The sequence below is a fragment of the Carcharhinus amblyrhynchos genome, unplaced genomic scaffold (assembly GCF_965287045.1).
Source record: "Carcharhinus amblyrhynchos unplaced genomic scaffold, sCarAmb.v2.hapA chromosome_304, whole genome shotgun sequence".
NCBI classification, from domain to species: Eukaryota; Metazoa; Chordata; class Chondrichthyes; order Carcharhiniformes; family Carcharhinidae; genus Carcharhinus; species Carcharhinus amblyrhynchos.
Genome location: NW_027650044.1, coordinates 1544 through 73632, shown reverse-complemented (window position 1 = coordinate 73632; position 72089 = coordinate 1544). Strand labels below are relative to the sequence as shown.

General features: G+C 49.5%; 1 long non-coding RNA gene across 1 annotated transcript; it reads right to left on the bottom strand.

The window, feature by feature from the left end:
- Window positions 1–61878: 61878 nt before the first annotated feature.
- Window positions 61879–69101, bottom strand: LOC145339063 (uncharacterized). Its single transcript, XR_013885948.1, has 3 exons — window positions 69043–69101; window positions 65656–65725; window positions 61879–61961 (listed from the first exon to the last, which is right to left on the bottom strand). It is a non-coding gene; the product is annotated as an uncharacterized LOC145339063 (long non-coding RNA).
- Window positions 69102–72089: the final 2988 nt, after the last annotated feature.

The window sequence follows — 72089 nt, the reverse complement described above, 5'->3', positions numbered from 1 at the left end:
GCACTGTGAGACAGCAGTGCTAATCACTGTGTCACCGTGCTGCCCCTGGTCCCTGGCACTGTGAGACAGCAGTGCTAATCACTGTGTCACCGTGCTGCCCCTGGTCCCTGGCACTGTGAGACAGCAGTGCTAATCACTGTGTCACCGTGATGCCCCGGGTCCCTGGCACTGTGAGACAGCAGTGTGAATCACTGTGTCACCGTGCTGCCCTCGGTCCCTGGCACTGTGAGACATCAGTGCTAATCACTGTGTCACCGTGCTGCCCCGGGTCCCTGGCACTGTGAGACAGCAGTGCTAATCACTGTGTCACCGTGCTGCCCCTGGTCCCTGGCACTGTGAGACAGCAGTGCTAATCACTGTGTCACCGTGCTGCCCCGGGTCCCTGGCACTGTGAGACAGCAGTGCCAATCACTGTGTCACCGTGCTGCCCTGGGTCCCTGGCACTGTGAGACAGCAGTGCTAATCACTGTGTCACCGTGCTGCCCCGGGTCCCTGGCACTGTGAGACAGCAGTGCTAATCACTGTGTCACCGTGCTGCCCTGGGTCCCTGGTACTGTGAGACAGCAGTGCTAATCACTGTGTCACCGTGCTGCCCCGGGTCCCTGGCACTGTGAGACAGCAGTGCTAATCACTGTGTCACCGTGCTGCCCCGGGTCCCTGGCGCTGTGAGACAGCAGTGCTAATCACTGTGTCACCGTGCTGCCCCGGGTCCCTGGCGCTGTGAGACAGCAGTGCTAACCACTGTGTCACCGTGCTGCCCCGGGTCCCTGGCACTGTGAGACAGCAGTGCTAACCACTGTGTCACCGTGCTGCCCCGGGTCCCTGGCACTGTGAGACAGCAGTGCTAATCACTGTGTCACCGTGCTGCCCCGGGTCCCTGGCACTGTGAGACAGCAGTGCTAACCACTGTGTCACCGTGCTGCCCCGGGTCCCTGGCACTGTGAGACAGCAGTGTGAATCACTGTGTCACCGTGCTGCCCCGGGTCCCTGGCACTGTAAGACAGCAATGCTAATCACTGTGTCACCGTGCTGCCCCGGGTCCCTGGCACTGTGAGACAGCAGTGTGAATCACTGTGTCACCGTGCTGCCCCGCGTCCCTGGCACTGTGAGACAGCAGTGTGAATCACTGTGTCACCGTGCTGCCCCGGGTCCCTGGCGCTGTGAGACAGCAGTGCTAATCACTGTGTCACCGTGCTGCCCCGGGTCCCTGGCACTGTGAGACAGCAGTGCTAATCACTGTGTCACCGTGCTGCCCCGGGTCCCTGGCACTGTGAGACAGCAGAGCTAATCACTGTGTCACCGTGCTGCCCCGGGTCCCTGGCGCTGTGAGACAGCAGTGCTAATCACTGTGTCACCGTGCTGCCCCGGGTCCCTGGCACTGTGAGACAGCAGTGTGAATCACTGTGTCACCGTGCTGCCCTGGGTCCCTGGCACTGTGAGACAGCAGTGTGAATCACTGTGTCACCGTGCTGCCCTGGGTCCCTGGCACTGTGAGACAGCAGTGTGAATCACTGTGTCACCGTGCTGCCCTGGGTCCCTGGCACTGTGAGACAGCAGTGTGAATCACTGTGTCACCGTGCTGCCCCGGGTCCCTGGCACTGTGAGACAGCAGTGTGAATCACTGTGTCACCGTGCTGCCCCGGGTCCCTGGCACTGTGAGACAGCAGTGCTAATCACTGTGTCACCGTGCTGCCCCGGGTCCCTCGCACTGTGAGACAGCAGTGCTAATCACTGTGTCACCGTGCTGCCCCGGGTCCCTGGCACTGTGAGACAGCAGTGCTAATCACTGTGTCACCGTGCTGCCCCGGGTCCCTGGCACTGTGAGACAGCAGTGCTAATCACTGTGTCACCGTGCTGCCCCGGGTCCCTCGCACTGTGAGACAGCAGTGCTAATCACTGTGTCACCGTGCTGCCCCAGGTCCCTGGCACTGTGAGACAGCAGTGCTAATCACTGTGTCACCGTGCTGCCCCGGGTCCCTGGCACTGTGAGACAGCAGTGCTAATCACTGTGTCACCGTGCTGCCCCGGGTCCCTGGCACTGTGAGACAGCAGTGCTAATCACTGTGTCACCGTGCTGCCCCAGGTCCCTGGCACTGTGAGACAGCAGTGCTAATCACTGTGTCACCGTGCTGCCCCAGGTCCCTGGCACTGTGAGACAGCAGTGCTAATCACTGTGTCACCGTGCTGCCCCGGGTTCCTGGCACTGTGAGACAGCAGTGCTAATCACTGTGTCACCGTGCTGCCCCGGGTCCCTGGCACTGTGAGACAGCAGTGCTAATCACTGTGTCACCGTGCTGCCCCGGGTCCCTGGCACTGTGAAACAGCAGTGCTAATCACTGTGTCACTGTGCTGCCCCGGGTCCCTGGCACTGTGAGACAGCAGTGCTAATCACTGTGTCACCGTGCTGCCCCATGTCCCTGGCACTGTGAAACAGCAGTGCTAATCACTGTGTCACTGTGCTGCCCCGGGTCCCTGGCACTGTGAGACAGCAGTGCTAATCACTGTGTCACTGTGCTGCCCCGGGTCCCTGGCACTGTGAGACAGCAGTGCTAATCACTGTGTCACCGTGCTGCCCCATGTCCCTGGCACTGTGAAACAGCAGTGTGAATCACTGTGTCACTGTGCTGCCCCGGGTCCCTGGCAATGTGAGACAGCAGTGTGAATCACTGTGTCACCGTGCTGCCCCGGGTCCCTGGCACTGTGAGACAGCAGTGTGAATCACTGTGTCACTGTGCTGCCCCGGGTCCCTGGCACTGTGAGACAGCAGTGTGAATCACTGTGTCACCGTGCTGCCCCGGGTCCCTGGCACTGTGAAACAGCAGTGCTAATCACTGTGTCACTGTGCTGCCCCGGGTCCCTGGCACTGTGAGACAGCAGTGCGAATCACTGTGTCACCGTGCTGCCCCGGGTCCCTGGCACTGTGAGACAGCAGTGCTAATCACTGTGTCACCGTGCTGCCCCAGGTCCCTGGCACTGTGAGACAGCAGTGCTAATCACTGTGTCACCGTGCTGCCCCGGGTTCCTGGCACTGTGAGACAGCAGTGCTAATCACTGTGTCACCGTGCTGCCCCGGGTCCCTGGCACTGTGAGACAGCAGTGCTAATCACTGTGTCACCGTGCTGCCCCGGGTCCCTGGCACTGTGAAACAGCAGTGCTAATCACTGTGTCACTGTGCTGCCCCGGGTCCCTGGCACTGTGAGACAGCAGTGCTAATCACTGTGTCACCGTGCTGCCCCATGTCCCTGGCACTGTGAAACAGCAGTGCTAATCACTGTGTCACCGTGCTGCCCCGGGTCCCTGGCACTGTGAAACAGCAGTGCTAATCACTGTGTCACTGTGCTGCCCCGGGTCCCTGGCACTGTGAGACAGCAGTGCTAATCACTGTGTCACCGTGCTGCCCCATGTCCCTGGCACTGTGAAACTGCAGTGCTAATCACTGTGTCACTGTGCTGCCCCGGGTCCCTGGCACTGTGAGACAGCAGTGTGAATCACTGTGTCACCGTGCTGCCCCGGGTCCCTGGCACTGTGAAACAGCAGTGCTAATCACTGTGTCACTGTGCTGCCCCGGGTCCCTGGCACTGTGAGACAGCAGTGCGAATCACTGTGTCACCGTGCTGCCCCGGGTCCCTGGCACTGTGAGACAGCAGTGCTAATCACTGTGTCACCGTGCTGCCCCGGGTCCCTGGCACTGTGAGACAGCAGTGCTAATCACTGTGTCACCGTGCTGCCCCGGGTCCCTGGCACTGTGAGACAGCAGTGTGAATCACTGTGTCACCGTGCTGCCCCGGGTCCCTGGCACTGTGAGACAGCAGTGTGAATCACTGTGTCACCGTGATGCCCCGGGTCCCTGGCACTGTGAGACAGCAGTGTGAATCACTGTGTCACCGTGCTGCCCCGGGTCCCTGGCACTGTGAGACAGCAGTGCTAATCACTGTGTCACCGTGCTGCCCTGGGTCCCTGGCACTGTGAGACAGCAGTGTGAATCACTGTGTCACCCTGCTGCCCCGGGTTCCTGGCACTGTGAGACAGCAGTGCGAATCACTGTGTCACCGTGCTGCCCCGGGTCCCTGGCGCTGTGAGACAGCAGTGCTAATCACTGTGTCACCGTGCTGCCCCGGGTCCCTGGCACTGTGAGACAGCAGTGCTAATCACTGTGTTACCGTGCTGCCCCGGGTCCCTGGCACTGTGAGACAGCAGTGCTAATCACTGTGTCACCGTGCAGCCCCGGGTCCCTGGCACTGTGAGACAGCAGTGCTAATCACTGTGTCACCGTGATGCCCCGGGTCCCTGGCGCTGTGAGACAGCAGTGTGAATCACTGTGTCACCGTGCTGCCCTGGGTCCCTGGCACTGTGAGACATCAGTGCTAATCACTGTGTCACCGTGCTGCCCTGGGTCCCTGGCACTGTGAGACAGCAGTGCTAATCACTGTGTCACCGTGCTGCCCTGGGTCCCTGGCACTGTGAGACAGCAGTGTGAATCACTGTGTCACCCTGCTGTCCCGGGTCCCTGGCGCTCTGAGACAGCAGTGTGAATCACTGTGTCACCGTGCTGCCCCGGGTCCCTGGCGCTGTGAGAGAGCAGTGTGAATCACTTTGTCACCGTGCTGCCCCGGGTCCCTGGCACTGTGAGACAGCACTGTGAATCACTGTGTCACCGTGCTGCCCCGGGTCCCTGGCACTGTGAGACAGCAGTGCTAATCACTGTGTCACTGTGCTGCCCCAGGTCCCTGGCACTGTCAGACAGCAGTGTGAATCACTGTGTCACCGTGCTGCCCTGGGTCCCTGGCACTGTGAGACAGCAGTGTGAATCACTGTGTCACCATGCTGCCCCGGGTCCCTGGCACTGTGAGACAGCAGTGTGAATCACTGTGTCACCATGCTGCCCCGGGTCCCTGGCACTGTGAGACAGCAGCGCTAATCACTGTGTCACCGTGCTGCCCCGGGTCCCTGGCGCTGTGAGACAGCAGCGCTAATCACTGTGTCACCGTGCTGCCCCGGGTCCCTGGCACTCTGAGACAGCAGTGCTAATCACTGTGTCACCGTGCTGCCTCGGGTCCCTGGCACTGTGAGACAGCAGTGTGAATCACTGTGTCACCGTGCTGCCCCGGGCCCCTGGCACTGTGAGACAGCAGTGCTAATCACTGTGTCACCGTTGTGCCCCTGGTCCCTGGCACTGTGAGTCAGCAGTGCTAATCACTGTGTCACCGTGCTGCCCCGGGTCCCTGGCACTGTGAGACAGCAGTGCTAATCACTGTGTCACCGTGCTGCCCCGGGTCCCTGGCGCTGTGAGACAGCAGTGCTAATCACTGTGTCACCGTGCTGCCCCGGGTCCCTGGCACTGTGAGACAGCAGTGCTAATCACTGTGTCACCGTGCTGCCCCGGGTCCCTGGCGCTGTGAGACAGCAGTGCCAATCACTGTGTCACCGTGCTGCCCCGGGTTCCTGGCACTGTGAGACAGCAGTGCTAATCACTGTGTCACCGTGCTGCCCCGGGTCCCTGGCACTGTGAGACAGCAGCGCTAATCACTGTGTCACCGTGCTGCCCCGGGTCCCTGGCACTGTGACACGGCAGCGCTAATCACTGTGTCACCGTGCTGCCCCGGGTCCCTGGCACTGCGAGACGGCTGTGCTAATCACTGTGTCACCGTGCTGCCCCGGGTCCCTGGCACTGTGAGACAGCAGTGCTAATCACTGTGTCACCGTGCTGCCCCGGGTCACTGGCACTGTGAGACAGCAGTGCTAATCACTGTGTCACCGTGCTGCCCCGGGTCCCTGGCACTGTGAGACAGCAGTGTGAATCACTGTGTCACCGTGCTGCCCCGGGTCCCTGGCACTGTGAAACAGCAGTGCTAATCACTGTGTCACCGTGCTGCCCCGGGTCCCTGGCACTGTGAAACAGCAGTGCTAATCACTGTGTCACTGTGCTGCCCCGGGTCCCTGGCACTGTGAGACAGCAGTGCTAATCACTGTGTCACCGTGCTGCCCCATGTCCCTGGCACTGTGAAACAGCAGTGCTAATCACTGTGTCACTGTGCTGCCCCGGGTCCCTGGCACTGTGAGACAGCAGTGTGAATCACTGTGTCACCGTGCTGCCCCGGGTCCCTGGCACTGTGAAACAGCAGTGCTAATCACTGTGTCACTGTGCTGCCCCGGGTCCCTGGCACTGTGAGACAGCAGTGCGAATCACTGTGTCACCGTGCTGCCCCGGGTCCCTGGCACTGTGAGACAGCAGTGCTAATCACTGTGTCACCGTGCTGCCCCGGGTCCCTGGCACTGTGAGACAGCAGTGCTAATCACTGTGTCACCGTGCTGCCCCGGGTCCCTGGCACTGTGAGACAGCAGTGTGAATCACTGTGTCACCGTGCTGCCCCGGGTCCCTGGCACTGTGAGACAGCAGTGTGAATCACTGTGTCACCGTGATGCCCCGGGTCCCTGGCACTGTGAGACAGCAGTGCTAATCACTGTGTCACCGTGCTGCCCCGGGTCCCTGGCACTGTGAGACAGCAGTGCTAATCACTGTGTCACCGTGCTGCCCTGGGTCCCTGGCACTGTGAGACAGCAGTGTGAATCACTGTGTCACCCTGCTGCCCCGGGTTCCTGGCACTGTGAGACAGCAGTGCGAATCACTGTGTCACCGTGCTGCCCCGGGTCCCTGGCGCTGTGAGACAGCAGTGCTAATCACTGTGTCACCGTGCTGCCCCGGGTCCCTGGCACTGTGAGACAGCAGTGCTAATCACTGTGTTACCGTGCTGCCCCTGGTCCCTGGCACTGTGAGACAGCAGTGCTAATCACTGTGTCACCGTGATGCCCCGGGTCCCTGGCGCTGTGAGACAGCAGTGTGAATCACTGTGTCACCGTGCTGCCCTGGGTCCCTGGCACTGTGAGACATCAGTGCTAATCACTGTGTCACCGTGCTGCCCTGGGTCCCTGGCACTGTGAGACAGCAGTGCTAATCACTGTGTCACCGTGCTGCCCTGGGTCCCTGGCACTGTGAGACAGCAGTGTGAATCACTGTGTCACCCTGCTGTCCCGGGTCCCTGGCGCTCTGAGACAGCAGTGTGAATCACTGTGTCACCGTGCTGCCCCGGGTCCCTGGCGCTGTGAGAGAGCAGTGTGAATCACTTTGTCACCGTGCTGCCCCGGGTCCCTGGCACTGTGAGACAGCACTGTGAATCACTGTGTCACCGTGCTGCCCCGGGTCCCTGGCACTGTGAGACAGCAGTGCTAATCACTGTGTCACTGTGCTGCCCCAGGTCCCTGGCACTGTCAGACAGCAGTGTGAATCACTGTGTCACCGTGCTGCCCTGGGTCCCTGGCACTGTGAGACAGCAGTGTGAATCACTGTGTCACCATGCTGCCCCGGGTCCCTGGCACTGTGAGACAGCAGTGTGAATCACTGTGTCACCATGCTGCCCCGGGTCCCTGGCACTGTGAGACAGCAGCGCTAATCACTGTGTCACCGTGCTGCCCCGGGTCCCTGGCGCTGTGAGACAGCAGCGCTAATCACTGTGTCACCGTGCTGCCCCGGGTCCCTGGCACTCTGAGACAGCAGTGCTAATCACTGTGTCACCGTGCTGCCCCGGGTCCCTGGCACTGTGAGACAGCAGTGTGAATCACTGTGTCACCGTGCTGCCCCGGGCCCCTGGCACTGTGAGACAGCAGTGCTAATCACTGTGTCACCGTTGTGCCCCTGGTCCCTGGCACTGTGAGTCAGCAGTGCTAATCACTGTGTCACCGTGCTGCCCCGGGTCCCTGGCACTGTGAGACAGCAGTGCTAATCACTGTGTCACCGTGCTGCCCCGGGTCCCTGGCGCTGTGAGACAGCAGTGCTAATCACTGTGTCACCGTGCTGCCCCGGGTCCCTGGCACTGTGAGACAGCAGTGCTAATCACTGTGTCACCGTGCTGCCCCGGGTCCCTGGCGCTGTGAGACAGCAGTGCCAATCACTGTGTCACCGTGCTGCCCCGGGTTCCTGGCACTGTGAGACAGCAGTGCTAATCACTGTGTCACCGTGCTGCCCCGGGTCCCTGGCACTGTGAGACAGCAGCGCTAATCACTGTGTCACCGTGCTGCCCCGGGTCCCTGGCACTGTGACACGGCAGCGCTAATCACTGTGTCACCGTGCTGCCCCGGGTCCCTGGCACTGCGAGACGGCAGTGCTAATCACTGTGTCACCGTGCTGCCCCGGGTCCCTGGCACTGTGAGACAGCAGTGCTAATCACTGTGTCACCGTGCTGCCCCGGGTCACTGGCACTGTGAGACAGCAGTGCTAATCACTGTGTCACCGTGCTGCCCCGGGTCCCTGGCACTGTGAGACAGCAGTGTGAATCACTGTGTCACCGTGCTGCCCCGGGTCCCTGGCACTGTGAGACAGCAGCGCTAATCACTGTGTCACCGTGCTGCCCCTGGTCCCTGGCACTGTGAGACAGCAGTGTGAATCACTGTGTCACCGTGCTGCCCCGGGTCCCTCGCACTCTGAGACAACAGTGCTAATCACTGTGTCACCGTGCTGCCCCGGGTCCCTGGCACTGTGAGACAGCAGTGCTAATCACTGTGTCACCGTGCTGCCCCGGGTCCCTGGCACTGTGAGACAGCAGTGCTAATCACTGTGTCACCGTGCTGCCCCGGGTCCCTGGCACTGTGAGACAGCAGTGTGAATCACTGTGTCACCGTGCTGCCCCGGGTCCCTGGCACTGTGAGACAGCAGTGTGAATCACTGTGTCACCATGCTGCCCCGGGTCCCTGGTACTGTGAGACAGCAGTGCTAATCACTGTGTCACCGTGCTGCCCCGGGTCCCTGGCACTGTGAGACAGCAGTGCTAATCACTGTGTCACCGTGCTGCCCCGGGTCCCTGGCACTGTGAGACAGCAGTGTGAATCACTGTGTCACCGTGCTGCCCCGGGTCCCTGGCACTGTGAGACAGCAGTGTGAATCACTGTGTCACCATGCTGCCCCGGGTCCCTGGCGCTGTGAGACAGCAGTGTGAATCACTGTGTCACCGTGCTGCCCCGGGTCCCTGGTACTGTGAGACAGCAGTGCTAATCACTGTGTCACCGTGCTGCCCCGGGTCCCTGGCACTGTGAGACAGCAGTGCTAATCACTGTGTCACCGTGCTGCCCCGGGTCCCTGGCACTGTGAGACAGCAGTGCTAATCACTGTGTCACCGTGCTGCCCCGGGTCCCTGGCACTGTGAGACAGCAGTGCTAATCACTGTGTCACCGTGCTGCCCCTCGTCCATGGCACTGTGAGACAGCAGTGTGAATCACTGTGTCACCGTGCTGCCCCGGGTCCCTGGCACTGTGAGACAGCAGTGCTAATCACTGTGTCACCGTGCTGCCCCGGGTCCCTGGCGCTGTGAGACAGCAGTGTGAATCACTGTGTCACCGTGCTGCCCTGGGTCCCTGGCACTGTGAGACAGCAGTGCTAATCACTGTGTCACCGTGCTGCCCTGGGTCCCTGGCGCTGTGAGACAGTAGTGCTAATCACTGTGTCACCGTGCTGCCCCGGGTCCCTGGCACTGTGAGACAGCAGTGCTAATCACTGTGTCACCGTGCTGCCCCGGGTCCCTGGCACTGTGAGACAGCAGTGTGAATCACTGTGTCACCGTGCTGCCCCGGGTCCCTGGCGCTGTGAGACAGCAGTGCTAATCATTGCTGTCATGTTGCCTGAATGTGTGACTCAGCTGAAGACCTGATCTGAAATCAGCTCACTTCATGGCACAAGGATTTAAATGAAATTTGAAAAGTTATATTGAAAATAGTTGAAGCCAAAGCATTGAATGTATTCAAGAGGCGGCTGGATATAGCATAGAACATAGAACACAACAGCACAAACAGGCCCTTCGGCCCACAAGTTGCGCCGATCACTTGGAGTGAATGTGATCCAAGGTAATGGGGAGAAAGCAGGATTAGGCTGTTGAGTTGGACAATCGGCCATGATCGTTATGAATTGCGGAGCAGGCTCAAAGGGCTGAATGGCCTCCTCCTATGTTTCTGTGAAATGGTGGAGACTTGCCACCATAGGGTAATAGGGTAAGATTCACCCTATTTGAGCCCTTGGGGTTACCCTGGGCCATGTTGCCTACAGTGGGCACTCATCAACTGATTTCAATTTGGGGTTGAATGGTGTCATTTAAAGTTTCCCCTTTGCATCCCTCCTGGATCCTTTCCCCAGTTTTGCTGCCCCTCTCCACACTAATACCCCCTTCATTCCCTCTGGCTGTGGAGGGGGGCTAACTGCCTGTCCCCAATCACTGACATACACACATGATAAGAAACGTGAGTGCAGAAGAGGGAATTCTTTTAAATTAATTTGATGGGAAGTGGAGGTCTCTGGCTTGACCAGCATTTATTACCTATCCCTACGTGTGCCAGAGGGCTGACAGACTGAGTACAAGGCAGTGAGGTGGTTTTGTGTGTGTGTTAACCAGTCTATCCAGCCCCTTATTGTCTGTAGGTGAGGATATTTGACGTTTGACAAAGTGCCTCACAAGAGGTTATTGCAGAAGGTCGAGGGACATGGAGTTGGGGGTAGGGTGTTAGCGTGGATAGAGGATTGGCTGTCAAATAGGAGGCAGAGAGTGGGGGTCAATGGGTGCTATTCGGATTGGCGGTTGGTGACTAGTGGAGTGCCCCAGGGATCGGTGCTGGGGCCTCAGCTATTTACCATTTATATAGATGATCTGGAGGAGGGAACCGAGTGTATGGTGTCGAAATTTGCTGATGACACCAAGATTGGGGGAACGGCAAATTGTGCGGAGGGTGTGGAGAGTCTGCAGAAGGATCTAGATAGGCTGGGCGAATGGGCCAGGAAATGGCAAATGGAATTTAATGTTGGCAAGTGTGAGGTGGTCCACTTTGGTAGGAATAATGGTAGGAAGGACTATTACTTACGTGGCGAAAAACTGCAGCAGGCGACGGTGCAGAGGGACCTCGGGGTCCTTGTGCATGAGTCGCAAAAACCCAGCTTGCAGGTGCAGCAGGTGGTCAGGAAGGCGAATGGGATGCTGGCCTTCATAGCGAGGGGGATTGAATATAAAAGTAGGGAGGTCTTGCTGCAGCTGTATAGGGCACTGGTGAGGCCGCAGCTGGAGTACTGTGTGCAGTTTTGGGCGCCGCACCTGTACAAAGATATTTTGGCCTTGGAGGGAGTGCAGAGGAGGTTTACTAGGCTGATACCGGAGTTGAAGGGGTTGAGCTATGAGGAGAGGCTGAATAAACTAGGCTTGTACTCGTTAGAGTTTAGAAGAATGAGGGGAGATCTCATTGAGACGTATAAGATGATGAATGGGATGGATAGGATAGAGGTGGAGAGACTCTTCCTGCTCAAAAAAGACAGTAGGACTAGGGGGCACAGCCTCAAGATAAAGGGGGGGCGGTTCAGAACGGAGTTGAGGAGGAACTTCTTCACTCAAAGGGTGGTGAATATCTGGAATTCTCTGCCCGTTGAAGTGGTGGAGGCTGCCTCGCTAAATATTTTTAAGAAGCGGGTTGATGGGTTTTTGATAAGAGAGGGGATTAAGGGTTATGGGGAGAGGGCGGGAAAGTGGAACTGAGCCACGACAGATCAGCCATGATCTTATTGAATGGCGGGGCAGGCTCGAAGGGCTAGATGGCCTACTCCTGCTCCTATTTCTTATGTTCTTATGTTATGAAAAGTACCTGAATGAGCATTTGCCACATCATAACATTCAGGGCTATGGGCCAAGTGCTGGCAGCTGGGATTAGGTCGCAAGTTGGTTGATCCTAACGTGTTGGCGCAGACTCGATGGGTTGAAGGGCCTCTTGTATGATTCTATAGTAAGTATACCTTAATACAGCCTGAGAAACACTGACTCAAGAACAGCTTCTTCCCTGATGCTATCAGACTTTTAAATGGAGTTACCTTGCATTAAGTTGATCTTTCTCTACACCCTAACTATGACTGTAACACTACATTCTGCACTCTCTCGGTTCCTTCTCTATGAATGTTATGTTTTAAAGAACAAAGAACAACACAGCACGGGAATCAGGCCCTTCGGCCCAACGAGCCTGCACCGCCATTTTAGCATTATGAGTCCCCTCTCCACCCATGACCCTTGTCTATGCTTATGGTATTCCACATTGAGGGAAGACTAATTTAGGGACAATTTGTTACACCAATCAGCCTAATAGCACATCTTTGGGGTGTGGGAGGAAACCAGAGCACCCGGAGAAAACCCATGCAAGCACGGGGAGAATGCGCAAACTCCCACAGACACTGGCCCAAATCCACGTATCTGCACAGCAAACAGTGATAGTCACTGAGCTGTCGTGTTGCCCAGCATCTGGTCCAGTTTAAGTGTACACTAATGATGTGAAGCACTCGGCTACTCTCGAAACATCCATAAGAACATAAGAACATAAGAAATAGGAGCAGGAGTAGGCCATCTAGCCCTTCGAGCCTGCCCCGCCATTCAATAAGATCATGGCTGATCTGAAATGGATCAGTTCCACTTTCCCGCCCTCTCCCCATAACCCTTAATCCCCTTGCCTCCCAAAAACCTATCTACCGTGTCTTAACTATATTTAGCGAGGCAGCCTCCACCACTTCAACGGGCAGAGAATTCCAGAGATTCACCACCCTTTGAGTGAAGAAGTTCCTCCTCAACTCCGTTCTAAACTGCCCCCGCCTCATCTTGAGGCTGTGCCCCCTCGTCCTGCTGTCCTTTCTGAGTGGGAAGAATCTCTCTACCTCTACCCTATCCATCCCCTTCATTATCTTATACGTCTCTATAAGATTCCCCTTCATCCTTCTAAACTCCAACAAGTACAGGCCCAGTCTTTTTAGTCTCTCTTCGTAGTCCAACCCCCTCATCTCCAGTATCAGCCTAGTGAACCTCCTCTGCACTCCCTCCGAGGCCAATATATCCTTGCGCAAGTGTGGTGACCCAAACTGCACACATTACTCCAGTTGCAGCCTCACCAGTGCCCTGTACAGTTGCAGCAAGACCTCCCTGCTTTTATATTCTATCCCCCTCGCTATAAAGGCCAGCATCCCATTCGCCTTCTTGATCACCTGCTGCAAGAGCAGCCCTCGTACGACCCATCACGAGTATGCCCCTTGTTGGACAACAAGGTGGACCGAAGCACCTGTGGATTAAAAGAGAAAAACATCAATAACATGCACATCTTATACAAACATTCAAGGGAATCCCCAGAAGCTCAGAAGTAAAACAAGTGAGTCAGAAAATATGTTGGAAGGTCCATAGGAATCAATTGATTCCCAGGGACGTCCCAAGACATCCCTGGCGTTTTGTCTGTATGGTGCACAGGAAACTTTTCATTGTATGTTCATACATGTAACAATAATAAATCAAATCAAATCATGGACATAATTCAAGACTGAGAATACTGGAAGCAGATTTGGAAATCTTGAAACGTGGATCTTGGTGATCGCATCTGAGAGAGAGCTTTGTGTGCAAGTAGATTTCAAAGTGTGTTTTGAGTGGAATTTGGGAAGAGTGAGACCAGTTATCTCAAAGTGTGACAAGCGTCAGGGGGATTTGACGAGAAACCTACAGAAACTGGTTTGGGTGAGACCTGTCACTTGGTTTCAGGTTGTAGGGTGGCTTGCCACATTGTGGCCAATCACATTTTGCCTGTTGGTTATTTTATAGAGACTGAGTACTTACTGAGAACATTAGATTATCAGATTTATTGTGTAATGTCTGTTACCTTTCCAAAGCTGTGTATCTGGAAAAGGATTGCTGGGGTGAAGAAGTAAAACAAAACGTTAAAGTTTATTTATTCGTCACAATTAAGACAGACATTAACACCAGTGAAGTTACTGTGAAACTTCCCTAGTCGCCACAGTCCGGCGCCTGTTCAGGTCAATGCACCTAACCAGCCTGTCTTTTAGAATGTGGTTAGGAAGTAGCATATCACAGTGATTCATTTCTTGGTTAATAAATGTTATGCTTTTGTTCAAAGTTCATTGCCAGTCCTGCTACTCTGTTCATCCAAGTCTCTAAAAAATCACAAAAGGATCTATTGAGCCAAGGTTCTGGCATCTGACTGTCCAGGGTAACATCAAATTAAAAAGCAGAACCAAAGAAGTAATAATGTCTGGATTACTACCTGAGCCATGAGCTAATTGTCACAGGGTCAATAAGATTAAGGAGGCAAATGTATGGCTCAAACATTGGTGTGGGAGGAATGGGTTTGAATTCATGGGACATTGGCACCAGTATTGGAAGATGGGACCTGTTCAGATGGGATGGTCTTCATCTGAATCGTGCTGGGGCCAGAGTCCTGGCAAATTGTATAACTCGGGCTGGAGATAGGACTTTAACCTAAATAGTGGGGAGAGGGTTCAGTTGTACGGAGAATTACAAAATCAAAGGTAAAGGAGAGGGTAGAAATGAAGGTTCATAGAGCTGAGGGCTCAGGAGAGGTTAGTAAAGTTTCCAGACCATGTAATAGAACAGAGAGTGTGGAAAGTGGCAGGAATCTAACCTCAGGCAGAGCGAAAAAGGTGACAAGTATGAGAAGGGAGGTGGTTAATGCAGGACTGAGGGTGTTGTACCTAAATGTGCATCACAGAGACACATCCACAAGGGGATGAGGGCTGGGATCTAAATATCCAAAGATATGTGCGTCCTATCAGCAGGAGATGCAGATGGGCAAAGGGGCAGGATTGCATTGTTAGTAAGGAATGAAGTTAAATCTATGGCAAGAAGTGATATAGAATCAGAATCTCTGTGGGTAAAATTGAGGAATCGCAAAGGTAAAAAGACCCTGATGGGAGTTATGTACAGGCCCCTAGCAGTACTTCAGCAAGGCCTTTGACAAGTTCCCCCATGGGAGGTTAGTTAGGAAGGTTCAGTCACTAGGTATACATGGGGAGGTAGTAAATTAGATTAGACACTGGCTCAATGGAAGAAGCCAGAGAGTGGTTGTGGAGGATTGCTTCTCTGAGTGGAGGCCTGTGACTAGTGGAGTGCCACAGGGATCGGTGTTGGGTCCATTGTTGTTTGTCATCTATATCAATGATCTGGATGACAATGTGGTAAATTGGATCAGCAAATTTGCTGATGATACAAAGATTGGAGGTGTAGTGGACAGTGAGGAAGGATTTCAAAGCTTGTAGAGGGATTTGGACCAAGGAGAAAAATGGGCTGAAAAATGGCAAATGGAATTTAGCGCAGACAAATGTGAGGTATTGCACTTTGGAAGGACAAACCAAAGTAGAACGTACAGGGTAAATGGTAGGACTCTGAAGAGTGCAGTTGAACAGAGGGATCTGGGAATACAGGTACAGAATTCCCTAAAAGTGACGTCACAGGTGGATAGGGTCGTAAAGAGTGCTTTTGGTACATTGGTCTTTATAAATCAGAGTATCCAGTATAAAAGTTGGAATGTTATCGTAAGATTATATAAGGCATTGGTGAGGCCGAATTTAGAGTATTGTGTACAGTTTTGGTCACCTAGTTACAGGAAGGATGTAAATAAGATTGAAAGAGTTCACAAGGATGTTGCCGGGACTTGAGAAGCTGAGTTACAGAGAGAGATTGAATAGGTTAGGACTTTATTCCCTGGAGCATAGGAGAATGAGGGGAGATTTGATAGAGGTGTATAAGATTTTGATGGGTATAGATAGAGTGAATGCAAGCAGGCTTTTTCCACTGAGGCTAGAGGAGAAAAAAACCAGAGGGCATGGGTTAAGGGTGAAAGGAGAAAAGTTTAAAGGGAATATTGGGTGGGGCTTCTTCACACAGAGAGTGGTGGGAGTGTGGAATGAGCTGCCGGATAAAGTGGGAAATGTGGGGTCACTTTTAACATTTAAGAAAAACTTGGACAGGCACATGGATGAGAGGGGTGTGGAGGGATATGGTCCAAGTGCAGGTCAGTGGGACTAGGCAAAAAAGTGGTTCAGCACAGACAAGAAGGGCCAAAAGGCCTGTTTCTGAGCTATAATTTTCTATGGTTTGGTGGACCATTCCTTTATAGGAGTTGGTGTAGTGGAACCAAGACGGAGACCTGGTTTGCTATAGATCTTCCACAGTGCTTCACTCGCCTTAGGATGGATGGACATGGGAGCTGGGACATCTTTAATCATCTGCACTTTATCCTTAAAAAGATGTGGAACTGACTTGTCCACTTTATAGCCCAGATAGATCACTGAGGTATCAGGAAGACACATTTCTCCCTCCTTAACGAGCTGGCCTTCGGAAAGCGATTAAAGGATGGAATTAGAGGGAAAGCTGGGGATTGCTCACCAGAAGTTGCCTCGCTCCCATGTCATTTTTTTTCACAAGAACTTCCCCCCACTCCGGTTCTGTCATGTTATGCATTTGTTTTACCTGTAATGAGAATGTCATCCAGGTAAAAGACCATCTGAAATGAACATTCCAATATGTTGACCATTATCCTCTGGAAGATCGATCAGGTGGTGACACCCCAAAAGGTAATCTTGTGTATTGATAGAGGCCCTTTGAGTATTGATTGTGGAATATTTCTGTGAATCCTCATCCAGTTGCAATTGCAAATAAGCATGACTCGTATCGAATTTCAAGAATGAACCAACTTTATATAGAAAACCTCGATTGGGGAATCGGGTATTTGTCCAGCTGTGAATAATGGTTCGTTTGTTTAAAATCCCCACAATGACAGAGTAAACCATCTGGTTTCAAAATAGGCATGAGCGGTACTGCCCATTCCACAAATTGGACAGTTTTTTCATACCTTCTCGTTCCAGTCTTCTGATTTCTGTTTCCACTTTCTCCCTTAAAGCAAATATTATCAGTTTGACTTTACACATTGATTAGGACAGTCCTGTGATTTTGTAATGTCGCTTTGGCTCCTTTTATGGTTCCTGTCCCTTCTTGGAAAACTTCTGGGTATTTCAGCAGGGCTTCACCCAAGCAGCCATTTTTGAACAGGAAGATGTTTACTCAACCCAGGTGGATTCTCTCAGCCAGTTTCACCCCATTAGGCTCAGCCCATCCATCACCATTAATGGTAACCTGATCAGTTGCTTTTCGTAAGAGACAAGAACAAAGGTCGTAGCCACAACTCTCAGAGGTTCTCCTGTATAAGCCCCCAGTCTTAATTAATATCAAGGGTTGGAGTCCAGTGTGAATTTCACTGAACACTGATTCTTCAATCACCGATACGGCCGTGCCTACGTCAACCTCCATTACTACTGGGTGTTCATTTAATTTTACCGTTGTCTCTATTGGTTCCGATTTGCACAACAGAGTGAAAGTGATGAGTTGTTAGAAGGATTATGTCAAGGTTGTTTAGTTTGCGGTCTCCAAAATGAGATGATACAAATAAGAGAGGTAACTGAACATGTTGTTCGTCCATTGTCATCGATGAGGACCTCGACACCATTAGTCATTTTGAGGCTGGTTGTGGTGTGTCCGAAGATGACTGATCAGGTTAATTCAGGCACGGAATGTCCTGGCACATATCGGACAGTCTTGTGTAGACACTGTAGTTGTTGCGCTGGTGGCTGTGGACTTGCGCAGCTCACACTTAAGTTGTGCTTCAGCAATACACCTTGCTTCATGAGCTTGTCGGCCTTTGTGGATGAGGCAGTGCCAGGTAGGGTGGTTTTGTGCCAGCGTTTCCCAGGTGTTCGTGTCAATGTCAAGCGACTTCAGGGAGGCCTTGAGTGTGTCTTTGAAACGTTTCTTCTGCCCTCCATGCAAGCGCCTTCCAGCAGAGAGTTCCCCAAAAAGGAGCTGCTTGGGTCTGTGCTCATCTGACATACGGATGACATGACCTGCCCACCGGGTCTGCGCTCTCATCAGCAGTGTGTGGACTGACGGTAGACTTCCTTTAGAGAGAACTTCAGTATCTGGTACTTTGTCTTGCCATCGGATGCATAATATTGTGCTAAGACAAGTCACGTGGAAATGATTGAGCTGTCTTGCATGCCTTCGATACACAGTCCATGTTTCACAAGCATCCAGGAGGGTAGTGAGTACCACGGCACTGTAAACCTTCAGTTTTGTTGCTGGCCTGATTCCTCGACGTTCCCATACAGTGGAGGGCAGACTACCGAAAGCAGAACTTGCCTTTGCTATTCTGCAGTTAACTTCTGTATCAATAGTCACTGCTTGGGAGAGGATGCTGCCAAGATAAGTGAACTGGTACACTGCCTGTAGTATCTACCCTTTGATTGTGATTATGGGTTCTGTGTACGGTGCATGAGGAACAGGCTGGTGCATGACTTCGGTCTTTTTAATGTTGTTGGTGAGTCCAAAGTTGTCACAAGCCGTGGAAAATTTGTCCATACTGACTTGTATCTCTGGCTCTGAGCCAGTGAAAAGTCTGACAACACCAGGTTTTAGTCCAACCTATTTATTTGATAATATACTCACAAGCTTTCGGGGTTAGCCCCTTCGTCAGGTAAATGGAGAGTTCTGGCCTCAGACAGAGCATATAAAGCACAGACAGTTTAGAGATTACTGATTAGAATGCGAATCCTTACACCTAACCTGCTGTTCAAGACCTGAAGTGGCTGATAATGTGAGCGGAAGGAGCACTGATCACAGGTTACAGAGATGTGTATTGTCTCTAGACAGTACAGTAAGTGAGGTTTTGCAAACCCAGGCAAGTCACGGGGGTTACAGATAGTGCGACATGAACCCAAGATCCCTGTTGAGACCGTCCTCATGTGTGCAGAACTTGGCTATCAGCCAGTGTACAGGGCGCAGTCATCGGCAAAGAGGAGATCTCTCAGAACAGTCTCCTTCATTTTGGTAATAGCTTGAAGTCTGCTTAGAGCAGGGGTGCATCCAGGGTGTCTTGTTACGGGTAGGCAGACGGAAGGTTGTGTTGGTGATGAGGAGGTCGTGTGCTCCACAGGTCTTCATTAAGAGTAGGCCGTTACTGTTACACTTGCTCACTCCATGCCTCCCAATGACTCCCTGCCAGATTGCAGAGTCACACCCTACTCTTGCATTGAAATTGCCAAGCAAGATCAGCTTGTCGGTACTGCTCATTGCTGATAGGTGAGAAGGACTATTACTTACGTGGTGAAAAACTGCAGCAGGCGACGGTGCAGAGGGACCTGGGGGTCCCTGTGCATGAGTCGCAAAAACCCAGCTTGCAGGTGCAGCAGGTGGTCAGGAAGGCGAATGGGATGCTGGCCTTCATAGCGAGGGGGATTGAATATAAAAGTAGGGAGGTCTTGCTGCAGCTGTATAGGGCATTGGTGAGGCTGCAGCTGGAGTACTGTGTGCAGTTTTGGGCGCCGCACTTATGCAAGGATATTTTGGCCTTGGAGGGAGTGCAGAGGAGGTTTACTAGGCTGATTCCAGAGTTGAGGGGGTTGAACTATGAGGAGAGGCTGAATAAACTAGGCTTGTACTCGTTAGAGTTTAGAAGAATGAGGGGAGATCTCATTGAGACATATAAGATGATGAATGGGATGGATAGGATAGAGGTGGAGAGACTCTTCCCGCTCAAAAAAGACAGTAGGACTAGGGGGCACAGACTCAAGATAAAGGGGGGGCGGTTTAGAACGGAGTTGAGGAGGAACTTCTTCACTCAAAGGGTGGTGAATCTCTGGAATTCTCTGCCCGTTGAAGTGGTGGAGGCTGCCTCGCTAAATATATTTAAGACGCGGGTTGATGGGTTTTTGATAAGCGAGGGGATTAAGGGTTATGGGGAGAGGGCTGGAATGTGGAACTGGGACATGACAGATCAGCCATGATCTTATTGAATGGCGGCGCAGGCTTGAGGGGCTAGATGGCCTACTCCTGCTCCTATTTCTTATGTTCTTATGTCTAGTTCTTCGTAGAACTTGTCTTTCATCTCGTCCGGGTTGTTCATTGTGGGGGCATAGACACTGATCAGGGTGGCTTGACTTCTGTTCTGGAGCAGAAACTGTAATGTCATAAGCCGGTCGTTCACACCCTTGGGTAGACTATCAAGTTTCCGAACAAGGTGACTCCTGACGGTGAATCCAACTCCAGCATCACGTCGCTCATCTCTGCCGCAACTGCTCCAGTAAAAAGTGTATCCACCTCCAGTTTCAGTCAACTGACCCACGTTGGCAAGACGAGTTTCACTCAGGACTGCAATGTCAATGTTGTAGCTTGCAAGATCTCTGGCAACTAAGGCTGTTCTTCTCTCCAAGTGCCAATGGTGAGCGGTGTCTCCTTGTGTTTTATTTTGTTTGTTCGACCGCAAGATGGGATCCCCGCCAGCCACGATAAACTGGCCAGGGTGTAGTGAACCAGGCAATGTTTAGGGCACCTTTTCTAGCCCCTTCCTCATTCTATGGAGGTGAGCAGTGTATTCCTGAAGAGGACTGCTCAGTCGCCCAGGTAGACGCCGAGTTTCACTGCTGCTTTGGTCAGCGGAAAATGACCATTAGACCTGAGTCGCCTGTGTGCAGGTCCGTGGCTACAGCTCCCAGTGTATCCACACCTGCTGCTTCGTTGCTTATCATTATTCCCACAAAACTCATCTCCAACTCCATGGTCTGGGCCTTGGCTCTTCCCTCTGCGACTGGATCCTGAACTTCCTAACTCACAGACCACAATCAGTATGGATCAGCAACAGCACCTCCTCCACCATCATCCTCAACATTGGTGCCTCACAAGGTTGTGTTCTCAGCCCCCTACTAAACTCCTTATACACCAATGATATAGAATTTCAAGGGTTGAACAGGACAATGATGATGATGATGATGATGGTAGTTGAGACTAGCGCTTGATTTGGATTAAAGTGAGGGAGAGTTGTGCAGCGTCAGCCTCACTCTCTCTTCCTAATTCCCATCTAGATCCACTGGCAAGACAAGACTCAAGACGGCTGGAGGTGGGACGAGGCGCAGTGGATGACCAGGACATCTTCTGTGTCTTGTCCTGCTCTTCGCGTTCCATGACACTTGCAGAGACCGCCTTCTTGACCACTGGACCTTCTATTGGTCTTGCCTGCTCAATCCGCTGGAGTCTGTCTTCACATGCTGGGATAGATATCTCCCTATCTCACCGAGGGTCGAGACCCATTGGCTATCCTCACCTGGTTTAGCCGGCTTGTTGAAGCTGTTGCCCCGGGTGTGGCCGCTGTCACATGCAAACAGCCACTGGGAGCCACAGATGAGAGCTGAGTGCCAGGTGGGGATAAGGATGGACAAACTTGCTGTGATAGTGGAGTCGCACACTTTAGGAACTTTCAATCAGTTATTGGATAGGCACATGGAACACACCAGAATGATAGGGTGGGGATAGCTTGATCTTGGGCTTGGACATAGCTCGGCACAACATTGAGGGCCGAAGGGCCTGTACTGTGCTGTAATGTTCTACGTTCAATCTGCCCTGAAAAGGATGGGACATGCTCACCCACCAGAGGTACTACCCTGACCACCGCACATCCTAAGAAAAACCAGACAGTGTGCCTTAATGACTATCGGCCGGTGGCTCTGGCATCCATCATTATGAAGTATTTCGAAAGGTTAGTCATGGCACAAATCAACTCCAGCCTACCTGGATCCACTACAGTTGTCTATTGCTGCAACAGGTCCACAGCAGACACCATCTCCCTGGCCCTGCACTCAACTCTGGAACACCTAGATAACAAGGCCATCTATATCAGACTCCTATTTATTGACTACAGCTCAGCCTTCAGCACCATTATTCCACAAAACTCGTCTCCAACTCCATGGCCTGAGTCTCGGCTCCTCCCTCTGTGACTGGATCCTTAACTTCCTAACTCACAGGCCACAATCAGTACGGATGGGCAACAACACCTCCTTCACGATCATCCTCAACACCGGTGCCTCACAAGGCTGTGTTCTCCGTCCCCTACTGTATTCCTTATACACCAATGACTGTGTGGCCAAATTCCCCTCCAACTTGATTTTCAAGTTTGCTGATGACACCACTGTAGTGGGTCGGATCTCAAACAATGACAAGACAGAGGTTCTTGCTTCCAGTGTGGACAAGGACGAGGGAGGTGAGGTTGGTGAGCAAACTGCACACGGTACAGTGATGCAGCAGGACATAGGCAAGAAGGTGAAAAGGAACGTAGTAGTGATTGGGGATAGTCGGGTGAAGGGAATTGACACTGTCCTTTGTCAAAATGACAAGGTACACAGAAGGGTGTGTTGTCTGCCTGGTGCTCGGGTCCGGGATGTTGCATCTGGGCTTCAGAGGAACCTGGAGTGGGAGGGTGAGAATCCGGTCGTTCTGGTTCATGTGGGTGCCAACGACGTAGGCAAAATGCGAACTGAGGATCTGGGGAGGGAGTATGAAAAGCTGGGAATGGAATTAAAAAGTAGAACCGACAAGGTAGTTATCTCTGTGCTACTGCCTGAACCGAGTGCAGACGGGCGCAGGGTTGATAGGATTAAGGAAGTGAATGGATGGCTCAGGGATTGGTGTGGGAGGAATGGGTTTGAATTTATGGGGCATTGGCACCAGTATTGGGGGAGGTGGGACCTGTTCGGGTGGGATGGGGTTGGTCTGAACCGTGCTGGGACCAGAGTGCTGGCAAATAGAGTAAAGAGGACTGTAGACAGGGCTTTAAACTAATTGGGGGGGGGAGGGTGCGAGGGTAGGTGACATTACGAGGTCTAAAGTTAAGGAGAGGGTACAGGTAAGGGAAGAGGCCGAGGATGTCCCAATAATAAAGGGAGTAGGGGGTGTGAGTATGGTTGGTGGCGTTCTGGCAAATAGGGTCCAGGTGAAGGCTGGGATGAAGGCGCTTTATCTGAATGCACGAAGCATTCGGAATAAAGTGGATGAGCTGGTGGCGCAGATCAACACAAATGGATATGATCTGGTGGCCATTACAGAGACGTGGCTGCAAGGTGACAGGGACTGGGAGCTGAATGTCCAGGGGTATCAAGTGTTTAGGAAGGATAGGCAGGAGGAAAGAGGGGGGTGCGTAGCTCTGCTGATTAAAGATAGCATCACGGTGGTAGTAAGGGATGATATAGGAGCCAAAGAGCAGAAAGTGGAATCGTTGTGGGTGGAGATTAGGAACAGCAAAGGGAGGAAGACGCTGGTGGGTGTCGTCTATAGGCCCCCGAATAATGATCTGGAGGTGGGGCGGGCTGTTAACGCGCAAATAAGTGCGGCGTACAGGAATGGGATGGCCGTAGTTATGGGGAATTTCAATCTACATATAGATTGGTCGACCCATGTTGGACGTGGTGGGCTCGAGGAGGAGTTCTTGGAATGCTGCCGGGATAGTTTCCTTGAACAGTGTGTGTTGGAGCTGACGAGGGAGCGAACTATCTTGGATCTGGTGCTATGTAATGAGGCGGGTAGAATTAGGGAACTTGTGGTGAAGGATCCTCTTGGGGAGAGTGATCATTGTATGGTGGAGTTTCTGATGCAGATGGAGGAGGAGAAAGTGGGTTCCCGGACACGCGTCCTCTGTTTGAATAGAGGGGAGTACGGTAGGATGAGAGAAGAATTGGCGAATGTGGACTGGGGGAGCGCGTTGGAAGGTAGGTCTGCTGAGGAGCAGTGGAGGATCTTTAAGGAGATCTTTCTTGGTGCTCAGCAGAAATTTATTCCGATGGTTAAAAAGGACCGTAGGAGGAGAGGTAATAAGCCGTGGATAACGAAGGAGGTGAAGGAAAGTGTTAAATTAAAAGCGGAGGCGTTTAGAGTAGCTAAGAGTAGTGGGCAAGAAGAGGATTGGGAGAGGTTTAAATGTCAACAAAGATTGACAAAGAAGTTGATAAAGAAGGGTAGGATAAACTATGAAGCTGGGCTAGCGCTTAATATAAAAAAGGATAGCAAGAGTTTTTATAAATATATAAAAAGGAAGAGGCTGGTTAGGATGAACGTTGGTCCCTTAGAGGATGAGAAGGGGGACTTAGTGGTAGGGGATGGGGAAATGGCTGAGGTCTTGAATAACTTTTTTGTTTCGGTCTTCACGGAGGAGGACGTGAATAATTTGCCGGGTGTTAGCGATAGAAAGGTGGTAGGACTGGAGGGTCTCAATGACATTATTGTTACTAGAGAGGCGGTGCTCGGCAGACTGGAGGGACTGATTGTGGACAAGTCCCCAGGACCGGATGGAATGCATCCGAGGGTTCTGAAAGAAATGGCGGAGGTGATAGTGGATGCCTTGGTGGTTATTTTCCAGACGTCGCTGGATTCCGGGAAAGTGCCGGAAGATTGGAAAACGGCTAATGTTACGTCGTTGTTTAAGAAGGGTGCCAGGCAAAAGGCAGGGAATTATAGGCCGGTTAGTTTAACGTCTGTTGTAGGTAAAATGTTAGAATCCGTGATCAAGGAGGAAATAGCGAGGCATCTTGAAGGGAATTGCTTGATAGAGCAGACGCAGCACGGTTTCGTTAAAGGAAAGTTGTCGAACATAGAACATTACAGCGCAGAACAGGCCCTTTGGCCCACGATGTTGCGCCGACCAGTTAAAAAACAATGACCCTCTAACCTAAACCAAACACTTACCATCCATAAACCTATCCACGGATCTCTTAAACGCCCCCAAACTAGGCGCATTTACAACTGCAGCAGGCAGGGCATTCCAATCCCTCACCACCCTCTGGGTAAAGAACCTACCCCTGACATCCGTCCTATAACTACCCCCCCTTAGTTTAAAGCCATGCCCCCTCGTGCTAGCTTTCTCCATCCGAGGAAAAAGGCTATCACTGTTCACCCTATCTAAACCTCTAATCATCTTATATGTTTCAATAAGGTCCCCTCATAGCCGCCTTCTTTCTAACGAAAACAACCCCAAATCCCTCAGTCTCTCCTCATAGGACCTCCCTTCCATACCAGGCAACATCCTGGTAAACCTCCTCTGCACCCTCTCCAAAGCCTCCACATCCTTCCTGTAATGTGGGGACCAGAACTGCACACAGTACTCCAAGTGCGGCCGCGCCAGAGTTGTGTACAGTTGCAACATGACGCTGTGGCTCCTAAATTCAATCCCCCTACCAATAAACACCAAGACATCGTATGCCTTCCTAACAACCCTATCTACTTGATTCCCAACTTTCAGGGATCTATGTACACATACACCTAGATCCCTCTGTTCATCCACACTATTCAGAGTCCTACCGTTAGCCCTATACTCAACACATCTGTTATTCCTACCAAAGTGAATTACCTCACACTTTTCCGCATTAAACTCCATCCTCCACCTCTCGGCCCAGCTCTGCAACTTGTCCAAGTCTCCCTGTAGACTAAGACACCCTTCCTCACTATCTACCACACCTCCGACTTTGGTGTCATCAGCAAATTTACTAATCCACCCAGCTATACCCTCCTCCAGATCATTTATAAAAATTACAAACAGCAGTGGCCCCAAAACAGATCCCTGAGGCACACCACTCGTAACTGAACTCCATGTCAAATACTTACCTTCAACCACCACCCTCTGTCTCCTATCCGCCAGCCAATTCCTAATCTAATTTCCTAGATCACCCTCAATCCCATACATCTGCAATTTCTGCAGAAGCCTTCCATGGTGAACCTTATCAAACGCCTTACTAAAGTCCATATATACCACGTCAACTGCCTTACCCCCATCCACCTCTTTCGTCACTTTCTCAAAAAACTCAATAAGGTTAGTAAGGCACGACCTACCCTCCACAAAACCATGCTGACTATCTCTAATCAATTCATTACTCTCCAAATAACTATAAATCCTATCCATAATAATTTTTTCTAAAACCTTGCCCACAACAGAAGTAAGACTCACCGGTCTATAATTCCTGGGGAAGTCTCTGTTCCCCTTCTTAAACAATGGGACAAGATTTGCTAACCTCCAATCTTCTGGCACTATACCGGTGACCAACGACGACCTGAAGATCAGAGCCAGAGGCTCTGCAATCGCCTCCCTTGCCTCCCAGAGAATCCTAGGGTAAATTTGTCGTGTCTGACAAATTTACTGGAGTTCTATGAGGATGTGTCTCGGGCGGTGGATAGAGGAGAGCCGGTGGATGTGGTCTTTCTTGATTTTCAGAAGGTGTTTGACAAGGTACCTCACAAGAGGTTATTGCAGAAGGTCAGGGGACATGGAGTTGGGGGTAGGGTGTTAGCGTGGATAGAGGATTGGTTGTCAAATAGGAGGCAGAGAGTGGGGGTCAATGGGTGCTATTCGGATTGGCGGTTGGTGACTAGTGGAGTGCCCCAGGGGTCGGTGCTGGGGCCTCAGCTATTTACCATTTATATAGATGATCTGGAGGAGGGAACCGAGTGTAGGGTGTCGAAATTTGCTGATGACACCAAGATTGGGGGAAAGGCAAATTGTGCGGAGGGTGTGGAGAGTCTGCAGAAGGATCTAGATAGGCTGGGCGAATGGGCCAGGAACTGGCAAATGGAATTTAATGTTGGCAAGTGTGAGGTGGTCCACTTTGGTAGGAATAATGGTAGGAAGGACTATTACTTACGTGGCGAAAAACTGCAGCAGGCGACGGTGCAGAGGGACCTCGGGGTCCTTGTGCATGAATCGCAAAAACCCAGCTTGCAGGTGCAGCAGGTGGTCAGGAAGGCGAATGGGATGCTGGCCTTCATCGCGAGGGGGATTGAATATAAAAGTAGGGAGGTCTTGCTGCAGCTGTATAGGGCATTGGTGAGGCCACAGCTGGAGTACAAAGAACAAAGAACAAAGAACAACACAGCACGGGAAACAGGCCCTTCGGCCCAACGAGCCCGCGCCGCCGTCCCACTGTCTCAGTGACCTATTCATGATTTTAGTCTACGCCTAATGTGCGAGGATCAGGGAGGTCCAATTTAGGGACAATTTAGTACCCAATCAATCAGCCTAAAAGCACATCTTTGGGATGTGGGAGGAAACCGGAGCACCCGGAGGAAACCCACGCAACCACAGGGAGAACGCGCAAACTCCCACAGACACAGGCCCAAATCCATGTGTCCGCACAGCAACAGAGATAGTCTCTGAGCTGTCATGTTGCCCTCGAGATGGTCCAGTTTAAGCACACTAACGACATGAAGCAATAGGCAACTCCCGAAGCAACGTCCAAGAGCAGCCCACTACAACCTGCCGCATGCATGCCCCTTGCTGGACTTAAATGCCTGTGGAGACAAAAAATTCATTATTAAACAGGCAAAGACTAACATCCCTGAGGCAAAACGTATTCCCAAGCCTACAATGTTTAGTAAGGCCTGCTATATCCCCCTATATGTAGACCGCTCATGTGGCTGTCTAAGTGACTCTTAAACAACCCTAGCGTGCCTGCTTCCACCACCTTACTCGGCAGTGCATTCCACACCCCCACTACCCTTTGCGTGAAAAACTGCCCTCTAATATTTGTCTTATACCTAGCCCCCCTCACCCTAAGCCCGTGACCCCTCGTTCTATCCATTTCTAATAGCGGAAAAAGCTTACCACCATTTACTCTATCTATCCCCTTCATAATCTTATAAACCTCTATTCGATCCCCCCTCAGCCGACGTCTCTCAAGGGAAAACAGCCCAAGTTCATTCAATCTTTCCTCGTAAGACAGCCCTTCCATACCAGGCAGCATCCTGGTAAATCTCCTCTGCACTCTCTCCAGGATCTCTACATCCTTCCGGTAGTACGGCGACCAGAACTGGACGCAGTACTCCAAGTGAGGCCTAACCAACGTTCTATACAACTGCAACATCAGACTCCTACTCTTATATTCTATACCTCTTCCTATGAAGGCTAACATACCATACGCTTTCCTCATCACATTCTGCACCTGCACCGACACCTTCAGGGACTTGTGCACTTGCACCCCCAGGTCTCTCTGCGTATCTATACTCCGGATAGTTCTACCTTTTATCGTATAACTCCCCTCCACATTATTCCGGCCAAAGTGCATCACCTCGCATTTCTCCGGATTAAATGAAGGCGAGTACTGTGTGCAGTTTTGGGTGCCGTACCTACGCAAGGATATTTTGGCCTTGGAGGGAGTGCAGAGGAGGTTTACTAGGCTGATACCGGAGTTGAGGGGGTTGAGCTATGAGGAGAGGCTGAATAAACTAGGCTTGTACTCGTTAGAGTTTAGAAGAATGAGGGGAGATCTCATTGAGACGTATAAGATGATGAATGGGATGGATAGGATAGAGGTGGAGAGACTCTTCCCGCTCAGAAAGGATAGTAGGACTAGGGGGCACAGCCTCAAGATAAAGGGGGGGCGTTTTAGAACGGAGTTGAGGAGGAACTTCTTCACTCAAAGGGTGGTGAATCTCTGGAATTCTCTGCCCGTTGAAGTGGTGGAGGCTGCCTCACTAAATATATTTAAGACGCGGGTTGATGGGTTTTTGATAAGAGAGGGGATTAAGGGTTATGGGGAGAAGGCGGGAAAGTGGAACTGAGCAGCGACAGATCAGCCATGATCTTATTGAATGGGGGGGCAGGCTCGAAGGGCTAGATGGCCTACTCCTGCTCCTATTTCTTATGTTCTTATGTTCAGAGTACAGGAATGAGAGAGAATCTGGTGAATTGGTGCAGCAACAATAATCTGTCTCTCAGTTTCAACAAAATGAAGGAGATTGTCATCGACTTCAGGAAGCGTAAAGGAGAACATGCCCCTGTCTACATCAATGGGTCGAAGTAGAAAGGGTTGACAGCTTCAAGTTTTTTGGTTTCCAGATCACCAACAACCTGTCCTAGTCCCCCCATGCCGACACTATAGTTAAGAAAGCCCACCAATGCCTCTACTTTCTCAGAAGACTCAGGAAATTTGGCATGTCAGCTACAACTCTCGCCAACTTTTACAGATGCACCATAGAAAGCATTCTTTCTGATTGTATCATTGCTTGGTATGGCTCCTGCTCTGTCCAAGACTGCAAGGAATTACAAAAGATCGTGAATGTAGCCCAATCCATCATGCAAACAGCATCCCACACACTGACTCTGTCTACACTTCCCGCTGCCTTGGCAAAGCAGCCGACACAATTAAGGACCGTACACACCCTGGACATTCTCTCTTCCACTTCTTCCTTCAGGAAAAAGCTATAAAAGTCTGAGTCACGTACCAAGCAACTCAAGAACAGCTTCTTTCCGACTGCTAGCAGACTTTTAAGTGGACCTACCTTGCATTAAGTTGATCTTTCTCTACACCACAGCTATGATTGTAACACTGCATTCTGCACTCTCTCCTTTCCTTCTCTATGAACAGTCTGTTTTGTCGGTGTGCCGCGCAACAAACAATACTTTTCACTGTATGTTAGTACATGTGACAACAATAATAAATTAGTCAAATTTGATCAAATCAAATATTTCCACACTGTATTCCATCTGCCACTTCTTTGCCCACTCTCCGAACCTGTCCAAGTCCATCTGCAGCACCCCCCCCACCCCCGCTTCCTCAATACTACCTGTCCCTCTACATATCTTCGAAACAGTGCCTTCACTGGATAGTATTGCAGTTGATAAGGAGGATGTGCTAGATATTCTTGAGGGTTTGAAAATAGATAAGTCCCCTGGGCCGGACCGGATTTACCCTAGGATTCTCTGGGAGGCAAGAGAGGTGATTGCAGAGCCTCTGGCTCTGATCTTCAGGTCGTCGTTGGTCACAGGTATAGTGCCGGAGGATTGGAGGATAGCGAATGTTGTCCCATTGTTTAAGAAGGGGAACAGAGACTTCCCCGGGAATTATAGACAGGTGAGTCTTACTTCTGTCGTGTACAAAGTATTAGAAAAAATTATTAGGGATAGGATTTATAGTTATTTAGAGAGTAATGAATTGATTGGAGATAGTCAGCACGGTTTTGTGAAGGGTAGGTCTTGCCTTACTAACCTTATTGAGTTTTTTGAGAAAGTGACTAAAGAAGTGGATGGGGGTAAGGCAGTTGACGTGGTATATATGGACTTTAGTAAGGCGTTTGATAAGGTTCACCATGGAAGGCTTCTGCAGAAAATGCAGATGTATGGGATTGGGGGTGATTTAGTTAATTGGATCAGGAATTGGCTGGCGGATAGGAGACAGAGGGTGGTGGTTGATGGAAAGTATTCGTCATGGAGTTCGGTTACAAGTGGTATGCCTCAGGGATCTGTTTTGGGGCCACTGCTGTTTGTAATTTTTATAAATGATCTGGATGAGGGTATAGTTGGGTGGATCAGTAAATTTGCTGATGACACCAAAGTCGGAGGAGTGGTAGATAGTGAAGAGGGATGTCATAGTTTACAGAGAGACTTGGACAAGTTGCAGAGCTGGGCCGAGAGGTGGCGGATGGAGTTTAATGCGGAAAAGTGTGAGGTAATTCACTTTGGCAGGAATAACAGATGTGTAGAGTATAGGGCTAACGGTAGGACTCTGAATAGTGTTGACGAACAGAGGGATCTGGGTGTATGTGTACATAGATCCCTGAAAGTTGGGAATCAAGTAGATAAGGTTGTTAGGAAGGCATACGGTGTCTTGGCGTTTATTGGTAGGGGGATTGAATTTAGGAGTCGCAGCGTCATGTTGGAACTGTACACAACTCTGGTGCGTCCGCACTTGGAGTATTGTGTGCAGTTCTGGTCCCCACATTATAGGAAGGATGTGGAGGCATTGGAGAGGGTGCAGAGGAGGTTTACCAGGATGTTGCCTGGTATGGAGGGGAGGTCCTATGAGGAGAGACTGAGGGATTTGAGGTTGTTTTCGTTAGAAAGAAGGCGGCTAAGAGGGGACCTTATTGAAACATATAAGATGATTAGAGGTTTAGATAGGGTGGACAGTGATAGCCTTTTTCCTTGGATGGAGAAAGCAAGCACGAGGGGGCAAAGCTTTAAATTAAGGGGTGGTAGTTATAGGACGGATGTCAGGGGTAGGTTCTTTACCCAGAGGGTGGTGAGGGATTGGAATGCCCTGCCAGCTGCAGTTGTAGATGTGCCTAGTTTGGAGGCGTTTAAGAGATCCATGGATAGGTTTATGGATGGAAAGGGATTGGTTTAGGTTAGAGGGTCATTGCTTTTTTAATTGGTCGGCGCAACATCGTGGGCCGAAGGGCCTGTTCTGCGCTGTAATGTTCTATGTTCTATGTTCAGTTCCTTCTTCCAAATCGTTAATGTATATTGTGAAAAGTTGTGGTCCTAGCACCGACCACTGAGGCACACCACTAGCCACCGGCTACCATCCTGAAAAAGACCCTTTTATTCCCACTCTCTGCCTTCAGCCAGTCAGCCAATCCTATGTGGCACCCTGTCAAAGGCCTTCTGGAAATCTAAATAAATCACATCCACTGGTTCTCCTTTATTGAACTTACTTGCTACCTCCTCAGAGAACTCTAACAGATTTGTCAGACATGACCTCCCCTTGACAAAGCAGTGCTGACTCAATCCAAGTTTATCATGCATTTGCAAGCACTCCATGATCGAATCGAACAATGCAAAAGGATTTCTGATCATTTCATTGGCTGGTCACCAAGGAACATTTGGAGTTTTAACTTTGTGAACGCAAAGAGATTGTTCAGAAAGGCAGTGTAAAGAACCTGGGAACCAAGCTCACAAAGAGGGATAATATCTGGAAGGAGAAGAGAACAAGGAACTGAATCCTGGCCAGGTTATAATTGCAATTGGAAATCAACCTTAAGTTCAGTGAGGTAACAGATAGTGAGGATTTGGTTTCTGCATTACAGTCGCTGGAGATTGGAGGGTAGATAATGTTCAAATATTCAAAAAGGGAAGTAGAGAGAAAACAGAATTATAGACCAGTAAGCTTAACATTGGTACATAGAACATAGAACATAGAACACTACAGCACAAACAGGCCCTTCGGCCCACGAGTTGCGCCGATCACATCAACACCTACCAACCTACAGACCTATCTATAACCCTCAATCTCATTAAACCCCATATACTCATCCAGAAGTCTTTTAAAAGACCCCAGCGAGTTCGCCTCCACCACCACTGACGGCAGCCGATTCCACTCACTCACCACCCTCTGAGTGAAAAACTTACCCCTAACATCACTTCTGAACCTCCCTCCCCGCACCTTAAATCTGTGTCCTCTCGTAGCAACCGTTTCAACCTGGGGAAATAGCCTCTGAGAATCCACCCTATCTATTCCTCTCAACATTTTGTAAACTTCTATCAGGTCGCCTCTCAACCTTCGTCTCTCCAGGGAAAAGAGTCCCAGCTCCCTCAACCTAACTTCATAAGGCATGCCTCCCAGTCCAGGCAACATCCTTGTAAATCTCCTCTGTACCCTCTCAATAGCTTCTACATCTTTCCTATAGTGAGGTGACCAGAACTGCGCACAATACTCTAAATGAGGCCTGACAAGGGTCTTATAAAGTTGCAGCATTACCTCCCGACTCCTAAACTCAATCCCTCGATGAATGAAGGCCAGTACACCATACGCCTTCTTGACCACCTCCTCCACCTGCGAGGCCGATTTAAGAGTCCTGTGGACCCGGACCCCAAGATCCTTCTGCTCTTCAACACTACTCAGACTTCTGCCCTTGATAGTGTACTCGTTCATCCCGTTGGTTCTGCCAAAATGGACGACTACACATTTATCTGCGTTGAAGTCCATCTGCCACTCCTCCGCCCAGTCCTGCATCCTATCTATGTCCTGCTGGAACTTTTGCCATCCTTCCAGATCATCCACAACACCACCGACCTTCGTGTCATCAGCGAACTTACTTACCCATCCCTCCACTTCCTCATCCAGGTCATTTATGAAAATGACAAACAACAAGGGTTCAGAACAGATCCTTGAGGCACTCCGCTGGTGACTGACCTCCATTCAGAAAAAGCCCCATCCACAACCACTCTCTGCCTTCTGCAGGCAAGCCAGTTCTGGATCCACAAGGCCAAAGCCCCTTGGATCCCATGGCCTCTCACCTTCTCAAGAAGTCTTGCATGGGGGACCTTATCAAACGCCTTGCTGAAGTCCATGTACACTACGTCCACGGCACTTCCTTCGTCAATGTGTTCAGTCACATTATCGAAGAACTCAACTAGGCTAGTTGAGTAGCTGGTAGTGGGAAAAATTCTCAAATCCATTATCAAGGACTTTTTCACAGAACATTTAGAAAGCAGTGTCAGGATCAGACACAGTCAGCATGGCTTTATGAAATGGAAATCATGCTTGACAAATCTGTTGGAATTCTTTGAAGAAGTAACTCGTAGAGGTGACAAGAGGGACCCAGTCGATGTGGTGTGTTTGGACTTTCAGAAAGCATTTGACAAAGTCTCACACAAGAGATTATCGTGCAAGAGTAAAGTGCTTGGGGTTGGGGGAAGTATATTGGATAGAAAACTGGTTGGCAGAGAGGAAACAATGAATAGGAATTAATGGGTGCTTTTCACATCGGCAGGCAGTAACGAGTTGGGGTGCCACAGGGATCAGTGCTGGGACCCCAGCTATTCACAATATATGTTAATGGTTTGGATGAGGGAACAAAATCTAACATCTCAAAGTTTGCAGATGAGACCAAGTTGGGTGGGAGGGTGAACTGTGACGAGGATGCAGAGATTCTTCAGAATGATCTGGACAGGTTGGGTGAGTGGGCTAATCAATGGCAGATGCAGTATAAGTTGGATAAGTGTGAGATTATTCACTTTGGAAGCAAAAACAAGGTGGCAGATTACTACCTGAATGCTGTAAATTGGGAGAGGGGAGTGTGCAGAGGGATCTGGGTGTCCTTGTGCACCAGCCACTGAAGGTAAGCATGCAGGTGCAGCAGGCAGTAAAGAAGGCAAATGGTACGTTGGCCTTCAGTGCGAGAAGTTTCGAGTACAGCAGCAGGGATGTGTTGTTGCAATTATACAGGGTCTTGGTGAGGCCACACCTGTATGCAGTTTTGGTCTCCTTTTCTGAGGAACATAGAACATAGAACATAGAACATTACAGCGCGGAACAGGCCCTTCGGCCCACAATGTTGCGCCGACCAGTTTTTTTTTAAAAAAACACTGACTCACTAATCTAAACCAATCCCTTTTCGTCCATAAACCTATCCACGGATCGCTTAAACGCCCCCAAACTAGGTGCATTTACAACTGCAGCAGGCAGGGCATTCCAGTCCCTCACCACCCTCTGGGTAAAGAACCTACCCCTGACATCCGTCCTATAACTACCACCCCTTAATTTAAAGCCATGCCCCCTCGTGCTAGCTTTCTCCATCCGAGGAAAAAGGCTATCACTGTCCACCCTATCTAAACCTCTAATCATCTTATATGTTTCAATAAGATCCCCTCTTAGCCGCCTTCTTTCCAGCGAAAACAACCCTCAGTCTCTCCTCATAGGACCTCCCCTCCATACCAGGCAACATCCTGGTAAACCTCCTCTGCACCCTCTCCAAAGCCTCCACGTCCTTCCTGTAATGTGGGGACCAGAACTGCACACAATACTCCAAGTGCGGCCGCACCAGAGTTGTGTACAGTTGCAACATGACGCTGCGACTCCTAAATTCAATCCCCCTACCAATAAACGCCAAGACACCGTATGCCTTCTTAACTACCTTATCTACTTGATTCCCAACTTTCAGGGATCTATGTACACATACACCTAGATCCCTCTGCTCCTCCACACTATTCAAAGTCCTACCGTTAGCCCTATACTCAACACATCTGTTACTCCTACCGAAATGAATTACCTCACACTTCTCCGCATTAAACTCCATCCGCCACCTCTCGGCCCAGCTCTGCAACCTGTCTAAGTCACCCTGCAAACTATGACACCCTTCCTCACAATCCACCACACCACCGACTTTGGTGTCATCAGCAAACTTACTAATCCACCCAACTATACCCTCATCCAGATCATTAATAAAAATTACAAACAGCAGTGGCCCCAAAACAGATCCCTGAGGCACACCGCTCGTAACCGAACTCCATGACGAATATTCACCATCAACCACCACCCTCTGTCTCCTATCTGCTAGCCAATTCCTGAACCAAGTACCTAGATTACCCCCAATCCCATACATCTGCATTTTCTGCAGAAGCCTACCATGGTGAACCTTATCAAACGCCTTACTAAAATCCATATATACCACGACAACTGCCTTACCCCTATCCACCTCTTTGGTCACTTTCTCAAAGAACTCAATAAGGTTAGTAAGGCACGACCTACCTGCTACAAAACCATGCTGACTGTCTCTAATCAATTCATTACTCTCCAAATAACTATAAATCCTATCCCTAATAATTTTTTCTAAAACCTTGCCCACAACAGAAGTAAGACTCACCGGTCTATAATTCCCGGGGAAGTCTCTGTTCCCCTTCTTAAACAATGGGACAACATTCGCTGTCCTCCAATCTTCCGGTACTATACCAGAGACCAACGATGACCTGAAGATCAGACCAGAGGCTCTGCAATCACCTCTCTGGCCTCCCAGAGAATCCTAGGGTAAATCCCATCCGGACCAGGGGACTTATCTATTTTCAAGCCCTCTAGAATATCCAGCATATCCCTGGTTTCAACTGCAATACTTTCTATTTTACACCCCTGCACCCCAGTGTCCTCCTCAGCTACATTCATGTCCCCCTGCGTGAACACCGAAGAGAAATATTGGTTCAATGCCTCTCCAATCTCTTCCGGTTCCACACACAACTTCCCTCTACTGTCTGTAACTGGCCCTAATCTTGCCCTAACCAACCTTCTGTTCTTGACATACCTATAGAACGCCTTAGGATTCTCCTTAATCCTATCAGCCAAAGTCATCTCATGTCCTCTTTTAGCCCTTCTTAACTCACTCTTCAACTCCCTCCTAGCCAATCTAAAGCTTTCTAATGCACTACCTGAGCCCTCAAGCCTCATCCAAACATAAGCCTCCTTTTTCTTCCTAACCAACGAATCAACTTTTTTAGTGCACCACGGTTCCCTAGCCCTACCAATTCCTCCTTGCCTGACAGGGACATACCTATTGCAGACCCGCAGTAGCTGTTCCTTGAAAAAATTCCACATTTTGGACGTTCCCAGTCCCTGTAATCTCCTAGTCCAACCTATGCTTCCTAATTCTCTCCTAATAGCCTCATAATTACCCTTCCCCCAGCTAAAACCACTGACCCGAGGTTCATGCCTATCCCTATCCATCACTAAGGTGAACGTAACTGAATTGTGGTCACTATCACCAAAATGCACACCAACTTCCAAGTCTAGCACCTGGTCTGGCTCATTTCCCAGCACCAAATCCAATATAGCCTCACCTCTAGTCGGCCTATCTACATACTGAGTCAAAAAACCTTCCTGCACACTTTGAACAAAAACTGACCCCTCTAACGAGCTAGAGCTATAGCAATTCCAATCAATATTAGTAAAGTCCCCCATAACAATTACCCTATTACTTTCACTCCTAACCAGGATCGTCTCCGCAATCCTTTCCTCAACCTCTCTAGAACTTTTTGGAGGAAGAATGTTCTTTCTCTCGAGGGAGTGCAGCAAAGGTTTACTAGGCTGATTCTGGGGATGGCGGGACTGATGTACGATTGAGATTGACTAGGTTAGGACTGTTTTCGCTGAACATAGAACATAGAACACTACAGCACAAACAGGCCCTTTGGCCTATTAGCTGCACCGATCACATCTATACCTACTAAGCCATAGACCTATCTATAACCCCCAATCCCATTAAATCCCATATACTCATCCAGAAGTCTTTTAAAAGACCCCAGCGAGTTCGCCTCCACCACCACTGACGGCAGCCGATTCCATTCACTCACCACCCTCTGAGTGAAAAACTTACCCATAACATCTCCTCTGTACTTGCTTCCCAGCACCTTAAACCTGTGTCCTCTCGTAGCGACCATTTCAGCCCTGGGAAATAGCCTCTGAGAATCCACCCTATCTATTCCTCTCAACATCTTATAAACCTCTATCAGGTCGCCTCTCAACCTTCGTCTCTCCAGGGAAAAGATCCCTGAACTTCAGATGAATTGGCGGGGGTGGTGGGATCTCATAGAGACTTATAAAATTCTAACAGGACTCGACAGGGTAGATGCAGGGAGCATATTCCCGAAGGTATGGGGAGTCCAGAACCAGGGGTCACAGTCTGAGGATTCAGGATAGACCATTTAGGATGGCGATGAGGAGACATTTCTTCATCCAAAGAGTGGTGAGCCTGTGGAATTCATTACCACAGGAAGTAGACGGTGCCAAAACATTGAATGTATTCAATAGGTGGCTGGATATAGCACTTGGGGTGAATGAGATCAAAGGTTATGGGGAGAAAGCAGGATGAGGCCATGAGTTGGATGATCAGCCATGATCGTAATGAATGGTGGAGCAGGCTCGAATGGCTGAATGGCTTCCCCTTGTGTTTTCTAAGTTTTTATTAAATAGCTACAGAATAAAGGAATTTGTGTTTAAATATTTAAAGTTATCTTTGTGTCTATATTCACTGCAGAGGTTAAAATACAGGTTTGGACAACACCACAAATTCCTGTTCTTGAGATCTACTACCTATCTGATTTCCCCAGTCCAGCTGCACATTGAAGTTCCCCCATGATTATTGTAATATTGCCTTTTTTATATGCTTTTTCTATCTCCTGATTTATTTTCTGTCCCACATCCTGACTACTAGAACCATAGAAAATAACAGCTCAGAAACAGGCCTTTTGGCCCTTCTTGTCTGTGCCGAACCATTTTTTTCCTAGTCCCACTGACCTGCACTTGGACCCTCCACATCCCTCTCATCCATGAACCTGTCCAAGTTTGTCTTAAATGTTAAAAGTGACCCCACATTTACCACTTTATCCAGCAGCTCATTCCACACTCCCACCACTCTCTGCGTGAAGAAACCCCCCCTAATATTCCCTTTAAACTTTTCTCCTTTCACCCTTAACCCATGCCCTCTGGTTTTTTTCTCCTCTAGCCTCAGTGGAAAAAGCCTGCTTGCATTCACTCTATCTATACCCATCAAAATCTTATACACCTCTATCAAATCTCCCCTCATTCTCCTACGCTCCAGGGAATAAAGTCCTAACCTATTCAATCTCTCTCTGTAACTCAGCTTCTCAAGTCCCAGCAACATCCTTGTGAACCTTCTCTGCACTCTTTCAACCTTATTTACATCCTTCCTGTAACTAGGTGACCAAAACTGTACACAATACTCTAAATACAGCCTCACCAATGCCTTATATAATCTTACCATAACACTCCAACTTTTATACTTGATACTCCGATTTATAAAGGCCAATGTACCAAAAGCACTCTTTACAACCCGATCCACCTGTGACGCCACTTTTAGGGAATTCTGTACCTGTATTCCCAGATCCCTCTGTTCAACTGCACTCTTCAGAGTCCTACCATTTAGAACATAAGAAATAGGAGCAGGAGTAGGCCATCTAGCCCTTCGAGCCTGCCCCGCCATTCAATAAGATCATGGCTGATCTGTTGTGGCTCAGTTCCACTTTCCCGCCCTCTCCCCATAACCCTTAATCCCCTCTCTTATCAAGAACCCATCAACCCGCTTCTTAAAAATATTTAGCGAGGCAGCCTCCACCACTTCAACGGGCAGAGAATTCCAGAGATTCACCACCCTTTGAGTGAAGAAGTTCCTCCTCAACTCCGTTCTAAACCGCCTCCCCTTTATCTTGAGGCTGTGCCCCCTAGTCCTACTGTCTTTTTTGAGCGGGAAGAGTCTCTCCACCTCTATCCTATCCATCCCATTCATCATCTTATACGTCTCAATGAGATCTCCCCTCATTCTTCTAAACTCTAACGAGTACAAGCCTAGTTTATTCAGCCTCTCCTCATAGCTCAATCCCCTCAACTCCGGTATCAGCCTAGTAAACCTCCTCTGCACTCCCTCCAGGGCCAAAATATCCTTGCGCAGGTGCGGCGCCCAAAACTGCACACAGTACTCCAGCTGCGGCCTCACCAATGCCCTATACAGCCGCAGCAAGACCTCCCTACTTTTATATTCAATCCCCCTCGCTATGAAGGCCAGCATCCCATTCGCCTTCCTGACCACCTGCTGCACCTGCAAGCTGGGTTTTTGCGACTCATGCACAAGGACCCCGAGGTCCCTCTGCACCGTCGCCTGCTGCAGTTTTTCGCCACGTAAGTAATAGTCCTTCCTACCATTCTTCCTACCAAAGTGGACCACCTCACACTTGCCAACATTAAATTCCATTTGCCATTTCCTGGCCCATTCGCCCAGCCTATCTAGATCCTTCTGCAGACTCTCCACACCCTCCGCACAATTTGCCTTTCCCCCAATCTTGGTGTCATCAGCAAATTTCGACACCCTGCACTCGGTTCCCTCCTCCAGATCATCTATATAAATGGTAAATAGCCTGTATGTTCTATTTTGGTTTGTCCTTCCAAAGTGCAATACCTCACACTTGTCTGTGTTATATTCCATTTGCCATTTTTCAGCCCATTTTTCGCTCCAAAAGCTAGTGGCATTTACTACCAAATAAACTTGTTGGTCTTTAACCTGGTGTTGTGAGACTTCTTACTGTGTTTACCCCAGTCCAACACCAGCATCTCCACATCCAGAGAGAACAACCCAAGCCTGTCCAACTTCTTTTTATAACTTAAATGTTCCATCTCAGGCAGCATCCTGGTAAATCTCCTCTACATCCCCTCCAGTGCAAACATATCCTTCCTATAATGTGGTGACCAGAACTGCACACAGTACTCTAGCTGTGGCCTCACCAAAGTTCTACACAGCTCCATCATGACCTCTCTGCTTCTGTAATCTATACCCTGATTGATAAAGGAGACTGTGCCATATGCCTTTTTCACTACCCTATTCACCTGCCTTTCCACCTTCAGAGATCTATAGACAAACATACCAAGGTCCCTTTGTTCTTCAGAACTTCCCATTGTCAGACCTTTCATTGAGTTTCAGAGCTGGAGCGGCAGCTGGAGCCTTTGTGGAGCATCCGCGAGTCAAAGAGTATCGTGGATAGCACTTATAGAGAGGTGGTCACACTGCAGGCTCAGACTCCACAGGCAGGAAGGGAATGGGTGACCACCAGACAGAGTAAGAGAGATCAGCAGGTAGTGCAGGAATCTCCTATGGCCATTCCCCTGAAAAACAAATATACGTCTTTGGATACTGTTGAGGGGAATGACCTCTCTCGGGAAAGCAGCAACAGCCAAACTCTTGCACCATGGTTGGCTCTGCTGCAGAGGGGAGAGTAAAAAGTGTACCAGTGCAATAATTATAGGGGATTAAATTGTAAGGGGAATAGCCAGGCATTTCTGTGGCCACAAACAAGACTCCAAGATGGTTTGTTACATCCCTGGTGCAAGGATGTCTCGGATCGGCTGCAGGACATTCTGAAGGGGGAGGGCGAACAGTCAGTGGTCATAGATATATTGGTACAAGCGACATAGGTTAAAAAAGGGATGAGGTCCTAAAAGTAGAATGCAGGGTGCTAGAACGAAAATTAAGAAATCGGACGCCGAAGCCACCGGTGCCATGTGCTAGTCAGAGTAGAAATGAGAGGATATATCAGATAAATACGTGGTTGAAGAGCTGGTGTCAGGGGGAGGGTTTCAGATTCCTGGGGCATTGGGACCGGTTCTGGGGGAGGTGGGACCATACAAATTGGATGGGTTACACTTGGGCAGGACTGGGACAGATGTCCTAGTGGGAGTTTGCGAGAGTGGTTGGGGAGCGTTTAAACTAATGACAGGGGAATGGAAACCTATGTAAGGAGTCAGAGAAGGAGGGAGCAAGGACAAAAATAAAAGGGAGAAAAGGGAATAAGGAAAGTGATAGGCAGAGAAACCAAGGGCAAAGTTCAAACAGGGCTATACAGAAAAATATTTCGAGCAAGGAAAACAATGTTAAAAAGACAAGCTTAAAGCCCTGTGTCTTAATGCATGGAGCATTTGCAATAAAGTGGCTGAAATAATTGCTCAGATAGATGTAAAAAGGGACGAGATAATTGGGTTTATGGAGACATGGTTGCAGGGTGAGCAGGGGTGAGAATTAAATGTCCCAGGGTATTCAATATTTAGGAAGGAGAGGCATAAAGGAAAAGGTGGTGGAGTAGCACTGCTGGTTGAAGAGGAAATTAACACAATAGTGGGAAAGGATATTCGCTTTGATAACGTGGAGTCTGTATGGGTAGAGTTGAGAAATACAGAGGGGCAAAAAACATTAGTAGATGTCATATATATACCCCCAAACTGCAGTGGTGATGATGTGAATGACATTAAACACAAAACTAGACTCGCACGTGATAAGGGAATATCGGTGATCATGGGTGGTTTTAATCTGCACATAGATTGGGCAAATCAAATTAGCCACAATGCCGTAGAGGAGGAATTCCTGGAGTGTATACGGGATGGTTTTCTTAACCAATATGTGGAGGAACCAACCGGAAGAATGAGGGGAGATTTGATAGAGGTGTATAAGAGGTGTATGAGATTTTGATGGGTATAGATAGAGTGAATGCAAGCAGGCTTTTTCCACTGAGGCTCGGGGAGAATAGAAACAGAGGGCATGGGTTAAAGGTGAAAGGAGAAAAGTTTAAAGGGAATATTAGGGGGTGGGGGGCTTCTTCACGCAGAGAGGGGTGGGAGTGTGGAATGAGCTGCCGGATAAAGTGGTAAATGTGGGGTCACATTTAACATTTAAGAAAAACTTGGATGGGTTCATGGATGAGAGGAGTGTGGAGGGATATGGTCCAAGTGCAGGTCAGTGGGACTAGGAAAAAAATGGTTCGGCACAGACAAGAAGGGCCAAAAGGCCTGTTTCTGAGCTGTAACTTTCTATGGTTCTATGGTTCTAGACAGCAGGCCATCTCAGACTGGGTACTGTGTAATGAGAAGGGAATCATTGCCAATCTAGCTGTATGAGACCCCTTCGGAATGAGCGACTAGAACACAATAGAACTTTTTATCAATATGGAGAGTGAGGTTGCTGATACAATACATTCAGTTCCCTCTTCCGGGTCATTAATATAGAATGTGACCATTTGGGGTCCCAGCACAGATCCCTGCGGAACCCCACAAGTCACTGACTGCCAATCAGAAAAAGACCCATTTGTGCCAACTCAGCTAACCAGCTTTCTATCCATCTCAAGACATTACCTGCAATCTCATATGCTTTAACTTTACATATATGCCTATTGTGTGAGATCTTGTTGAAAATCTTCTGAAAGTTTAAATAAACCACATCCACTGGTTCTCCTGAATCAACTCTACTCGTTCCATCCTCAAAATATTCCAAGAGATTCATCAAGCATGTTTTCCCTTAGGTACAGTGATGATAGTAGTATTCTTGTAGCAGGCTCGTGTAAGGAGAGGTTAAAGATGTCTGTGTACACCCACGCCAAAGGTCCATGCAGGATGTGAGCACTCACCTGGGTACCCCAACCAGGCCCATCACTTTCCGAGGGTTTACTTTCATGAAGGCCGATCTGAATACTGCGATGGTCATCTCAGGCCTCCGGGGCAGAAGATGTGCTTGCACTGATGACGTGCTCAAAACGGGTATAGAATTTGTTGAGCTGATCAGGAAGGGGTGGATTGTCGTGTTTGTGTGTACGTGTGCATGTGTGTGTGTGTGTGTGCATGTGCTGCAGCAATTGGGGTGAATAATTAAATAAACAACCACCTTTCTTTGTTTAAACCCACAAACGCCTCTGCTGATTATTCAACTTAACCAGCACTAAGGGGTTAAATACGTACGCACGCACACATGCACATCTTGTCCTCAAATGCTTGCTGATTCTGGCAATGAGGATTGAACTTCATGCTTAGTTTAAAAGGCCCCAGTCTGTGAGAGTTTAAAACAAGACTGAAAGATTTGCTGAGCTTATGCTGAAGGGACAACATTCAGGAAATGACTTCACTTTGAAAGAGAGGCCGGAGATTGCAAGTTACAGGCTGGAAAAAGAAAGGAACAAGGTACTGCTGAAAATACCCTTTCTGTCGAAGCTTTTCAACTTGCACTCATCAGGACATCAGGAGCAAAGGAAATCAACAACTTTATTGTGTGAGAGAAGAGAATGCTGATTGGTTTGCAAGTACAGTACATCAAGCATTGGAAAAATGTGTTGTATGTTATTCGCAGCAATAAAACAGACAGGTGAGTGATTAATTCAGCATTATATTTTAAATTAATTCATGTTTGATCCCTTTGCAATATTGTTTAAAGTTTAGAATCATCTCAACATGCTTTCTGTCCACCAAAGCCTGAGATGGAACTAAGCGACTCACTAACAGTGTGAAGCAGCTCATCTGAGAACAGAGTGAGACACAACAGGTTCACACTGTCAAGGGTAATATTAAGATGCTGAACTCTACTGGAATTCAATGCTTCTGTTTTATGCAATGTTGTGTGTTAGCTGCATTGTCCCGCGAAAGCACCTGAAATTCACACTAATTATTGGGTAGATTTGTGGTCCAGATTTGGTGGTGTTAATCGTGCTGAAGTTGGTAAGAGTAGCTGCCAATACAGTGTGAGCTCCACAGAGAATCCCAAAGGTGTCGTGGCCACTCGATGTTGCTCCAGAATGCTTGTTGTGACGTCAGGATGAATTTAACAGCATGTTTCAGCACTGCTACTTCCAGATACTGGTGCTCCCACAGACACTCTGTGTCTCTGTATCTAATGTCCTGATACTGGATTGGTGATTCTAACTTTCAACATTTCTGCAGGACGTTTACAACTCTCAGCAAGGACCAGATTTTGAAAATAACTTTTCAATGAGTTTTAGCCAAATTTTAAAACTATTTGTAAGGATTTTATATGTTTAAATATTGTGACCACAAGAGCAGGTCTGGGGCTTAGAATCATAAAATCCCTGCAGCCCATCGAGTCTGCACTGACCACAATCCCACCCAATTCTCATAACCCCACATATTTTCCCCGCTAAACAAGGTCAATTTACCACGGTCAATCAACCTAACCGACACATCTTTGGACTGTGGGAGGAAACCAGAACACCCAGAGGAAACCCACGCACACATGGGGAGAATGTGCAAACTCCACGGGATGAACGAGTACACTATCAAGGGTAGGAGTCTTAGTAGTGTTGAAGAGCAGAAGGATCTTGGGGTCCGGGTCCACAGGACTCTTAAATCGGCCTCGCAGGTGGAAGAGGTGGTCAAGAAGGCGTATGGTGTACTGGCCTTCATTAATCGAGGGATTGAGTTTAGGAGTCGGGAGGTAATGCTGCAACTTTATAAGACCCTTGTCAGGCCTCATTTGGAGTACTGTGCGCAGTTCTGGTCGCCTCACTATAGGAAAGACGTAGAAGCTATTGAAAGGGTACAGAGGAGATTTACAAGGATGTTGCCTGGACTGGGAGGCATGCCTTATGAAGTTAGGTCGAGGGAACTGGGTCTCTTTTCCCTGGAGAGACGAAGGTTGAGAGGCGACCTGATAGAAGTTTATAAAATGTTGAGAGGAATAGATAGGGTGGATTCTCAGAGGCTATTTCCCCGGGTTGAAATGGTTGCTACGAGAGGACACAGATTTAAGGTGCGGGGAGGAAAGTACAGAAGTGATGTTAGGGGTAAGTTTTTCACTCAGAGGGTGGTGAGTGAGTGGAATCGGCTGCCATCAGTGGTGGTGGAGGCGAACTCGCTGGGGTCTTTTAAAAGACTTCTGGATGAGTATATGGGGTTTTATGGGATTGGGGGTTATAGATAGGTGTTGATGTGATCGGCGCAACTCATGGGCCGAAGGGCCTGTTTGTGCTGTAGTGTTCTATGTTCTATGTTCCACACAGACAGTGAACCAAGCCAGGAATCGAACCCAGGTCCCTGGTGCCAAGAGGCAGCAGTGCTAACCACTGTGTGTCACCGTGCCTCTTGGAATTCACCTCCTGACCCCCCCACAAGCCTATCCACCATCTACAAGACACAAGTCAGGATAGAAAACTCTCCAGTTACCTGCCTGGTTGTGAGGAGTGCTTTTGGAGTTGGGTTAACAGAGATTTAAAGTGGTCAGTTATAAGGAGGTAAGTAGTCATTAAACTTGCTTTCAGAGTTAGCTAAATGAGTTATTTAATTGGGAAATGAAAAGCTGCTCTTTGGTTAATGTATTCCTGAAACAGGGGTCAGTTGAGTCAGCTCAAACTCTGGCTGACTAATCGTAAAATTGGTTTAAACCAGTTCCAGAGCATTGTAAGCAGAAACCTATAAAAACAGAGGCCAGCGAGTGCTGCCCTGTCTGCTGAGAGTGCTGCCTGGCTGTGAGAGTGTCTTTAGAGTTGGGTGGAAACAGGGAGTTTGGTGAATCAGGCAGTAGAAATAGGAAGAGTGCTGATTGGTCAAGTCAGTAAGTCTCTAGAATTTCATCACTTTTTATACTTTAAAGTACATATTGTGGTTCAAATTGTTAAGGGCTGGAATTGGTTGGATGAGAACAAGGAAAGAAGGAACCAGGGCAAGTTTGAGAGGGAGAGATTCGTGCTGAGGAGTAAGAAAAAAAATGCCAGGCAAGATGTTAGAATGCTCCTCTTGCAGGATGTGGGAGATCAGGGAGACCTCCGGTATCCCTGACATTGGCACCTGCAAGAGATGCATCCAGCTGCAGCTGCTGGCAAAACGTGTTAGGGAACTGGAGATGGAGCTTGATGACCTCCATCTAATTCGGGAGAATGAGAAGTATATAGACAGTAGCTTTAGGGAGGTAGTTACACCTAAGCAGCAGAACACAGGAAATTGGGTTACTGTAAGGAGAGGAAATGGAAAAGTGAAAGGACAGTCAGAGCAGGGTTCCCCTGTGGCCATACACCTCACAACGGGTATACTGAATTGGATACTGTTGTGGGGGATGCTTTACCTGGGACAAGCTACGACAGCCGGAACTCTGATACTGAGTCTGGTTTTGCAGTGCAAAAGGGTGGGAGGAAGAAGAGGACATCGGTAGCGATAGGGGACGCAATATCAGAGGCGTGGACAGGTGGTTCTGTGGTCGGGATAGAGACTCCCTCATGGTTTGTTACCTCCCGGGTGTCAAGGTCAGGGATGTCTCTGATCGCGTGCACAGCATTCTAAAATGGGAAGGTGATCACCCAGATGTTGTGGTACACATCAGTATCAATGACGTAGGTAGGAAGAGTGAGGAAGTCCTAAAGAGAGTATAGGGAGCTTGGAAGGAAGTTAAAAAGCAGGACCCGAGGGTAGTAATCTCAGGATTGCTATCTGTACCTCGCGTCAGTGAGGGTAAGAGTAGGATGCTTGGGCGGATGAACATGTGGCTGAGGAACTGATATAGGGGGTATGGTTTCCGATTCTTGGATCATTGGGACCTCTTCTGGGGCAGCTGAGACCTATATAAGAAAGACAGGTTACACCTGAACTACAAGGGGACCAATATACTTGCTGGGAGGTTTGCTAGTGTTATTGGGGAGCATTTAAACTAGGTTTGCAGGGGGATGGGAACCAGAGTGCCAGAGCAGATAGTGGAACGGGGGTAAAAAGACAGGTTAGTTCATGCAAAATCACAAATGGAAGGGTTCAGTGTGGTGGAAATAATCTTTCGATGTGTATCTATTTCAATGCTAGGAGTATTGTGGGGAAGGCAGATAGAACATAGAACATAGAACATTACAGCGCAGAACAGGCCCTTTGGCCCACGATGTTGCGCCGACCAGTTAAAAAACAATGACCCTCTAACCTAAACCAAACCCTTTCCATCCATAAACCTATCCACGGATCTCTTAAACGCCCCCAAACTAGGCGCATCCACAACTGCAGCAGGCAGGGCATTCCAATCCCTCACCACCCTCTGGGTAAAGAACCTACCCCTGACATCCATCCTATAACTACCACCCCTTAATTTAAAGCCATGCCCCCTCGTGCTAGCTTTCTCCATCCGAGGAAAAAGGCTATCACTGTCCACCCTATCTAAACCTCTAATCATCTTATATGTTTCAATAAGGTCCCCTCGTAGCCGCCTTCTTTCTAATGAAAACAACCTCAAATCCCTCAGTCACTCCTCATAGGACCTCCCCTCCATACCAGGCAACATCCTGGTAAACCTCCTCTGCACCCTCTCCAAAGCCTCCACATCCTTCCTATAATGTGGGGACCAGAACTGCACACAATACTCCAAGTGCGGATGCACCAGAGTTTTGTACAGTTGCAACATGACGCTGCGGCTCTTAAATTCAATCCCCCTACCAATAAACGCCAAGACACCGTATGCCTTCCTAACAACCCTATCTACTTGATTCCCAACTTTCAGGGATCTATGTACACATACACCTAGATCCCTCTGTTCATCCACACTATTCAGAGTCCTACCGTTAGCCCTATACTCTACACATCCATTATTCCTGCCAAAGTGAATTACCTCACACTTTTCCACATTAAACTCCATCCTCCACCTCTCGGCCCAGCTCTGCAACTTGACCAAGTCTCCCTGTAGACTAAGACACCCTTCCTCACTATCTACCACACCTCCGACTTTGGTGTCATCAGCAAATTTACTAATCCACCCAGCTATACCCTCATCCAGATCATTAATAAAAATTACAAACAGCAGTGGCCCCAAAACAGATCCCTGAGGCACACCACTCGTAACTGAACTCCATGTCGAATACTTACCATCAACCACTACCCTCTGTCTCCTATCCGCCAGCCAATTCCTAATCCAATTTCCTAAATCACCCTCAATCCCATACATCTGCAATTTCTGCAGAAGGCTTCCATGGTGAACCTTATCAAACGCCTTACTAAAGTCCAAATACACCACGTCAACTGCCTTACCCCCATCCACCTCTTTGGTCACTTTCTCAAAAAACTCAATAAGGTTAGTAAGGCACGACCTACCCTCTGCAAAACCATGCTGACTATCTCTAATCAATTCATTACTCTCCAAGTAACCATAAATCCTATCCATAATAATTTTTTCTAAAACCTTACCCACAACAGAAGTAAGACTCACCGGTCTATAATTCCTGGGGAAGTCTCTGTTCCCCTTCTTAAACAATGGGACAACATTCGCGAACCTCCAATCTTCTGGCACTATACCGGTGACCAACGACGACCTGAAGATCAGAGCCAGAGGCTCTGCAATCTCCTCCCTTGCCTCCCAGAGAAAGCTGGGGATGAGCTGAGGGTGTGGATTGATACGTGGAAATAGCCATTAGTGAAACTTGGCTACAGGAGGGGCAGGACTGGCAGCTCAATGTTCCAGGGTTCCAATGTTTCAGGCATGATAGAGGCAGAGGGATAAAAAGTGGGGGGAGGGTGGCATTGTTGGTCAGGGAAAATGTTACAGTGGTACTCAGGCAGGATAGATTAGGGAGCTTGTCTACAGAGGCCCTATGGGTGGAGCTGAGAAACAGGAAAGGTATGACCACATTAATGGGGTTGCGTCTGTGGTAGGTAAAATGTTGGAATCCGTCATTAAGGAGGAAATTGCGAGGCATCTTGAAGGGAATTGCTTGATAGAGCAGACGCAGCACGGTTTCATTAAAGGGAAGTCGTGTCTGACAAATTTACTGGAGTTCTATGAGGATGTGTCTAGGGCAGTGGATAGAGGAGAGCCGGTGGATGTGGTCTTTCTGGATTTTCAGAAGGCGTTTGACAAGGTACCTCACAAGAGGTTATTGCAGAAGGTCAGGGGACATGGAGTTGGGGGTAGGGTGTTAGCGTGGATAGAGGATTGGTTGTCAAATAGGAGGCAGAGAGTGGGGGTCAATGGGTGCTATTCGGATTGGCGGTTGGTGACTAGTGGAGTGCCCCAGGGGTCGGTGCTGGGGCCTCAGCTATTTACCATTTATATAGATGATCTGGAGGAGGGAACTGAGTGTATGGTGTCGAAATTTGCTGATGACACCAAGATTGGGGGAAAGGCAAATTGTGCGGAGGGTGTGGAGAGTCTGCAGAAGGATCTAGATAGGCTGGGCGAATGGGCCAGGAAATGGCAAATGGAATTTAATGTTGGCAAGTGTGAGGTGGTCCACTTTGGTAGGAAGAATGGTAGGAAGGACTATTACTTACGTGGCGAAAAACTGCAGCAGGCGACGGTGCAGAGGGACCTCGGGGTCCTTGTGCATGAGTCGCAAAAACCCAGCTTGCAGGTGCAGCAGGTGGTCAGGAAGGCGAATGGGATGCTGGCCTTCATAGCGAGGGGGATTGAATATAAAAATAGGGAGGTCTTGCTGCAGCTGTATAGGGCATTGGTGAGGCCGCAGCTGGAGTACTGTGTGCAGTTTTGGGCGCCGCACCTGCGCAAGGATATTTTGGCCCTGGAGGGAGTGCAGAGGAGGTTTACTAGGCTGATACCGGAGTTGAGGGGATTGAGCTATGAGGAGAGGCTGAATAAACTAGGCTTGTACTCGTTAGAGTTTAGAAGAATGAGGGGAGATCTCATTGAGACGTATAAGATGATGAATGGGATGGATAGGATAGAGGTGGAGAGACTCTTCCTGCTCAAAAAAGACAGTAGGACTAGGGGGCACAGCCTCAAGATAAAGGGGGGGCGGTTTAGAACGGAGTTGAGGAGGAACTTCTTCACTCAAAGGGTGGTGAATCTCTGGAATTCTCTGCCCGTTGAAGTGGTGGAGGCTGCCTCGCTAAATATTTTTAAGAAGCGGGTTGATGGGTTCTTGATAAGAGAGGGGATTAAGGGTTATGGGGAGAGGGCGGGAAAGTGGAACTGAGCCACGACAGATCAGCCATGATCTTATTGAATGGCGGGGCAGGCTCGAAGGGCTAGATGGCCTACTCCTGCTCCTATTTCTTATGTTCTTATGTTCTTATGTATTATAGACCACCCAATAGTCAGAGAGAATTGCAGGAGCAAATCAGCAGAGAGAGATAGCTGACAACTGCAAGAAACAGAAAGTTGTGATAGTAGGGGATTTTAATTTTCCACATATAGATTGGGACTCCGACACTGTTAAAGATTTAGACAGGGTAGAGTTTGTTAAATGTGTTCAGGAGAATTTTCTACATCAGTATATAGAAGTGTCAACTAGAGAGGATGGGATATTGGATCTCCTGTTGGGAAATGAGTTAGGGCAGGGGATGGATGTGAGTGTGAGGGAACACTTTGGATCCAGTGATCATAATGCCATTAGTTTCAACCTGATCATGGATAAGGATAAGGATCTGGTCTTTGGTTTGAAGTTCTGAACTGGAAAAAGGCCAAATGTGATGAAATGAGAAGGGATTTGGAAAGTGTGGACTGACACAGGCTGGTCTCTGGTAAGGATGTAAATGGAAAGTGGGGGGCCTTCAAAGGAGAAATTTTAAGAGTGCAGAGTTTGTATGTTCCTGTCAGGATTAAAGGCAAAGTAAATAGGAATAAGGAACCTTGGTTCTCAAGGGAGATTGTAACACTGGAGGGCCTCTACTTTAATGCCAAGAGTATTAAAGGTAAAACAGATGAGTTAAGGGTGAGGATTGACAGTGTAATTATAATATAATAACCATCACAGACGTGTTGAGGGAGGGGCAGGATTGGCAGCTCAACAACCTGCAATATAAATCTTCAGGCAAGTCAGAGGACTGGGTAAAAGAGAAGGAGGCAGTTAGTGCAGGAAGGAGAGATGATATCTTGGTGGGGACACCAAATGAAGATTTGTGGGTAGAGTTTAGGAATAAAAAAGGGACAGCCAAGTTGCTAGGTGTTTATAACAGACCTCCAGAGACTCAGCAGGAAATTGAAGAGCAACTTTGTGCGGAATTCACAGAGGGATGTAAAAGTAAGAAGAGGGTAATTATATTAGCTGATTTCAACTTTCCCAACATTAACTGGGATAGCCCAACCACAGACATGAGAGTCACTGGGTTGTATTTCCATGGCTTGTCTCCACAAACTTTCTTAAATAGTAGGACTATATTAGCTGTTCTCCAGTTCTCTGGCACCTCCCCAATAAGAAGTTTCACAACACCAGGTTAAAGTCCAACAGGTTTATTTGGTATCAAAAGCCACTAGCTTTCAGAGCGCTGCTCCTTTGTCAGGTAAGTGGGAGTTCAGTTCACAAACATATAAAGACACAAACTCAATTTACAAAATAATGGTTGGAATGAGAGTCTTTGCAGGTAATCAAGTCTTAAAGGTACAGACAATGTGAGTGGACAGAGGGTTTAGCACAGGTTAAAGAGATGTGTTCTTATGTACTGTTTCCAGACAGGACAGTTAGTGAGATTTTGCAAGCCCAGGCAAGTCATGGGGGTTACAAATAATGTGACATGATTGCGGTTGAGGCTGTCCTCATGTGTGCGGAACTTGGCTATCAGTCTCTGCTCAGCAACTCTGCGTTGTGTGTCGTGAAGGCTGCCTTGGAGAACGCTTACCCGAAGATCAGAGGCCGAATGCCCGTGACCGCTGAAGTGTTCCCCAACAGGAAGGGAATAGTCTTGCTTGGTGATTGTTGAGCGGTGTTCAATTATCTGTTGTCATAGCGTCTGCATGGTCTCCCCAATGTACCATGCCTCACATCCTTTCCTGCAGAGTCTCGGGTAGACAACATTGGCCGCGTTGCAAGAGTATGTACCGTGTACCTGGTGGATGGTGTTCTCATGTGAGATAATGGCATCCATGTTGATGATCCAACACTTCTTGCAGAGGTTGCTGTGGCAGGGTTGTGTGGTGTCGTGGTTTGCTGTGAACAATGGTCTGTCTGAGGTTGTGAGGTTGTTTGAAGGCGAGATGTGGGGATGCCCTTGGCGAGATGTTCGTCTTCATCAATGACATGTTGAAGACTCCGGAAAAGATGTTGTGCTGTCTGCCGTGTCCTGTGTTTGTCTTTGAGGAGGTTAGTGCAGTTTTTCGCTGTGGCACGTCGGAACTGTCGATCGATGAGTCGAGCACCATATCGTGTTCTCATGAGGGCATCTTTCAGTGTTTGGAGGTGTCTGTTGCGATCCTCCTCTCTGAGCAGATCCTGTGTATACGGAGGGCTTGTCCGCAGGTGTGAGAAGTAGTGTAATTTTTAAGGCTGCAAGAGCTAACAGTACAATCAACAGTGATGGACGAGTTCAGCAGCATACAGAAAGGGGGAGGCACATGACAGACAGTTAACTAGGTTACACGAAACAGATAACCGCAGTGATGAGATTAAGCGCAAAATGGGAGTTGAGAGAGTGTTAATTGAAGGAATGACACAATACAAGCCATTTACAGTGTTTAAAGTTAACAAGGTTAACAGCCAAATAAGGGGAAATAACACAATACAAGCCATCACAATGTTTGAAAAACAGTATAAAATGTGTTGTCCACGCGTGTAAGGTATGCGCACCAGCTCACCCGATCTTGCAAGATTGTATAATAAACTGTGATCGAACGAGACAGCCCGTGGTCGTCTAAGTCTATAATCGGGAGAAAAGGGGAATATATCGGGAGGGCTACCGGCTGGGGAATTTGCCCCTGGCGCTCCGAACTCGACCGGTGGAGACCTAACGGTGTCAACGAAACCAAGAGTTGTCTGGTGGCTGCCACGCTAGCGGGTATCTGGCGGATACGGCCGGTGACAAAACTAACAATTTGGGGGCTCGTCCGGGATCACTTATATACCCGGCCCTCTCGTTTGGACTAGGGAATTGATCTCAGTAATAACCAGACGCGTCACCGTGTATATTTACACAGACTTACTGAGTTCAGAACCCGACCACGAGCGAGACAAAGAAAAACTTCTAATTGGGCTTAAATTAAAGATAAAGTAAGAACCACTGGCTGCTCTCGGGGTCTGATTCACTGCCTCGGGTTTTTCAGCTCAAATTGTGTTTAGGTTTAACGGACGAAGGGACGTACAGGAATAAAGGTCAGACAACTCTGTGCACGGGGCAAGGTAAGAGAATTACTCTCCAAGAACAAAATTACGGTTAGAAGTTGAGAGTGGTCTCTTCCTTGTTTGACCACATAATAGGACAGTTCTGTTTGAGGGTTTGGAAGCAACCCAAGAGGACGAGGTGACCTATTATGGGAGGAAAACCGTCTAAGACGAGAGACGGAAGGAGAAGTAAGGCAAAGGGGTCAAACGGCATACCGCCGGATAGTCCGTTGGGAATGAAATTAAGTAATTGGGAAGATTCTGAGAAAACCCGGGGCCTCAATCGGAAAGTAATGATTAAGTATTGTTGTTTTATTTGGACTAAGGAACCAATCCGACCACCGACCGTGTTCTGGCCAAAATACGGTTCGGACGAAGATTGGGTATGTCAACTGTTAAACTTGTGTGTAAATGGAAGGTCAAAGCCAAACCCTGAAGAGATAAAATATGCAGCTTGTTGGGAGGGATCCGGTCCCCTGAATACCTCTCCGCCGTTAAACGTGTTTGCCATGTCCCCCCATCAGGGTAGTCAGTCCCGTCGTGGTCAGTCCCGTCCGTGGGAAGTATTGGACGTTTTGCCACCCCTGCCGGCCCCTAGACCCCACTCGCCCCCACCCTACGACGGGTCTCGCGACAAACCCGAGGGAGACACCACAGATGGACAAAGAGACGCCTCCAGCCCTTCCAGGGAAGACCCCGGGCCATCAGCATCTAAGACTTCCTCACTGTCGGAGTCAGAGTCCTCGGGACCGAGTACTAGAAGTAAAACTAGGGAACAAAAAGAGGCCAGGCAGCAGGTTGAGAACAAAAAACCCCAAGAAGTGGTTAAAATGAAACCCCTTCGAGAGGTCCCCTTTGGGGGGGGAGATACGGGATATGTGATAGTCCCTTTAAATACCGGGGATATTAGGCAATTCAGGAAGGAGCTGCCACCTTTATTAGAAGACCCCGAGGCGGTGGCAGCTCAACTTGACCAATTCCTGGGCCCTAACTTGTATTCATGGCAGGAGTTGGAGGCCATGATGAGAGTATTATTTAATTATGATGAGAGGGGTATGATCAGGAAGAAGGCTATGGAAATTTGGGACCGCGAACACCAACAGGGGGTCCAGGGCGAGGAGAAATATCCCCTCCAAGACCCAGATTGGGACCATAATACCCAGATTGGGAGAACTCATATGTCCGATCTCCGGAATTTGATAATTAGGGGAATACAGACCTGTGTCCCCAAACAACAGAATCTAAGTAAAGCTTTCGAGGTTTCCCAAGGTAAAGATGAGTCACCCAGTGCGTTCCTGGATAGACTTAGGGAATCGGTCCGGAAATACTCCAGCCTCGATCCAGATGGGGAAATAGGGCGAGGAATGTTGAAAGTCCACTTTGTCACCAAATCCTGGCCAGACATACAAAAGAAACTGCAGAAAATTGAGGACTGGAGTGGGAAAGATATTGGGGATCTGTTGCATGAAGCGCAGAAAGTGTTTGTTCAGAGGGACGCGGTAAGGGAGAAACAAAAAGCCAAGATGATGGTAGCCGCTGTAAGGGAAGTTTGCAAATCCACAGGAATGGTAGAAGAAGGACGAACGGAAGGTAGAGGACGGTCTAGAGGAGGTTGGCATAACGGAGGGAGGGAAAACCGCGGCCGGGGCCGTGGACGACCCTATGGAAACGGACGACTGCGACCGGCCGGGTGTTACCATTGCGGCCGATTGGGACATTTTAAAAGGGAATGCCCAGACTTAAAGAAGGAGCGAGAGGGGATCTATGAGATGGAGTACTCGGTAGACTAGGGAGACCGGGGGGCACTCGAAATAAGGGCCTACCAAGAACCCCTGGTAAACTTGAGGGTGGGCCAGAAAAGGGAGGAGGTGACGTTTTTAGTAGATACAGGCGCCGGGAGGCCTGCAATTCCCATTCATCCCGAAGGGAGTAATTACCAAACTCGTACGCTTAACATTTCAGGGGTAAAAGGGGGGGTTTTCCGGGCTCGGCTTTTCACTCCTTTAGAAATTGAATGGGAGGGCGAGAGGGTCACGGCAGAACTCCTTCACCTGCTCCATCTATCTTACGGACTGATGGGCCGAGACTTAATAGTAAAATTTGGGATTCAAATTAGTGTGGGAGAGAATGAAGAATTGCTGATCTCTATGGCTTACCTAGATGAACAGCAAATGGAACAAATAAACCCCAAAGTGTGGACGGCCAAGGGTAATCGTGGAAGACTATCGGTGACCCCCATAAAAGTTACCCTAAAGACAGGAAGCCCGGAGGTACGAGTCCGACAGTACCCGATCTCCTGGGAGGGGCGCCGGGGACTTAGCGGGGTGGTACGGGAGTTAATTTCAGATGGGTTGATAGAGCCCTGTATGTCCCAGTATAATTCCCCCATTTTGCCTGTCCGGAAACCTGATGGTAACTACAGGATGGTCCAGGACTTAAGAGAAATAAATAAAATTGTACAAGTCCGTCACCCGGTAGTCCCTAACCCCTACACCATCCTAGGGCGGATTCCGCCAGACCACAGCTGGTTCAGTGTGGTGGACTTAAAGGACGCCTTCTGGGCATGTCCCCTTGACCCAGATAGCCGAGACCTGTTCGCCTTTGAATGGGAAGACCCGGACACGGGAAGAAAACAACAATACCGGTGGACGGTTCTCCCACAAGGCTTTATGGAATCTCCGAACCTATTCGGGCAAATTTTGGAACAGGTCCTAGAGAGCCTAGTTTTACCCCCAGACTTAAAATTGATACAGTATGTAGATGATCTTTTACTTTCGGGGCCCTCCGACCGGCTAGTTCAAACTGGGACCAATGCCCTGCTTAACTTTCTCGCGGAACAGGGGCTAAGAGTGAGTCAGAAAAAGTTACAGTATGCAGAACGGGAAGTTCGATATCTGGGGCATCTAATTAGCTGTGGCCAGCGTAAAATAAGTCCTGAAAGAATCAGGGGAATTGTAGGATTAGGACTCCCTAGAACGAAACGAGAACTCAGGAAATTTCTGGGTCTACTCGGATATTGCAGACTCTGGATAGATAATTATGCCCCCCTGACGAAGGATCTGTATTTACGCCTGGTTGAAGGGGCCCCGGATAAAATCTGGTGGGATAGGGAGGGGGAAGATTTGATTACCAGCCTGAAACAAAAACTAGTGACTGCCCCAGTCCTGAGTTTACCGGATTATGATAAGACTTTTTTATTGTTCACCAATGCAAAACAGGGCACAGCCTTCGGGGTACTGACCCAGGAATGGGGAGGACACAGGAAACCGGTGGCCTTCCTGTCAAAGATTCTGGATCCTGTATCCCGAGGGTGGCCCGAATGTGTCCAAGTGGTAGCAGCCACGGCAAAATTGGTAGAGGAGAGTAGAAAGCTGACCTTTGGGGCGCCACTCACGGTGGTTACCCCACACCAGGTGAGGACAATTTTAAACCAAAAAGCGGGCCGCTGGTTAACAGACTCGAGGATCTTGAAATATGAAGCGATATTACTAGATCGAGATGACCTGAAACTAGAACTTAGTACGTGTCAGAATCCAGCGGAATTCCTGGGAGGGGAGGCGGAGGGGACCCTTGAACACCTGTGTGTGGACATAGTAGAATTACAAAGTAAGGTGCGGGAGGATCTACGAGATCAACCCTTGCACACGGGACAGAGGTGGTACATTGATGGGTCCTCTAGGATGGTGGAGGGCAAGAGACATAACGGGTATGCCATAATTAACGAAGAGGGATGGAAGGTAGAGGAACGGGGGCGGTTGCCCCCTTCGTGGTCGGCACAGACTTGCGAGTTGTATGCCCTCCACCGCGCCCTGACCAGCCTGGAAGGATCAGTAGGGACTATATACACAGATTCAAAATACGCTTATGGGGTGGTACATACCTTTGGAAAGATCTGGAAAGAGCGAGGCATGATTAACAGCCGCGGCAAGGAGTTGGTACATGAGGAACTAGTTGTTAAGATTTTGGAAGATCTGTTAAAACCACGGGAGATAGCAGTAGTCCACATTAGAGGGCATCAAAAAGGGGTTGGCCCAGAAGCCACGGGGAATCGCTTAGCAGATGAACAGGCTAGAATAGCAGGGATGGAGGGGGACCTGGTCGACTGTTTGGCGTGGATACCACAGGTATCGGAGATACAAGAAGTGCCAGTGTTCACAGAAAAAGAGGAGGAAGAGCTCAGGATGATCGGAGGGGAAAAGGGAGAGGAAGGGAGGTGGCTGCTACCAGATGGACGTCAGTTATTGAACCGATCCCTAACCAGGGAAGTTCTGACCCAGCTACACCAGGGGAGCCATTGGGGAACCCAGGCGTTGTGCGATGCCTTCCTGCGGCAATATGCCCACCCAGGGGTCCATACGGTGGCCCAACAGGTCACGCAGGACTGCCTGATATGCCGGAAGGTGAACAAAAGGGGGTTACAACAGACTAGGGGAGGGGGCCGGGCCCCTGCATACCGGCCCTTCGAGTATATCCAGATTGACTATACTGAACTTCCCCCGATCGGACGACTGAAATATCTCCTGGTAATGGTGGACCACTTAACGGGATGGGTAGAAGCCTTCCCCACCGCCACTGCGGTCGCGAGTCAGGTATCCAAGATCCTACTAGAACAGATTGTTCCGAGGTTTGGGGTCCCCCGAGCGGTAGATTCCGACCAGGGAAGCCACTTTACTTCGACAGTGCTGCAGGGTGTAATGCGTGCGGTGGGGATAGACTGGGACTTCCACACTCCTTGGCATCCCCCTTCCTCAGGGAAAGTAGAGAGAATGAACCAGACCCTCAAAACACAACTCACAAAATTGACAGTGGAAACCGGCTTACCCTGGACAAAATGCTTGCCCCTTGCCCTACTCCGAATACGAACGCAACCACGTAGAGATTTAGGGATTTCCCCATATGAGATGATGTTCGGTCTTCCCTTGTGGGACCTCGAGGTGAGCTGCCTATTTTTGAAACCAGGGATGTCTTTGTAAAAAAATATGTTGAAGCATTGGTATCTGCTCTCTCTCATTTGCGCCAACAGGGACTCATAGCCCAGACACCGCCCTTGGCTTTCGCGGTTCACTCGATCAAGCCCGGACACTGGGTTCTCATCAAGACCTGGAAACCGAAGACCCTAGACCCGGTCTGGGACGGCCCTTTCCTGGTGTTACTAACAACTGAAACAGCTGTCCGAACAGCAGAACGAGGCTGGACTCACTACACCTGAGCAAAGGGGCCCGTACCGGCACCGGACGAGAACATCCTCTCAACCCCGGACAGAAGCAATCCAGCAGAAGACAACTGAACGGACACTTTGGTCAGGGCACGAGAATTCAAAAATGTGGCTTGTACTCTTGCTGGTGTACACTGTAACTTTGGTGGGAGGGGGATGGAAAGGGGACGCGGTAGATAGGTGGTACGCTGAGGAAGGGAAAAATGCTGGTCAGCAATACAGTCTTACTGTACAAAAAGCAACCCAGACACAGGTATTACAGATAGATTTATGCCGGATGGTACCATGTGGGACAGCGGGGGAACTAAATGACCCTAAAAACAGCCTGGCGAGACAAAAGAAATATCAGGGAAAATCGATGGAGCTACTATTTCTGGGGACAGGATTGGGAGAGGATCAAGCTCTTGGGGTACGGGAAAGAATAACATTGGTGCCGAAAGCGATCTACCCGAGGGACTGTGGAATAGATCAGTGCAACCCCCTTTATCTGACCATAAAACAAACCAACTGGGTGGTCAAGAAAAATCTGCACACTGGGCTAGAGGGTCAGGTACTTGGAGTACGGGTTCAGGAGGAGCGGCTGTGCTGTGTAAGAATTACCCTCCAAGAGGCAACAGCCACAAACTCGTCCATACCCCGTGTAACTGCCCTGACTCCTGGAAACTCCGAAAAGGTTAAAGTGATACAGATAAAAGATTTAAGGGAGACCGTAGAGATAGAGACAGGGTTCAGGGAAATTAACGCATGGTTGGAGTGGGTTCGGTATACTGTCCAGAGTCTTGGAAAAGACAACTGTTATGCGTGCGCAGGTAGTAGACCGAGTCCGCAGGTGGTTCCACTCCCTACACTAAAAGAAGGTGGAATTGAGTGTTTGGTGAAACTGTACCAACACCGAACCGCCTGGGAAGATCCCACATGTCAGTCTCTGGGCTTAACGTTCCCACCGGTCCAGCACAACCGATATTCCCAGGTGCCCTCCTTTTCCGGGGCATCGGGTGTCCATCAAACCTGCATACAGAGGATGGGGAAAGAGTGGGATCAGAACGTTGGGAGCCTGACTCTGTGTCAGCAGGTCATCCAAGTAGACACTACTAAGGATGGTGGGAATTATTCCCAGATACAGGTCCCCCGGGCCGACCTTTGGTGGTACTGCGGGGGTGCAGAACTACGAGCCACCTTACCCCGGAAATGGACTGGGACGTGTGCCATAGTACAACTAGCCATACCATTCACCCTAGCCTTTGAACGAAAGGGAACAAAGGTTACCCCCCGGACAACCCGGAAGCGCCGCAGTATCCCCTCGTCGTTTGATGACAGGATTTACCTGGATTCCATCGGGGTACCCAGAGGGGTTCCGGATGAATATAAAGCCAGGAATCAAATAGTGGCAGGGTTCGAATCTCTGTTCTGGTGGGTCACTATCAACAAAAATGTAGATTGGATAAACTACATATATTATAACCAACAGAGGTTGATAAACTATACCCGGGATGCTATAAAAGGGATAGCGGAACAGTTAGATGCTACGTCCCGAATGGCTTGGGAGAACCGACTAGCTCTGGATATGATTCTGGCCGAGAAAGGGGGAGTCTGTGTTATGATCGGGACTCAATGCTGTACTTTCATCCCCAACAATACCGCTCCCGACGGATCAATCACCCGGGCTCTGAGGGGCTTGACAACTCTAGCCGACGAGTTGGCAGAGCATTCGGGGGCAAACACCGACTGGACCGGGTGGCTGGACGAATGGTTCGGGAGATGGAAAGGGGTGGTAGTATCAATGTTAGTATCCTTCATGGTGGTATCAGGGGTCCTGGCGGCCTTAGGATGCTGCGTTATTCCCTGCATTCGGGGATTAACGCAGAGACTGATAGAGACGGCTCTTATGAAACGGGATGTCACTGATGGAAGGGTGGTGGGAATCCACTTGGAAAGGGAGGAAAGGGAGACCCTCCTAGATAGGTCTCCCCATGATGAAGATTGGGACGAGCAAGTGGATAGTATGTTAGCCGAACTGGAACAACCTACTCGCGCATATCTGAACTAGATCTGGAAAAAGGGATGCTAGTAAAAAAAAAAATTACAGACAGTAAAAAGAAAAGGGGGGATTGTGAGAAGTAGTGTAATTTTTAAGGCTGCAAGAGCTAACAGTACAATCAACAGTGATGGACGAGTTCAGCAGCATACAGAAAGGGGGAGGCACATGACAGACAGTTAACTAGGTTACACGAAACAGATAACCGCAGTGATGAGATTAAGCGCAAAATGGGAGTTGAGAGAGTGTTAATTGAAGGAATGACACAATACAAGCCATTTACAGTGTTTAAAGTTAACAAGGTTAACAGCCAAATAAGGGGAAATAACACAATACAAGCCATCACAATGTTTGAAAAACAGTATAAAATGTGTTGTCCACGCGTGTAAGGTGTGCGCACCAGCTCACCCGATCTTGCAAGATTGTATAATAAACTGTGATCGAACGAGACAGCCCGTGGTCGTCTAAGTCTATAATCGGGAGAAAAGGGGAATATATCGGGAGGGCTACCGGCTGGGGAATTTGCCCCTGGCGCTCCGAACTCGACTGGTGGAAACCTAACGGTGTCAACGAAACCAAGAGTTGTCTGGTGGCTGCCACGCTAGCGGGTATCTGGCGGATACGGCCGGTGACAAAACTAACACAGGGAATGGCTTCTTTAATGTGTTTAGGGTGGAAGCTGGAGAGGTGGAGCATTGTGAGGTTATCTGTGGCTTGCGGTACAGTGAGATGCTGAGGTGACCGTCCTTAATGGAGATGCGTGTGTCCAAGAATGCAACCGATTCTGGAGAGTAGTCCATGGTGAGTCTGATGGTTCAAAAATTTGGGTCAGAGCCCCTGCAATCTCCTCCTTTGTAACAAACTCTGAGAACCATGGATGACTAGAAACATTCAGGATAAAGTGAAAATAAAAAGAGACTTTTAACAAGTATAACAGAGTAAGTCTGCGGAATACAGAAAGTGCAGTATTGAGCTTAGAGTAGATTCTTACAGAAAAACTTCTCAGGTTAATATGTCGAGGATTCAACAAGAGAAGAAGCTGTGTTGGACCTAATTCTGGGGAAGTGAAGCCAGACAGGTGGTTGATGTGTTGGTGGGGGAGCATTTTGGTGATAGCTTTCAGAATATGGTTCAATTCTAATTTGTTAAGGAAAAGAAATTGAAAAGTTGCAGAAAAGGGTTTTGGATTGGGGAGAGTAGATTTTAGCAAAATTAGGCAGGATCTAGCCAACATAGACTGGAATGAGATACTTGTGGGGACATCTACAGAAAAGCAGTGGGGATGCTCAAGGATGAAATGGGGAGGGTACAGGTCCAACATGTTCCCTTTAGGGTAATAGGAAGGTGTAACAAACCCAGAGAACCATGGATGACCAGAGGCATTCAGGATAGAATGAGAAGGAAAAGAGGCTTTTAACAAGTATAAGGGCAGAGGCATTAGTGGAGTACAGGAAGTGCAAGATGCAGCTTAAGAAATTAATTAGGAGACATAGAGGGATATGAGAAAGGTCTGGCTGGTAAAAGTAGGGAAAATCCAAAGATATTCTAATAGTACATCTATGGGAAGAGGAAAACCAGGGACAAAGTAGGGCCCATTAGAGACCAAGGGGGAAATCTGTGAGAGGAGGACATTGGTAGAGTGTTAAATGAATATTTCACACCTCTCTTCACCTGTGAGAATGAGGAGGTAGTTATGGAACTCGGGGAGAGAGACTGTGAGGCTCTAGAGAAAATTATCATAGGGAGTGACAAGGTATTGGAGGTATTGGTGGGCTTAAAAGTGGACAAATCTCCAGGTCCAGGTGAATTGTGTCCCTGGCTGTTGTGGGAGGTAGGGAGGAAATTGCAGGGCTCTGATTCAAATTCCTCCCTACCCAGCAGGGAGCTGCCAGTCAAGTGGAGAACAGCTAATGTGGTCCCACTATTTAAGAAAAGTTGCAGAGACAAGCCAGGGAACTACAGATCAATGAGTCTCTCGATATGATTAGGAAACAACTGGGAATGATTGTCACCAGTGGAGCTGTACCCTCTCAGTTTACCAAGCACTGTCTCTTTCAAACACAGTTCTAGCTTTTTAATACAGAGTAAGGCACAGAACTGGGGCATGATAACAGATGCGAACAGTGTCATTGATCATTGATAAGGTCATTATGGTTCTCTGGTCGATGTCGGAATCTGTGGAGAGAAGGAAAGGTATCAATAATATAAAATGATTTAGTCGGGAATGAGTGAGCAGAGAACTTCTTTCCCAGTGAGTTAATTCTCTTCTTTGCTGGAAAGATGACCTTTACAAATATAAAACTGACAGTCAGGAGCTTTGTGCCAATGGAAAGTTGTGTTTCACACACCTGTAACTGTGGAGTTAGTGTCTGTGAGCAGTGTAGCAGCTGAGATGATGGGAAGATCAGGAGCTGGATGGGTTCATGAATCGGTGATATATCCAGGAAGAAAGCACAATTGTCAACTGTGAAAGGATTGTGTTGCTCCAGCTGGAGACTGCTGACATTGACACTCACTGAGCTATTTTACAGGAGGATGTTTTGTATATTCCAGTTCATAAGATTCTAACTCAAGCCTGCGTCCTGGTGAAACAGTAGTGAATAAGCCAGGAAGAAGTGATGATAACAGGGAACAGAGCAAGGGGAAACTATAGTATTCGAGTTTGGCACACAGAGGGTTAATGTAAGACTGAGTGTCAGTGATGTAGGAGAGCTCATGAGCTACACTTTGAAGCAATCTGATATTGGACAACACAGAGTGTAAGAGTGAACATGGGGATGGTACTGGCTTGTACCTTTAGCTGTATATTTCCCAACAGATTTTAGCTCCGTAAAGACTTGCAGTTAACCTAGATGTGATGTGATTTGATTTATTATTGTCACATACATTAACATACAGTGAAAAGTTTTGTTTCTTGCACACTATATGGACAAAGCATACCGTTAGAACATAGAACATAGAACACTACAGCACAAACAGGCCCTTCGGCCCACGAGTTGCGCCGATCACATCAACACCCACCAACCTACAGACCTATCTATAACCCTCAATCTCATTAAACCCCATATACTCATCCAGAAGTCTTTTAAAAGACCCCAGCGAGTTCGCCTCCACCACCACTGACGGCAGCCGATTCCACTCACTCACCACCCTCTGAGTGAAAAACTTACCCCTAACATCACTTCTGTACTTTCCTCCCTGCACCTTAAATCTGTGTCCTCTCGTAGCAACCATTTCAACCCGGGGAAATAGCCTCTGAGAGTCCACCCTATCTATTCCTCTCAACATTTTGTAAACATCTCAACCTTCGTCTCTCCAGGGAAAAGAGTCCCAGCTCCCTCAACCTAACTTCATAAGGCATGCCTCCCAGTCCAGGCAACATCCTTGTAAATCTCCTCTGTACCCTTTCAATAGCTTCTAGAGAAGGAAACGTTCATAGAGAAGGAAATGCAAGAGTGCAGAATATAGTGTTACATCATAGCTAGGGTGTAGAGAAAGATCAACTTAATGCAAGGTATCAACTTAATGGGATCTGGATAGGCTGAGCGAGTGGGCGAGGACCTGGCAGATGGAGTATAATGTTAGCAAGTGTGAGGTTATCCACTTTGGCAGGAATAATAGTAGGAGGGATTACTATTTAAAGGGCGAAAAGCTGCAGCATGCTACAGTGCAGAGGGACCTGGGGGTCCTTGTGCATGAGTCGCAAAAACCCAGTCTGCAGGTGCAGCAGGTGATCAAGAAGGCGAATGGGATGCTGGCCTTTATAGCGAGGGGGATAGAATATAAAAGCAGGGAGGTCTTGCTGCAACTGTACAGGGCACTGGTGAGGCCGCAGCTGGAGAACTGTGTGCAGTTTTCGTCGCCGCACTTGCGCAAGGATATTTTGGCCTTGGAGGGAGTGCAGAGGAGGTCCACTAGGCTGATACCAGAGATGAGGGGGTTGGACTATGAAGAGAGACTAAATAGACTGGGTCTGTACTCGTTGGAGTTTAGAAGGATGAGGGGGGGATCTTAAGATAATGAAAGGGATGGATAGGGTAGAGGTGGAGAGATTCTTCCTGTTCAGAAAGGATAGCAGGACTAGAGGGCACAGCCTCAAGATAAGGGGGGTGCAGTTTAGAACAGAGTTGAGGAGGAACTTCTTCACTCAAAGGGTGGTGAATCTCTGGAATTCTCTGCCCGTCGAAGTGGTGGAGGCTAGCTCGCTAAATATATTTAAGACACGGGTAGGTAGGTTTCTGATAGACAAGGGAATTAAGGGTTCTGGGGAAAAAGCGGGAAAGTGGAACTGATCCACTTCAGATCAGCCATGATCTTATTGAATGGCGGGGCAGGCTCGAGGGGCTAGATGGCCTACTCCTGCTCCTATTTCTTATGTTCTTAGGTCAGTCCATTTAAAAATCTGACAGCAGCAGGGAAGAAACTGTCCTTGAGTTGGTTGGTATCTTTTGTAACTTTTTCCTGAAGGAAGAAGGTGGAAGAGAGAATGTTCGGGGTGTGTGAGGTCCTTAATTATGCTGGCTGCTTTGCCGAGGCAGTGGGAAATGTAGACAGAGTCAATGGATGGGAGGCTGGTTTGCCTGATGGATTGGACATGTGACAATGAAGACTTCTTTCTGACCAAACTGTGTCCAACAGCCTACAACACAACTGGGAAGTCCTTTGCAGCAGTATTCAGGCAAAATCGAGCTTCTTGGGTCACTGTGGGTATCTCTCCTGTACCAATATTCATTACCCATCCGAGTTACCCTGGAGGAGGCAGTGGTGAGCTGCCTTGTTATAGAGTCAGAGGTTTACAGCATGGAAAGAGGCCCTTCGGCCCAACTTGTCCACGCTGCCTTTTTGATAAAATGCCGAAGTTAATTCTAATTGCCCACATTTGGCCCATATCCCTCTATACCCATTGTACCCATGTAACTATCTAAATGCTTTTTAAAAGATAAAATTGTACCTGCCTCTACTACTACCTCTGACAGCTTGTTCCTGACATTCACCACTCTCTGTGTGAAAAAAATTGCCTCTCTGGACACTTTTGTATCTCTCCCCTCTCATCTGAAACCTATGCCGTCTCATTTTAGACTCCCCTACCTTTGAGAAAAAATATTGTCTATGTCCTTGTCTATGCCTCTCATTATTTTGTTGACCTCTATAAGGTCACCCCTCAGCCTTCTATACTCCAGGGAATAAAGTCCCAGTCTATTCAGCCTCTCCTTATAACTCAATCCATCAAGTCCTGGTAGCATCCTCGTACATCTTTTCTGCACTCTTTCTAGTTTAATAATATCCTTTCTATAATAGGGTGACCAGAATTGCACACAGTATTCCAAGTGTGGCCTTACCAATGTCTTGTACAACTTCAACAAGACATCCCAACTCCTGTATTCAATGTTCTAACCAATGAAACCAAGCATGCTGACTGCCTCCTTCACCACTCTGTCCACCTGTGACTCCACTTTCAAGGAGCTATGAACATGTACCCCCAGATCTGTTTGTTCTGTAACTCTCCCCAACACCCTACCATTAACTGAGTATCATAGAATCCAACCATGCAGAAGGAGGCCATTTGGCCCATCGAGTCTACACTGACCACAGTCCCACCTGCAAATCCCCATGCATTTACCCTGATAATCCCCTGAGTCAATTTAGCATGGCCAATCAACCTTTCCCCCACATCTTTGGACTGTGGGAGGAAACTGGAGCATCCGGATGAAACCCATACAGACATGGGAAGAAAGTGTAAACTCCACACAGACAGTGACCCGAGTCCGGAATTGAATTTGATCTATCACCAACATCTCATCCCTGTCTAATTGGCTTCAACCAACTCCTTTGTCTGTGATTGAGTTTGAGAAATAGTTCATTTACTTACCTGGCCAGGCAGTCAAACGATGGTATTCGGGAGTTGACCCTGCAGACTGGTGGAGGAATGAATGTCTGGGCTAAATGGAGAAGAAATCACCATGAATTTGCTGTAACCTGTGAGGCTTGATTCTCCTCCTTTGGTCTGGTGTGGCATGTTTGTGTGTTACGCTGCCAGTGTTTATTGCCCATTCCGACTTGCCCTCAAAAGGTGCTGGTGAGTTTCCTTCACAAACTACTGCCATCTGTGTCAGGTAGGTACACCCACAGTGCTGTTAGGGAAGAAGGTTCTTCACGAAACAAATAAGGGTTTTTTTTTGGACTTTGAGATGTTGAAGTTCAAAGCTTTCCCTAATATCGCTGCTGAGAAAACGCTGGAGGGAAGTTTGGGAATACTGAAGGAAAAGTTTGATAACTGACTGTGCTGGGAAAGCTGTTTCTCCAGAGGGGAATGCTGCAACCTGCAATCTGGATCTGCAAACTTTTCCAATCAATGCAGGAAGACTGTTTGCATGTGAATTTCCAATCTCTGATTTTAAAATCTCTTCACAAAGATGTCAGCAAATTACTTGTTAACATCCAGACAGAACCCAACTTCAGATGCATGGTCCCTTCCAGATAGAAACACAAGATCAGATTTGAGGGGGCCCCGAGGTCAACGAGACCCCCAGCAGCCTGGCTCTCAAACCACTTCTTTTGTAAACTCTGGTAGGTACAAACCTAACCTCCAGAACCTTTCCCCATTAGACAACCCACCCACTCAGATATCAGGTCAGTAAACCTTCTCGGAACTTTTTCAAATGGTTTTAAACCTGTCCTTAAATAAGGAGATCAATACTGTAAGCAACACTGCAAATGTTGTCTCACCAAGGCCTGTAAAACTGAAGCATAACTCCCAATATTTATAATTCAGTCCCTTCACAATAAACAATCACATTCTATTACCTTTCCCAATTATCTCGACCTGTGTATTATTAACCTTTTGGCATCCAGATCCCTCTGCACCTCCTAGCTCTGCAATCGCTCCCCATTTAGATAACAAGTGTACTGTTTATTCTTCCTGCCAGAATGGACAATTTCACCAGATATTTTCACCAGAGTCACAAAAACCCAGCTTGCAGGTGCAGCAGGTGGTCAGGAAGGCAAATGGGATGCTGGCCTTCATAGCGAGGGGGATTGAATATAAAAGTAGGGAGGTCTTGCTGCAGCTGTATAGGGCATTGGTGAGGCCGCAGCTGGAGTACAGTGTGCAGTTTTGGTCGCCGTACTTACGCAAGGATATTTTGGCCTTGGAGGGAGTGCAGAGGAGGTTTACTAGGCTGATGCCGGAGTTGAGGGGGTTGAACTATGAGGAGAGGCTGAATAAACTAGGCTTGTACTCGTTAGAGTTTAGAAGAGTGAGGGGAGATCTCATTGAGACGTATAAGATGATGAATGGGATGGATAGGATAGAGGTGGAGAGACTCTTCCCGCTCAGAAAGGATAGTAGGACTAGGGGGCACAGCCTCAAGATAAAGGGGGGGCGGTTTAGAACGGAGTTGAGGAAGAACTTCTTCACTCAAAGGGTGGTGAATCTCTGGAATTCTCTGCCCGTTGAAGTGGTGGAGGCTGCCTCGCTAAATATTTTTAAGAAGCGGGTTGATGGGTTTTTGATAAGAGAGGGGATTAAGGGTTATGGGGAGAGGGCGGGAATGTGGAACTGAGCCACGAGAGATCAGCCATGATCTTATTGAATGGTGGGGCAGGCTCAAAGGGCCAGATGGCCTACTCCTGCTCCTATTTCTTATGTTCTTATATTTTGCCCACTCACATTACCTATCGATATCTACATAAAGGTGTCCATGGATTCTGCAAATGTTTATTGAAATAGCAGGAATTCTAGTCGATGAATCTGGAAATTGAAGCTGCCAATGTTGTCTGTGGTTACTATTACTCTTAACAGAGTCCTGAGATCCTGGAGTGAGTGAAGAGAAAGTGGGATGACATTGGAGGAATTCATTGTGTGGCTGTGAGGATAGAGAAAGGACCAGTATCAACAGCAAGGACAAGGCTGTGGTTGCCATTGGCCATTCCCATGACCCCACCCATATGCAGACTGTTGTCCACTGTGCACCTCCATCCCTGGGACCCCCCTTGCAGACATGCAACCCCCACAGTAAAACCAGACGCACAGGGTAACAGAGCCACCTGGGACTGAGACAACTGTACTAGCCTGGGCAGCAACACATGTGCACACGCACAAACAGATACACACAGACACACACAGACACACACACACAAGCACTGAATCATAGAAACTAGAAGCAGGAGGAGGCCATTCGGCCCTTCGAGCCTGCTCCACCATTCATCACCATCATGGCTGATCATCCAACTCAAGATCCTAATTCTGCTTTCTCCCCTAAACCTTTGATCTCATTCACCCCAGGTGCTATATCCAGATGCTTCTTGAATACATTGTAGTATTCAATAGCATCAACTACTTCCTGTGGTCATGAATTCCACAGGCTCACCACTCTTTGGGCGAAGAAATGTCTCCTCACTTCTGTCCTAAATCCTCAGATTGTGATCCCTCGTTCTGGACTCCCCCACCATCGGGAACATCCTTCCTGCATCTACCCTGTCTGGTCTTGTTAGAATTTTATAAGTCTCTATGAGATCCCCCCCTCATTTGTCTGAACTCCAGTGAAAACAATCCAAGTCAATCTCTCCTCAGACATCAGTCCTGTCATCCCCAGAATCAGCCTGGTAAACTTTCACTGCACTCCCTCGAGAGCAAGAACATCCTTCCTTAGGAAAAGGAGACCAAAACTGCACACAATACTCTGTGTGGCCTCACCAAGACCCTGTATAATTGCAACAACACATCCCTGCTCCTGTACTCGAAACCTCTCGCAATGAAGGCCAATGTACCATTTGCCTTCTTTACCGCCTGCTGCACCTGCATGCTTACCTTCAATGACTGGTGTACAAGGACACCCAGATCCCTCTGCACACTCCCCTCTCCCAATTTACAGCCATTCAGGTGCAATTTCATTTATCAGACGCACACGCAGGCAGGCAGACAGCCAGACGCATTGACAACACACACACACACACACACACACACAGTCTTCCCACCCAGAATTAGTGGCCAGTGAAGATGGGAATCTGTTGGGAAGTTGCTCTGGTACCAGCCCATCCAGGGCTCTCCCAGCCGTTTCTCTTGGCTGCTCTGATCAGAGTTGGTGGCAGCATTGTGTGTGTCCCATCCGCAGCCAATCAATCACACTGCTGTGAATCTACTCTCTTGTGACAGCGAGAATCATTGCAAATCAATATTTTCATGATTCCTACAGCTGGGTAATAACTGTCTCCCGCAAATGGTCAAAGAGACAGGAGCGGAGGAGAAACTCTGTACCTCTGTGACTGCACCACCTTCTGACGACGGAAAAATTTAACTCTGTTCCTTTCAGCACTAAGAAAGAAAAGAGACAAAAGCAATCATCAGTGGATGTTCAAGCCCCAATTCCTCTCACAAACAATCATTTCACAGTAACTTCATTGCAGTATCAATGTAAGCCAACTTGTGACTTGAATAAATACACTTTAAATTTTAAACTAGGTGTGATGAGAAATGTATATTAAAAAGCAAAGAAGAGAACAGAGAAAAATACAGCATACAATGCTGCCACTAACTCTGATCAGAATCCTGCCCAGAGCAGCCGAGAGAAACGGCTGGGAGAGGCCTGAATGGGCTGGTACCGGAGCAACTTCCCAAAGATTCCCATCTTCACTGGCAACAAATTCTGGGTGGGAAGACTGTCTATGTGTGCGTCTGCCTGTCTGTCTGTGTGTGCGTCTGCCTGTCTGTCTGTGTGTGCGTCTGATAAATGAAATTGCATCTGACTGGCTGTAAAGACAAGGGGATTAAGGGGTATGGGGAGAAAGTGGGAAAGTGGAACTGATCCACTTCAGATCAGCCATGATCTTATTGAATGGGGGGGCAGGCTCGAAGGGCTAGATGGCCTACTCCTGCTCCTATTTCTTATGTTCTTAAATTGCGAGAGGGGAGTGTGCAGCAGGACCTGGGTGTCCTTGTGCACCAGTCACTGAAGGTAAGCATGCAGGTACTCCTGCTCCTATTTCTTATGTTCTTATGATACAATGTGTTGACAATCCAAACAGGGAGTGGATCACACTAGACTTGGAATTGGGGATCAAGCCAGGCCGGGGGAAATCGATATTTCAGTGGGGGGGCATTTTGGGCAGAGCACCCAAAATTCCATCAGATTTCAGACAGCCACGGATAAGGATCAAAGAACAAAGAAAATTACAGAACAGGAATAGGCCCGTTGGCCCTCCAAACCTGCACCCACCACACTGCCTGACTGAACTAAAACCCCCTACCCTACTCCCCCACCGACACTCACACTCACACTCCCCCACCGACACTCACACTCACACTCCCCCACCGACACTCACACTCCCACAGCCCCCCCGACGCTCACACTCACACAGCCACCCCGACGCTCACACTCCCAAGGCCCCCCCGACGCTCACACTCACACTCCCCCCCCGACGCTCACACTCACACTGCCCCCCCGACGCTCACACTCACACTCCCCCCCCGACGCTCACACTCACACAGCCACCCCGACGCTCACACTCCCAAGGCCCCCCCGACGCTCACACTCACACTCCCCCACCGACACTCACACTCCCACTGCCCCCCCCGACGCTCACACTCACACAGCCACCCCGACGCTCACACTCCCACTGCCCCCCCGACACTCACACTCCCACTGCCCCCCCGACGCTCACACTCCCAAGGCCCCCCCGACGCTCACACTCACACTCCCCCCGCTGACACTCACACTCCCACTGCCCCCCCGACGCTCACACTCCCAAGGCCCCCCCGACGCTCACACTCACACTCCCCCCCCGACGCTCACACTCACACTGCCCCCCCGACGCTCACACTCCCACTGCCCCCCCACGCTCACACTCCCACTGCCCCCCCGACACTCACACTCCCACTGCCCCCCCGACACTCACACTCACACTCCCCCCCGGCGCTCACACTCACACTCCCCCCCCGACACTCACACACTCACTGCCCCCCCGACGCTCACACTCCCACTGCCCCCCCGACACTCACACACACACTCCCCCCCCGACGCTCACACTCCCACAGCCCCCCCGACACTCACACACTCACTGCCCCCCCGACGCTCACACTCCCACTGCCCCCCCGACGCTCACACTCCCACTGCCCCCCCGACGCTCACACTCCCAAGGTCCCCCCGACACTCACACTCCCAAGGTCCCCCCGACACTCACACTCACACTCCCCCCCCGACGCTCACACTCACACTCCCCCACCGACACTCACACTCCCACAGCCCCCCCGACACTCACACTCTCAAGGTCCCCCCGACACTCACACTCACACTCCCCCCCCGACGCTCACACTCACACTCCCCCACCGACACTCACACTCCCACAGCCACCCCGACGCTCACACTCCCAAGGCCCCCCCGACGCTCACACTCACACTCCCCCCGCTGACACTCACACTCCCACTGCCCCCCCGACGCTCACACTCCCAAGGCCCCCCCGACGCTCACACTCACACTCCCCCCCCGACGCTCACACTCCCACTGCCCCCCCGACGCTCACACTCCCACTGCCCCCCCGACACTCACACTCACACTCCCCCCCCGACGCTCACACTCCCACAGCCCCCCCGACACTCACACTCACACTCCCCCCCCGACGCTCACACTCCCACAGCTGCCCCGACACTCACACTCCCCCCCGACGCTCACACTCCCACAGCCCCCCCGACACTCACACTGCCCCCCCAACGCTCACACTCGCACAGCCCCCCCCGACGCTCACACTCCCCCCCGACACTCACACTCCCACAGCCCCCCCAACGCTCACACTCACACAGCCCCCCCGACGCTCACACTCCCAAGGCCCCCCCGACACTCACACTCCCACAGCCCCCCTGACACTCACACTCACACTCCCCCCCCGACGCTCACACTCCCAAGGCCCCCCCGACGCTCACACTCCCACTGCCCCCCCCGACGCTCACACTCACACTCCCCCCCCGACGCTCACACTCCCACTGCCCCCCCGACGCTCAGACTACCAAGGCCCCCCCGACACTCACACTCACACTCCCCCCCCGACGCTCACACTCCCACTGCCCCCCCGACGCTCACACTCCCACAGCCCCCCCGACGCTCACACTCCCACGGCCCCCCCGACGCTCACACTCCCACGGCCCCCGCAACGCTCACACTCACACTCCCCCCCCGACGCTCACACTCACACTCCCCCCCCGACGCTCACACTCCCACTGCCCCCCCCGACGCTCACACTCACACTGCCCCCCCGACGCTCACACTCCCACTGCCCCCCCGACGCTCACACTCCCAAGGCCCCCCCGACACT